Here is a 67,881-nt window from a genome sequence, read left to right as displayed (position 1 = left end):
CATTATTTATGGTTAAGCTTACGGCTGGGTAAGTGTTAAAGTTGTCATCGTTTGGTTTAGGGTTTTGCCCATAGAAATGAATGGACAGTCCCAGTAAGGACATGAATACAAACTAAAGAAATAATAATTACAAACCCGTGTGTGTGTGTCTGTGTCTGTGTGTGTGTTTCTATGTGTATATATGTATGTGAGTGATAGTATTTTCATAATATTTCCAGTTAATATGACGTTGGGTTAAATCCTGTGGTCCTTCAGAGAATCTAAAAGATTCCATACAATTGTATACAACGTTATGTGTAGGCAGTCATTTCTATTGATAAAGTATGTGTGTATGTGTGTGTGTGTGTGTGTATGTGTGTGTGTGTGTGTGTGTGTACATGACCGTTGAAGATGTGTTGTAATCTCAGTAAGTGTTCTATATATGTATATTAATCAGCCATTAATTAAGCAACAACTAAAAATGGCTAATTTCCTTCCCTGTCTGCTTGCACCAATCGGCTGTCCGCCACCCTTCCTGAGTGATGTCACAGGAAGCCTGCGATGGTGGGGGGAGACCTTGCTGGCATGTCTGGTATTCAGGGCTCGGCCCTGTACACCACTGACCTCATGTCCTGCCTGGGGAAGCTATTGTGTCAGTGATGCTATGGCTGTGAGTAGAGATTTTGCGCCAGGGACACCATGGAGAGATACAAAGCTTGTAAAACACACAGGCCCAGCCTGTTAAGCAGGCATGTATAAAGGTGCTTTCCGGGGTGAAAACAGACTCCAACATTACACTGCGTTAGAGGTGTGCTCCTGTTTTGACTAAACTTTGTCAGAAGTTGCATGATATTTCAACATATAGTGCCATAACGTTTTTGAGGTATGTGAGAGATTTGAACTATTCTGGAAGTATGCACAGGCGGCGGAGTAGAAAATGTGAGAAAATGATACAGGTGAATCGAATCAAAAACGAGAGGTAATACAAGAACAATACCTTATTGATCCCTGTGAGAAAATTATTTTTTCACTCTCAGTGACACACATATAGATGACAGCAAGCTTGGCAGCAGAGGGCAGCCACACCCATGGAGCTGGGGGTTAAGGGCCTTGCTCAAGGACCCACAGGTATGCTACCATTCCGCTGCAGCTCGGCTTGAACTACCAACCTTCCAAGCACAGTTGCAGAGATTTAGCCCACTGAGTCACACAGAGTGCAGCAGATGTAACTCCAACAGTAAAATAAATAGTAAATAAAAATAGTTACTAGTGTAAGACAATGTGTGTGTGTGTGTGTGTGTGTGTGTGTGTGTGTGTGTGGGTGGGTGGGTATATTTTTTGGTTCAGGTAGGTGGTAAAGGGGTCGAGTGTTAAGAGATCCTGGCAGCCTCAGGGAAGAAGCTGTTGCCCAAACTGGCAGAACTGGTTTGAATGTTCGGATAACTTCTCCCAGATGGGATCAGGACAAAAATTCTGAAGGGTGGGAGTGTTGCTCCATTATGCTGGAGGCTTTGCAGGTGCAAAGTTTGTGGAAAATGCTTTTTATGGAGGGGAGAGAGCTCCCGATTACTTTTTTCGCTGTATGCTTTGTCTACTGCAGTGTCGTGCAGTTTGAGACTTTGTGATTCCCAAAGCAGGCATGCAGCTGGTTAGTGCACCTCTATGGTGCTCATGAGCATGGCAGGAGGAACCCTTCAGCCACTTCTTGATTAACCTTTTTGACTAGCAGCTGAGAATCCAGGTGAGGTCTCTCACTAAGTGCCCTCTAAGAAAGATGGTGCTCCGGACTCTTTTTACTACAGACTTCCCCCCCAAGGTGTAGTAGACAGTGGACATGATGAGGCCTTTGTAAAGTCAACAATTATCCCTTTCATTTTATCCATGTTAAGACACAGACCAATTTGTTAGCTGCTCCACCTTCAGTCTGAACGTTGACTCATCACTTGGGAGATTCACGGTCTCCCCAGTGATCCTCAAGTCTTTCTGTACTGGTGAAAGTATTCCATCACTGAACATTACATCCTGATATGACCATTGCACCATACAGGACTATGTTTCCCTGCTGAGACAGGTCTACTTGGCTGAGTGCTCCACCAGGTTAGCTCTGCCTTCCCTGTTGAACATCTACATTTGTTGCTGCAGGACCTGAGCTAAAAAAATCTTCAAGGACTCTACCCCTCCCAGCAATTGTCTGTTTATCCTGCTGAAATCAAGCGAACGCCTCCACAGTCTGATGGCCAAAACAGAGACTGAAAAGGAGCTTCTATCCTCAGGCTATCACGCTTCTCAGTTGAGACATGCCCAATGACTGTTTTACAATTGTATGTTAACTAGGTAGCACTTTACATGAGGGGAGCACAAGTAACTTAGTAACCCACTTATTACTCAAGTACAAATCATGACCAAATATAGTAACTGCATGAAATATATGAATCATAAGTAAGGGTGTACTAGTACATTATTTATGCTCCCCAAAGTAAGGGGTTACAATTAACTTATTAATTTATTACTCTTATTGCAATATTTGCACAATATCTACTATGTATGCAATTTTTGTATGCATACATGTATGCGTAGCCTTTTATTCATCTCTTATGTATCCCTTGTTTTTATTCAGCTACTCCCCCCCTCCATTTTTACTTAAATTGATTTATGTATAATTCTATTTTTGCAGTCACAAACCAGATTTTCATTTCACTGCAAGTTGTGCCAGTATAATCCATGTGACAAATAAAATCATACATCACCATTCACCATCGCTAGTGATAGGCACCTCAGCTATATCATACATCACCATTCACCATCGCTAGTGATAGGCACCTCAGCTATATCATACATCACCATTCACCATCACTAGTGATAGGCACCTCAGCTATATCATACATCACCATTCACCATCGCTAGTGATAGGCACCACAGCTATATCATACATCACCATTCACCATCGCTAGTGATAGGCACCACAGCTATATCATTCATCACCATTCACCATCGCTAGTGATAGGCACCTCAGCTATATCATACATCACCATTCACCATCGCTAGTGATAGGCACCACAGCTATATCATACATCACCATTCACCATCACTAGTGATAGGCACCACAGCTATATCATTCATCACCATTCACCATCGCTAGTGATAGGCACCTCAGCTATATCATACATCACCATTCACCATTGCTAGTGATAGGCACCACAGCTATATCATTCATCACCATTCACCATCGCTAGTGATAGGCACCACAGCTATATCATACATCACCATTCACCATCACTAGTGATAGGCACCTCAGCTATATCATACATCACCATTCACCATCACTAGTGATAGGCACCACAGCTATATCATACATCACCATTCACCATCGCTAGTGATAGGCACCTCAGCTATATCATACATCACCATTCACCATCACTAGTGATAGGCACCACAGCTATGTTATAACCAAGCATTGCAGTATATTTGTGAGCAGAAGTGAACTGAGCCCACAGCCTTGTTGGGGTGGAGGGGGGGGGGCGCCATCGTCCAGTGTGGTGGTGCCCTTTTGCTGTTGCCCATATGGACTGTCTGTGATCTCTTGACCAGGAGGTTCAAGAACCAGTTCCAGTACAGGAGTTCTTCGTGTCCAGGAGGAACGAGGCCCAGTGAGGAGTTAAGAACATAGCATCGCGTTACGCAGGGAGTCCAGTTTTCATATGTTCCATGACTCGCCTCTCTAAGCACGTCTGATAATGACTGTGAATCACTAAATCAGGAAAGCATTGATAGTCTTCAGCAGAGGCATGATGTTGATGGCCTTGAAGTACTTTGGGGCTACCCCCTGGCTCAGGAGGAATGTTCATGATGTCTTCGCGGATGTCAGCCACTTTATCCTTGCTTCCAGGTATATTTTAAAGACAGAATACAAACACGTCATTTTTCAAGTATGACCTGTTTTGCTGATTTATTTAAATTGAGTTGGGCACCGGCTCTGGCCTCTCACCTTCAGGGTCATCAGTTTGATTTTTTCTTGAGCCCTGTGTGTTTGGAGTATAAATCTCATGTATAGAGATTAGCACCCAAATACTGTATTGCACATACATAATCAATGCTATCGGAGACATATTACAGCGTCCCTGGGACAGATGCACATATAAAAGTCTGAAAAAAGACAGCAATGGGACTTACCCTGATTTTTCGAAATACAGAGCTGACTATCCTCATTCTTCCCTACCAGTCAAGATCCATTCAACTCTAGCATAGAGCTCTTGCTCCAATTCTCCTTCACGTGCACCTGGGCATATGGCGATAATGCGTTATGCCTTTTTTATACATATTTATAGCCATGTTTATAATGCTTTATAAATGTATTGTAATGTGTAATGAATGTGTTCATAGATTCTTAAAGACATGGCATTCACAGAAAGTGTTAGTGCTATTTTTTGCGTAAAATTATAGCTAGAAATAGAATGAGAACACTGGCAACTAGTAAGCAAAAGAACATGAGATTGAACTTGAGTAGTTCCTAGGAATATAGAAGAGAATTTATAACAGATAATACAAACACTCGGGTTCCATTTATGATCACTTGGAAAGACGGGATGTGATATCTAGACAGACTAAACCCAGAGCAGGAAGCTGCAAAGATGAAAAGGGAAAAACACAGCATAAGAGTGCAGCAGTATATTAGAGACTACACTAAAAGCAGCTTTCCTGGGGCCAATGTGTGTATTGTACGTGTCTGTAAAATGCCAGTGGAGGCAGGGGTGGGGCGTGAGAGCACCTTCAGGCACACATGCTACTGCTTGTTCTCAGTAACCTGGACGCCATCCAGAATCTCCCCAACCCATTGGGCAACAGGCTTGTCGCAACTCGGGAGGGGAGGTGATGTAGAAAGGTGTGCGTGGGAAGTCAAGACAGGCAAGCTGCTCCTGATATGAAGCGTATTCGAGTGCAGTAACGTGGGACACTTCTGGGCTCAAATCCCAGGTCGAACTTTGTTAGGGTTATACTCAGTGCATTAGGAGGGTCGGTGCTAAGCATTACGCAGTACTGCCCCCTCTGTTTTTCTCTTCAGAGTATTAGCACCTCTCAATATCTGCTGGTACTGAATAACAAGGGGAGTACTGGCACCTGTTATACCTCACGTTATGCACTGGTTATATAGGAAAGGATCTCGCATTATATAATAGGCAAAATATCAATGTTTTGTGACACAGAAGAATATAGACCATAAATAAGTAATATGAAGTAATCTATAAGACATAGATAATAGATGCTTTTGTCATTATACATTATTCATTCTATTGTTTGAAACTAAGACTTAGGAACCACTAACAAACATCTTGAAAGAGAATGATTGTTTTTCCTCTTGGGCAGGTAAAGACATGAATCAAATGTGCACACAGCAAGGATTGCACAATGATATATGCTTTGACTTTTTACCTGGATCTTTTTCTTAAAATTTTTTAAAGCAAAAAAAGGCATCATTTTCAGTAGTGAGATTTTTAGTAAGTCTTGTTAAATACTGTAACTTTCAGTTGATTCATTAAAGTCAATGAAGTCGCCACATTCTTGGGATAGTTATATGGCCGTCTGCGTAGGAATCCATGTACAGCTGGTTGTGCTTATTTGGAATACACTAAAATATTATCATAGTATGCTCAATTTTAAAATTTAAGGACACACATAGTGAATTCAAAGATATCTGGGCCAGGAGCATACAATGATCTGAATTTAGTTACATGACTAAAGACCACACCTTGGTGGGTTACTCTCGAAACCTGCCAGAGCCTGAATATGGAGAACCTGTAATCAAAGTCCTGCGTCTACAGCAAATCACAAACAACACAACGTTTTTTTTTTTTTTTTTATAATAAATTACAGCTAACGCAAGACAGGAATCAAAAACCAGCGACAGAATAGGCTTAAGCTCAACCACTTCCACGAATTCAGTCCTCCGTTCCCCACGTAGAGTCTCTACCCATCGCCCTATCCTACTGCCTTCAAGATACCTCAGCTTTGACAAATTCCTTTCTTAGTTCATTACTATTTTATGAGTCACTCACTTATCATTTGGAAGTAAACAAATAAAATTTGAAAAATTGTTTCAGGGAGTGGAGTAAGGAAGAAATATTGCAACAATCGCTGCATTACTCTTTTCCCTCTGGGACATTCCAGACAGGCGTCTTAATAATCTTTTGTTCGTCTGTTTTCTGTCCTTCGCGTTCATGTTTACCGTCATGCATATTACATATTACAGTGACGTGCAGCTTCTCATCCAGTTGAAGGTACAGTCAGAAATCCAACCTGCAAAAATCCACAAATTCTGAATATCACCAAATAGAATAAAGACTTCTTGCCTCTGAGGTTACTGCCTTTTTACTGAAATTCCAGTTACCTGAAAGACTCTAAAATAAGAACATAAATAAGCCATTCAGAACATAAATAAGCCATTCAGAACATAAATCAGCAATTTCAATGCTAATCATATGACATATTTCATTAATTATAATTCTTTCATTTTTAGGAGTTTTGGCCGTATTGCATAATATCTCAAAATGTTGAGGTTGAAAATATTAAAATATAATAGTTACCCTTACATAGAGACTCCACAAGTGAAAGCTATATGAGGCCAAATGACTCCATTACAATGTCATGCACACAGAACCATATCACAAACCTTATTATCTCAGATTGAAGGCAGTGCACCCAGGGAGGCCCTTATTAATCTCCAATGCCCTACCGGGAGAGGAGTTCTGTAATTTTTCTGATAAGACCATGTGGATATAGTAGACGTCTTTTTGAGCACAGATAAAATGAAATGTGCTTCACTTTGGTCATCTTGCAGAGAACTGAAACACCTTCAATAAGAGGTGGATTGAGAGGCACGGCATTGTAATAAATGGTGCAGAAGAGTAACAAGTATGTAAATGTGCGCTGACACCAGCTTTCCATCTATTTCTTGCTTGTTTTACATCCTGCTAGTCTATTATTACCCCTGTCACATTTATGCTTCTTCAAAGGAATTTTGAAAGGCTGGAATTTCAGCCCCTGATTGGCTTATATAATCAAATTTTCCAGCCTGAAGACTGGGCCGTGTTCACCTTGCTCTGATTTGAGCTCTTATACGATGACAATAGATAATTGATTTTTGCAAATGAAAAGTACTGGACCCCAGGGGCTGCATCAGGTGCCTGCAGGGTTCTGGTGGCCTACAGTGAACAATGGGTTTCTCCATTGATCTTTTGTAGCACTGAGATTGAATTCTAAATACTGAAGAATGTAAGGAATAAGTGGACTGATATGGCCAGAAACCGGAGGATTGCAATCTTACTCTCTTTCTATACTTCCTCTCCATAAACAAGCTTATCATCACTGTCCCCTGAAAACTGCGTCTGTCTCCTTCTTCCGTCTTGATGATGGTGATTTTTTTATCGTGGATTCAACACGCCCATTCTCCTCTGTTTGCTGACAGTGATTATCATTTAATTGACCCTTCACTGCAAAGCTTACTCTCATTGTGTGTATCATGGAGGGAGAGCAAAATAGGGTAGGCAAAATGAGGTCTTTCCCACAGGGATCAATAAAGGTGCCATTATCCAAATGAACAGCGATGATATATTACTAATGTTATTTAGTATTTTTATAATGTCCCAGTCATTCAACTGATTTTATTTGTTGCTGATTTGTTATGTTTACCAATTCCTGTCTTGTCTTGTATTGAATTCCTGTTTGTCTTGTCCCCCTGCGGCTGCAGAATGAGAATTTACACATTCATCTGAATACATGGGACTATAGATCTTGAAACTTGAAAGTAACCATCATGGTTTTATAGTCAATTTGTTTCAAAATAGCTATGCTCAAAACCAAACTCTTTCAAGATGGAATATACGACTGGACATTCAAGAATAAAAACGTAAAGTTAAAAAAGATATATCTCTTATACGGGTAGAAACTACAATCAATGCCCTCGACATTTTTTGCTTAGTCTTTTATTTCCACTTTGGTGTCTTGCAGGGAAACCTGTTTGGGCTACAACAGAGGGCTGAAAGAGAGGATAGGAAAGACATGATAGCAGCGGGCTGGGAGCTGGGAGATTTCTGACCAAATGTCAGCCACCCACATTTCTTCACATACTCTGCGGTCGTAGAGCAGACAGATACGAAGGGAGAGGCGGAGCTGATTGGGGGGCTCGTCACCACTTTGTACCTCCATGTCAGGCGTAACTGTTCCTATGGAAAGTTTCCAAAGGTGTCCTCATACATTCCACACTAACACTTCCTCCCACACAGGAACGTATGATAGATGCTCACATCCATATGTTTGCTACCTGCCCACAGTGGATTTACCTGCCAGGATGAGGGGGAAAGATGCAAAGAATTTTTGGTTTTTATGTAAATTTGTGTGTGTGTGCATTCTTGTATGCATGCAGTTTTATTTCAGAGGTTATTTAAAATAAATAAATAAATAAATAAATAAAGAACAAGTATCCTTTGAGGGGGGGGTTATACCTCATTAACTGGATGACACAGAGAATTTAACCTAAAGTCAGATGTATGTGTGTGAATCTGTGAATGCAATCTAAAAAGAAAAAATTCCAAAAGTGTTGTATTTCGTTTGGTTATTTATGGTTAAGGTTTGGGTTGCGTTAGCGGTTAAGGTCGTCATGTTGGTGTTAGTTTTCCCCATAGAAATAAATGGAGAGTCCCCACAAAGATATAATTACACAGCTGTGTGTGTGTGTGCAAGTGTGTGTGTGCGAATGTGTGTGCGTGTGCATGTGCGCGAGTGTGCATGTATGTGTGTGTGCGTGTGCATATGCTCCTGTGCGTGCGTTTAAGTGCATGTGTGCGCATTCATGTGTGTGCATGCGTGCATGTATGTGTGTGTGCGTGTGCATGTGTACATGCTCCTGTGCGTGCAAGTGCATGTGTACGCATTTATGTGTGTGCATGTGTGCATGCGCATGTGTGTGCTTGCATGTGTGTGTGCATGCGTGCATGTATGCTTGAGTCTTAGCCATCTGTAGAAAAAGTCTGGTATTTCAGAAGGGAGTGTTTGTTGGGCTCTTCCTTGTTTCGTTATTACTCACTCCATTTTTTCTTTCTATACAATTCATCTGTAATCTATAACAGTTTTTTACCCTGGCCTGTCACGGCAGTGAACACTGTCATATATCTTCCCTGTTCCTATTAGTAAACATTCTGCATCTCACTGCCGTGACAAGTTTTTAAATTTCCCTCAACACGGCTATCTTACAACATTCTCTTCAGCTGCATTAAATTCAAAGATGTGTGTGCACTGCATTTACTGAACATAAAGCAATGAATCGTGTGTTTAATTCATCACCAGAATGCAGAGTTCAGAGAGCACTCATGAAAAAAAAATAACAAACACAAAGGTGCAAAGGTGAATCTGAACATTCATTTGACTCAGCAGCCGAAATATTACAAATTTGCTTCCTTACCTTTTACATACACTGCCTGGCCAAAAAAGGTCACACATTTAAAGTTTTCGTAAGACCACCTTTATCTTATTTCCACATATTTATGCAACATTTTTTTTCCATCTAGATTACATTAATTGCATTAATTTCTCACAGAAATCTTGCATTAATGATATTAATGATAGTTTAACCACTCCGTAAGGTCTTCTTCAGCACATCCTAAAGACTTTCAGTGGGGTTAAGGTCAAGACTCTTTGGCCAAATCATGTGTGAAAATGATTCTTCATATTCCTGAACTACTCTTTCACAATTCCAGCCCGATAAATCTTGGCATTCTCGTCCTGAAATGTGCCCACGTCATTAAGAAAGAAAAAAATCCAGTGATGGGATAGCCTGGCCATTCAGTAGATTTGGATACTCAGCTGACTTCACCTTATCGCTGCATAACATTACTGAGCTGTAATAATAATCAAATCATTGGTTCTTGAGTACTTGCTGAGTTGAACTCAAACAGTCACCTTTATTTTTGGCCAGGCAGTGTATTATTTTACAATTCCTGAAAAGGGTATATTTAAACTTCAAAGACCTTTGTGCTACAAAAACCATAGGTAAAGCACCCTAAAACTTTCAAATGCTTCAAGTTATAGTTTGGTTTGCTAGAAAATGAATGAAGGTTATTTTGTTGGAGTTTGTGTACTGTTCCTTTGTTTCTTTTGCTAGCCGTAAATTGATTTTACAGTTAAGTATTCATTGGAAAATCTAGAATGTGAGCACACAGACCAGTACTGCCAGCACTAAGTAAAAGCTACACCAAAGGGCTTTTCATCACCTGACATATTAAATTACATTGGGGTTAAGGGTAACGTTTCTCAGAATATGATTCAGATTCACAGGAATGTTCTGGACTTCAGGCACTATCCTGTGAACAAACTTAATAAGCTACCCAGAGTGACTGTGAGCACAGAATAATGACTAATTTACCAATATTGCAACATCAGTTACTTGTCATTTCGTTTTAGAGTAATTTTTTCCGCTCTTATTCATGTTTCACTGGGTAATATGCATTTCACACATAATATAACACTAAACATCTAGTAATATAAACCATTAAATGGTAACGCTTTACAGTAACCGCACCTTCATAATGCCTTTATAATGCATTCATAGAACATTGATATCAGCATGTAAGTATACCTTAACATCCTAACATACCTTAACTCTGCTTTATCATGCATTAATAACAAACATTATACAATTATGTTTGTTATCATATAATATTTCTTATTGATGTATATTAAATAAAATATTATATTTATGTAGATTAACAATTAATGCGTAACTAATTATTATGCAGGTAAATTAGGAGAACATCATGCTATATGAAGGATCGGAATTCCTATACACCTGTGCTTCTGCGTTTACAAATGGATGGATGGATGGATGGATGGATGGATGGATGGATGGATGGAGCTACCTAATATGAAGTTCCCGGGATTCTTTAAGTGATTTCTGTTACATTCTTGAAGCTGAAGCATCAGTGTTCCATATTAAACCTCCTCTCGTTCCAGCTGCCATGCAGAGCCTGTGAGAATGAAGGGGAATGTGGAAGCTGTTGCCCTGCAGGCCAGCGAGCAGGACACTTGCAGGCCAGCTGTCGGTGGCCAGCTGATCTGATGCACAGTCTATGTGCCCATGAGGCAGGTGGCTGGCACCCCTTCAGTAGGTGGCACCCCAGTCGGCCCAGCACTGAACAGCACCATACAAACGCAAAGCTGCGTACTGTAATTCTCAAAGGACTATGCTCTGAATGGTATGAAGAGACATCCTCTTTAAGTAACCCTCATCATATGGGATGAGCTCAAACACATTCTCCTTGCCAGCAGGCATTCCATCCATGTTTGTGGACAGGATGATTGGAGCGGAGACCTTAATTAAGAGGTTACGGGCATCTCTTCAGAGTGCAGAAGCTATTCTTCACAAAACCATACTGCCCTGAACACCAGCCAGTTATGTGACATCCAAATGCAGAATCATGCAATAGAGTTCAGTGCCAGCGGTTTAGCATAGGAACTGTATTGAGAATGAACCAAAAGCAGAGAAGAGGATGTTTGGCACTTGAAGTTCTAGTATTTATTCTATATAGGTATAATTATTCATAAAATTCAACAACAGCCCTGGGTATCATGTAGCTATCATATGTTGGTTGGCTTTTCACAAGTATAAATCAAAATTGTATTTTGACTTTGGTTCTCATGAATACCTACTTGTGGGTAAATATGGATTCAATTTAATAATAATGATACCGCAACATGTTTTACCATTTAAAACTGCATTTCTAAAACTGCATTTTGCAGCTTTGCAAGTACAGTTCATCCTTCAGCTGATTACTTTACCTTGTATGATAAACATCCAGAGTAAAAATTACTCCTTTGTTAAGTGTCTTTTCTTCCTAAAGTCAAAACAAAACAAAACAGTCTTTGAAACTCCATCAAGTACAATTGACAAGTATAGATATGGTGACACCAAGTGGTCAGTAAGATTATCACGCCGTACAGAATGCAAACGTTTCCCTTTACAAGTTTACTGCACGTTTTATTTCGCACATACTGTACTACTGTAACTGTAACACTGTACTACTGTATAAGTGAACTATTTCATCCCCCAATCCTGGATGAGTGATGCAACACTGATTCCCACTGGTTCTTAAACAGTTTATTAAAACACTATGCACATTTCAGAAGGGTTATCATAAAATCTACATTTAGAATAAAAATTAAGGCTGTGCAATTAATCGAATTTTTAATTTCTGCTCTAAACGATCACAAAAACAATGTAATAGACCAAAAACGATTATTTTTAGAATTATTTTGCCACATCACGCTCTACAATAATCTTACTTTGCCTTGCGCTCCTAATGACACGCGCACGCGCACTTCCGCCCCTTAGGAACATTAAACTCACGAGTGTATTCTGACGGTGCTGTAAAAAATTAGCGCGAGTAAAAATGGCAGAAGGAGGAGAGGAGCAGCAGCAGCGTTTAGTCAGCAAGAACGGTAACGTTCGTTCAGTGGTGTGGGAACACTTTGGATTCATAGACAGACGTGGATCAAAAACATATTATGTGCAAGCTTTGTTACTCGGTGGCGTCTGCACCACTGGGCAACACGATGATTCTCTTTATCCACCTAAAGTTCAACCACCGAATTATTTACAACCAACTAATACAGAAATAGAAAAGGCAGTGTAGCAAAACCGCATCGACGTCCTCCTTCGCAACACAATCGTCAATAAAAGACGAACTCCATATCCGTCTAGCTCAGAGAAGTACAAGAAAATTACAGATATCGTGACTTAGTTTTTGGCCAAAGACATGTGCCCAACATGGATAGTTGAGAAACCAGGGTTCAAGCACATAGTGCATACTTTGCTATACCATCACGCCACTTTTTCACCCGAGTTACAAGCAATGTCGTGCAGGAGTGGTTAACGAGGTGTCCAAAGCAGACTATTTCGTGATCACAGCTGACTTATGGTCCAGCCGCACAACGGAGCCATATATTAGCCTAACTGTACATTACATTGACACCGAATTCAATTTGAACACAAAACGTCTTCAAACAATGTATTCCGAAGGACCACACGGGGCTAAACATTGCTCAAGGACTTGGGGAATCTCTGGCGGCAAGTCTTAATAACTGGTATTACCTTTCTAATTTGTATTTATTCATTGTATTTTATTTATATTGTAATCAATTTTTATATTTTTCATATTTTATATATTTTGTGTTTTATTTTAATTTAGTATTCTATTTGTTTTCAAGAGATTGGGGAACTGAACTACATTGCTGATTTTATTTACTTACGTTTACTAATTTACTCGATATTTGAAAATTATAGTTTCAGTTATTTTAAGGGACAGTTTAACAGGAAGATATCAAGGAAAATGTCATGTTTGCTCTGCTTCATTAAATCGAATGTGTTTCCAGAGTCAATGAGTAATCGTGTTAAATAATTGTGATTTCAATATTGACCAAAATAATCGTGATTACGATTTTTCCATAATCAAGCAGCCTTACTAAAGATATAAATGTTTCAAACAAATTTTATAAAAGCATTATAAACAACCAGTGGTACTTTTGAAAACGCACACTGATGAGAGCATAATGCTGAAACGTTTGAATGTAACTGATAAAATAACATAAACCATCAGAGTTCATAATAGAGTCCGAATGAAAGCCCAAGCCCAGCCCGTTTCCGAGACCATCAGACTGAACCGAACTCGACCGAAATTTAAAATTCGAAACCGAGAAACGTGAAACTGAAAGCGCAGACGAGCAAATTAGCGCAAAAAAGACTAACCCGGTGAGCGCAAAAAGGGTTACTTGCGCATTTTAAACAAATCATGCATAAAACACTAAACTGAACCCGAGGCTGAACATAAAAATCTGACCGGCTGAACGGGACCCGTCGGGGCTCAGGTCTGGTCCAGGCAAGAGACTACCTAAATGCAATGGATTAAAGCAACAAATTAACTGGAGAGACACTAGATCTCTTTGGTCTATTACAGTAATGTGTAGCATGCATTAGGCACTATGAATGTCCTGCAAAAATGACATGAAATCCTTCCAGAAGACACTCATATGTATGTGGTGTGACAGTGCTTTAGGTGCCTGTTCTAAGAAGCCTGGTCATTGAGATAATCTGTGTTTTATTTTGGTTTTTATCATAAGTCCACCTGGGGTATGTATCTCAAAGCCAGATCTCTTGCTTAGCTGGATAACTTGCTGGATTTACCATACACCAGGTTAAATAAACTTCATCTTTGTTCACTTACATTTAGCCCAGACCACATTAAATCCAACAAGTTAACTGGCTTAACGATAACTCCAGCTTTGTGAGGCGGGATCCAGCTGAATTATATCACTTGAGGTGCAGCCTGTTTGTACTGAAATATAATGACACTGTCACTGAAAAGTTTGCATGTGAGCTGCCACACTGTATAAAATGAGATAGCTTTGCTTTTCATCCAAAATTATTCTTTGAACATTTCATTGTTCATTATGGTTCTTCATGTGACAAAATCAGTAAAACTCAGTTGACGTTAATGAAAGTATGAACTGAACTGTGTAGTTTTTCTCTATGTCTTGCCGCTATTAAAATGCAACATTACAGTTTCATGAATACATTTTTTTCACTTGCGTTTTGTGAGGAAACTTATGCAAGCAGAAGCCAGGTTTTAGTACCAGTAACCCAACAGAAATCTGACAAATATTTACACTGTTGGTGATTTTTCACCAGTACACAAGGTGATTTCTTGTCTGACTTAAAACAAAACTGATTTTTCATTAAACACACACAGAGATGGATAGTTCAGGTTCAGAAAATAAAAATCTAAACCAAGATTTTGTTTCAGTTAACCAGTTGAACATTCTGTGACTCTTTTACTGGCCCAGGTTGGGGTCAGGGTCGGGTGTAGAGATGGGTGATCCATGCAGTCAAGTTTATATACATTTGTGAAAGAATGGGTTGTTATGAAGAACTCAGTGAATTAAAGCGTGATACTGTCATAGGATGCCACCTTTGCAATAAGTCAGTTTGTGAAATTTCATCCCAGCAAGATCACGGTCAACTGTGAGTAGTATTATTGCGAAGTGGAAGCATTTAGGAACAACAGAAATTCATTCATGAAGTGGCAGACCATGTGAAGTAACAGAGTGGATTCGCTGAGTGTTGAAGCATATAGTGCGTAAAAGTCAACGCTCTGTTAACTCAATAACTGCAGAGTTCCAAACTTCTTCTGGCATTAACCCCAGCACAAAAAGTGTGCTCCAGGAGTTTCATGGAATGGGCTTCCATGGCCAAGCAGCTGCATGCAAGCCTCATATCACCAAGCACAATTCTAAGTGTCAGATGGAGTGGTGTAAGGCACACCACCACTGGACTTTGGAGCAGTGGAAACGTGTTCTGTGTAGTGACATCACGCTTCTCTGTCTGGAAGCCTGATGGTCTGGGTCTGGCAGACCCTGGAGAACATTACCTGCCTGACCGCATTGTGCCAACTGTAAAGTTTGCTAGAGAAGGAATAATGGTAGGGAGTTGTTTTTCAGGGCTTGGGCTAGGCCCCATAGTTCTAGTGAAAGGAATTCTTAGCGCTTCAGTATGCCAAGACATTTTGGACAATTCTATGCTTCCGACTTTGTGGAAACAGTTTGGGGAAGGACCTTTTCTTGTGTTCCAGCATGACTGCGCCCCAGTGTAGAAAGGAACATAAAGGTACATAATTGGGTGTGGACGAACTTGACTGGCCTGCAGAGTCCTGAACTCAACCCCACTGAGCACCTTTGGGATGAACTAGAATGGAGATTGTGAGCCAGGCCTTCATGTCCAACATAGGTGCCTGACCTCAGAGATGCTATTCTGGATGAATAGGCAAAAATTCCCACGGACACACTCCAAAATTTTGTGAAAAGCTTTCCCAGAAGAATGGCAGTTCTTACAAATCCAAAGGGGAGGAGAAGGGGCAACTCCATATTGATGCCTATGGATTTGGACTGGAAACTCTGATATTTATTAGTGCAGGGGTGGCCAATCTTACCCAGAAAGGGCAGCTGTGTGTGCAGGTTTTCGCTGCGACTCATTAAATAGACTACTAATTAGAGGACTGATTGGCTGAAGAGTCCTGCATACACACGGCCCTTTGCGGATAAGACTGCCCACCCCTGCATTAGTGGGTGAGTGTGTGCCCTACAATGAACTGACATGTTGTCCAGGGTATTCTTTATCCTGTGCCCACTGGGTTTGGCTGCAGGGTCCCTGGGACACTACGATAGGTTAGGGTTAGGAAGACTTATGAATTAAAAAACAGCATAAAATAAGTTAAAAGGTAGGATGTGCCTTGTCTCTTTGTCCACAGACAACCAAACAATGCATTAATCTTGGGATTTTGAACACCATAATCAACTAAGTACTAACTAATGTGAAATATTCAAACTTCACATAGCTTGTCGAGGTACCTGTCAGGAAGCGAGCTGATATAATACTGCATGCATTAAACCTAATGCCTATGCTGGCTGCAGAATGAGACCATGTGGTGGGTGGTATTTTATTATACAGACGTGATAAAAACAAAAATAGTATGGCAGGTGAGATGCAAACTCAGTCCACTGGAAATGAACAAGCTGCTCGAACAGTAACATTTTTTGTGGAGAACCTTATGTACTACGTGTGCAGAAGTTAGTACTTTTGTTATATAGGCAAATCCATAATATCATATATGTATTATATAGGTAAAATACCTCAGAACTCTTACAGGGACACCATAGAATAGAGTATCACTGGGGATGAAGGAAATCCGTAAAGCACTAAACTGACTTAACTGGCACAATGATTCACTCAATAGGTGTCCATGCAGGTTGAAGTGTATTTTTGGATATAGGAGAGCTCTGTTATAAAATGTAAAAATCAGCTCATCAATCCTCATGCTGTTTGACATTACACCATGCAAACACTTTTCGGTTTGTCAATGTTGTAAAGTTTGCTGTTAAAATAAATTCTCACGGAATTCTCTCACAGGAAAGCAAAATTCATTCAAAAGTGTAAACATTCTAGTTTAATGCTTTTGCTTAAGAGTTCTGACAAATGTCGCAAACACTTCAAAATTAAAATGTAGTCACTGATCATTTAATGATCGGTGGATTGTATAAACCAACGTTTTATTTTACAAAACATCTTAAAATAACCTCATAGAGGAACAATATATTACACTCAAAATGAAATTGGGTACAGGGACAATGTTTAAGATTGTTCTGTTTGTTTTTCTATTGTTTGTTTGATTTTTTTTATTTATGTATCAAAATTATAAGTGCCTTCAACAATACCATGAGAGCTGTCAGCCTGCAGTCATACAAATATTTACACCACAAAACTGAGAAACATGGTTCACTTTCAACATCAGTTTACACTTGGTTCTGTCTTTTTCAGACTGCTTTGTTTTGTCTGACAAAACAAATTGACCCTGAAAAATAAAACATTAAAAAAGACACAGAAGGGATAAATGACTATTTACACCACGGTTGAGAGACATAGAGCTCACACGTCCACTTTTGGCTCCGCTTGAGTCCCACTGCTTTTTCCCTTCCCGATTTCTTTTCCTTGAAAGTCTATAAGAATGTTTCAAACTCAAGTATGGCATTGTTATCGTACAGTCACCCCTTTCACTTCCTACTTTCGCTTAACACTACACCTGTCATAGGGGCAGTTTTACAGCGGCAGACATTCAAGGAAAAAAGAGGTTCGGGAAACATTCACCAGATGTCAAGAGAAACTGTAAACGATCAACTTATAGAATGGCTTATAGCACTTTTTTTTTTCAAAATAAACAAGGCAGAGTAGCAAAGAGGGATAAAATTAAGTAAACCGTTAAAACAAGACAGTCAAGCTTGAAGCAGTTATGAGTAATTGACAAATACAAAGTCAAGTATGAAAATAAGATTTGATTTTAATTCCTTTTTTTGACTGCATCATCTTAAAAGACATTTTGGCACAGATTCATGTTTAAAACAATATGTCTGTGAAAACCATCACTGGGAGTGACCGTTCTTCTTTCCGTCACTTCTCTTAGTTATGCAAGTTCATCTCCCAGCATTGTTAAGTCTTTAAATATTTATAATATTTACAAGGCTCTCACACTCCCCTTACATCATTAACCTTTACGAAAAAAGTATTTGTCTCAACTACCCCCTGTTGAGCTATAATGTGTAAACTGTACAACTCCAGAACCTTCCGTGTGTCCCTGGGGTAGGAACTATGAGGAACAAGAGTGCCATCTCTCCGAAAGCAGTAGTAGGTTAATACATGGGAAACCAGTAGTAAAAATGAAGATGACTGGCTGGCTGGGTATGAATGGCCACAATTTCCTCCCATGACATAATCTTTCCCAGTATCACCATATGGCATACAAACATGGCAGATCTCTGTAGCTTCCACCTCACTGCCATCTGCCTCGATTCATAAATCTTCTAGTCCTTGTTTCTGTCTTTTCCCTCCATCATAGTGCAATGGTTGATCCGATCCATATGTAGGAAAAAAAATAAAAAATCACGATCTTTTCAATGAGAATAAAATCCACCCTTTTAGCTGTTCTCAGACTTCGAGTTGTTTCCCCCTTTGATGCGTCTTTGGAACCCCTTCGCATGAAGTGCCCGGCCCTCAGACACGTAGAGCAGAGATGATCAGAAAATTGATCACTTCGCTATAGCCTGGCTTGGCCTCCCAGGAAAGGTGGAGATGTGGAGCAGCGTTGGAGTGGTGCAGGGCAGGTCGGCTGACAGTGTAAACAAAGGAATCAAATAACGCCTAACCCAACACCCAGCTTTTGCTTTCCAGCTACTTGGGAAATGAAGGGCCTCTGGAGAACCGGTTGCTGCTACACAGAGGCGATAACAATCATCAGATGGGGCGAGATGCTGGAGATGCTGCTGAGCAGGTCTGGAGCCAAACGAGACAGGTGACTCTCTGAAAACTCACAAGGCGGGAAGATCTGCAGCACGTAGGCCGGCTGGGAAGCAAAGGGAGCGTGTCACGGAGTGGGTATGAGACAGGCACACGGGTCATTATTTCATCCATAGTAAACCACAGGCCAGTCTGACTCATGCAAATTGATAACAATACACCACGTTACCTGGTTAGAGCCTGGATTTGGGACGTTGATGATGCCAGCAGCTTGCTTGGCCTGCAGGTAGGTAATGAAGCCGCCCTTGAGGGCATGCGTCTGGTTCAAGACATCCTCCTGGTCACGTCCACAAGGAAGAGCCAGCAGGAGGCAGTAGTCACTCTCCACCTGAACAATTAATACATTAAAAATACTACATGACCGGCTGCTATTATTTCAGACACTATCAGTGGGGTAACAACAGGATGATTCTTTGCAATTATAATATTTAGCAAAACATTATAAAAATTGTACATTTTAAGTTTCACGTACTAGCAAAGACAAAAAGATAAAGGGGCTGAGAGCAGCAGATTATTTTAGCATGTGTTAGCTAAGTCACTGAAGATGCAAAGAGTTGGGTATTGCAGTCACCATCATCCGGCGAGTGACTCCCTCCAGCTGTGAGGCCTCCAGTCTCATCCTCTGCACTATACGCAGCAGAGGCCCCCCCTCCGGTGGGGGCAGAGAGCGGTGTGCAAGCACGTTGTTGCCTGAGACAAAGTGCAGTTGGACAGCGGCTGTATCGTTCTTGAGGGCCAAGTGACCCTGCCACACAATGGGGTACTTCTACTCGGGAAAATATTTAAAGGGAAAAAAAAATCAGTCAACTGCATAACTACTACAGTAATGCGTCTCATTATGACAGCGATACGTCCTGAGAAATGTGCCATTCGGTAATTTCAACAGCACGCAAGCATCATTAAGTGTACTTAGATAAACCTAGATGGTATGACCTATTAGTTTAAAAACCTAAACCATTAACATTGCTGTTTATTATCATTATCAAGTATCATGTACTGCACATGACTGTATGTGCTAAACTTTTATATAACTGGCAGCGCAACAGATATGAGAGTAATGTGTTAAACTATGTCATTACAATGGCTACAACATTACTAAGTGATAAGGAATTTTTCAGTACCGTTATACATTCTCATGGGACTACCATCATTATGAGGTCCGTTGATGAATGAAATTTTGATATACGGTACATAACTATATTTTTCTTTACCGTGACAAGAACAGTTACATAGCTGCTACATGTTAGAGATCTATAGAATTTGCTCATAAATGTGTGATAAAAGCTCCCTGGGTTAGGACTGAGCGCAGCCCCAATCCTGACCAGGATAAACTTTTGGAAGATAAATACGGTTGTCGCAAAAGTATTGTTAAAGGTACTAGCAACAGATCGTCTTCTGTCTCTTGTTCTTTCATCCTTTACATTTTACTCACCTTCAGCAGCTGCACCATGTCCATAGTGCGGTTTGCTGTGTGCTCCAGCTTGCCTTCATCCCGCATCTGGCCGGAGCCAGACGACGGCAGGTGAGATGGTAGGAAGGACACAGAGCCCTTCGTCACGGATGTTTGTACTGAATCCAATTTGTGAGAGATTGGAACGGGAGAGGCGTATGACGGTGAGCCTGCATCACCTTGTGCTCGGGAGAGGTCAATAGTGCCTGTGTGCCGATGATGTGAACCTTCTGCTTTGAGGTCTCCCACAGCTCCTGATGGTACCTGAGGAGTTTTGCTCCTGTGACTGTGCTCGCCATCCTGAGAATGAAGACAAAACCAATCAAAATTTAGTAATAATATTAAATAAAAAAACTGATGTTACACGCATACATAACTTAGTACAATTATGCAGGACCTGGTAGCGGTAACTACAGTAACCTAAACAGACTACCAAGAATTATATCAAGCTGTATCTGACAGAAACATTAAAGGTATTCAAAGCTCACATTAAATGAACTCTCCATTCTGCTCTGACTCTCTCACCTGTGAGGGGGTGATGCTGCGGGGAGGCAGATTGATTCCCATGGCAGAGGGACCAGCATACTGAGAGTGAAACCCCCGCATGTCTCGGTACACTGCAGAGTATTCTGGGAATGTGCTGGCAGCCCCTCCGTGCAGAAGCTGCACCCCCGGGTTGGACACCATGACAGGCACAGTGGGATGTACCCCCAAGATCCTGCCTTCAGCATGCGGAGACTGTGGCACTTTCACATCTGTGGTTTTTGTGGAGTCCTTTCCTGCCTGTGTCACACCTTTTCCAACAGGTGGGGCTTTGGAAGCGGAGGATGAAGAAATGTTGCTAGAGGAAGATGAGCAGCCAGTTTCTGGGGTACGGGCTTGGCGTGCCTCTGTGGATGCATGTTCTCCAAGCTGGTGGTGCATTAGTATCCTTACATCTCTGGATGGTAGGCCATACAAGCTTGCTCCATGGTGTAGTCCACAGTAGTCACTTGGCATCACCATAACATCTGACTGCACCTGAGGTGCAGATGGCCTACGCAGTCCCTGATGAAAGTGTCTGACATCTTCCTCTGATGTCCCACTGCTGCCCCCGGTGCAGCCGGTGTGGGACTGCAGCACCATGTCTCTGATGCCTGCAGGCTGAGGCGTGCTTGAGCGCTGCTGGTTCCCCGAACGTGGAGAGGCTAGAGTCTCCGAACGCATCCCATAGCCTATTCCAGACAGAGGAGGAGTGTTCAACCTCACATCACTCTGAGAGAGGTGGCTCAGAGAAACAGACTGAGTGACACTATGAGGAGGCATAATGACTGACTGCTCCGGGTGATGTACAAACTGGGATATAGCTGACATGCCCGGGCCAAGGACCACAGAAGTGCCAATGGGGGACACAGAGCTACTCGGAGGGCAGACTTTGGAAAATGGAGATGGTGAATGGCCCGATGTTCGGGGTGAGTGAGGCTCTTGTTTCAAGTGCGGCACAGTTCTGTCGGTAGGTGTCCCAGGACTTGAACCCATGTGGTTCCCAGACAGAGAGGGGTGGTGGGGACTCATCACAGGGCTCAAGTTAGAGGACTGAGGTTTACCTGAGTCAACCTTGAGGGGTATTGGATCAGTTACCATCCCTTTTTTAATATTCTGCTGTTGCTGCAACATAGCCTGATTGTAGATCAAAACTTGCGAGCTGCTAACAGACTGTGAGTGCATCTTCACAGTGCCAGCTGGAGGCCCAGTATGATATGGTAATTCTGACTTGTCTGATCCAGGATTCTCCTGTTTAATGGTAGAAATGACAGGCTGAGTGTTGTAAGACTGACCAGCTAAAACACTGTGGCTATATGCAGTGGCCGTTTGTGAAGCCTTTGGGGTGGGGGGCTGGGAAGGAGTGAGTGGCTCCTGCTTAATCTGGGGTTTAGACACAGATTGTTGGAACTCAATATCAACTGCACTGGCTGGTGGGATCTGGCTAATCTTTGCACTTATACGCTGACGCCCCTCAGTCTTCTGTCCAGAGTAGCTCAGTACCACTACGCCCTCAGAGGTGTTCACCCTCAGCCCAGGGCTGGCACCTGTGCTGTAGGCTGCACTCTCTACCATAGCTCGTCCTCCACGACTTCCTTCTTCGCCCATAGCTAGCCCATGATACCTGTTCTCACTGATGCCAGATCGATACTTTTGCTTCGGCAGTGACATCCCCGAGTTACGACTGCTCAAAGAAATACGTGGTGCCTCCTCCGAATCAAAGGGGATTGGAATGCGGCTTATAACTGAGGTACCTGTTGAGGATATTACAGAATTGACCATTTTCTCACTATAAGCTTGCTGGACCTCAGGTGGCGGTGGAAGGGACGACTGCTGGTGTACAGGATGGGGGGTGACAGTTGAAGGCCTTTCATCAGGTATGCAGGGCTTGACAGTTATCAGCTCACAAGAATTATCATTCTCTGACATCCGTGGATCCCTCATGGAGGTTGTAAGAAGTGCGCTTGGAGCTGAATTATTTGAGGCTGATACATACTTAGGTTCCATAAGGATTTTGCGCAAGGTGCTAGCACTAGGGTCAATGTCCGACGCTTTAGTATCAGGTGGTAAGGTGGAGTTTCCAGGAGGTGGTACTCCTGCTGTGGCTGTAGATGTAGAGAGACCCGTAACAGGGAGTTGAGGTGCAGATGGAGCAAGGACTCTGCCATCCTCAGAATGATTCTGCCAGTCTTGGGGGGACACAGGGAGCTTGCAAGTACGTGTAGGGGAGAACTTCAGACTAGTTGGAGAAGGTGTGAGTGATGCTGTATCTGAAGGTTGCTGCTGCAGCTTGCTGGTTGAATGAAAAGCAGATTCTTGGGGTTCTGGTTGCTCAACTGCAGGCTGTTCTGCTTCCTTAGGAGTATTCACAGCTTCAACAGTTACACGTACAACTTCCTGTTTACAGGAGGCCGCTGTAGTGACAATAGCTGCTGTAGAGGCTGACCCAACTTTGGGTTTCAGAGTCTGTGGGTCTTCAGGGATGGACTCTGGAATTTTTACTGGTGTATGTTCTGGTTCTAAAACTGCCTCCTCTGTCACATCCCCCTTCCTGTTGGTCTGAGTTCTACGGCTTTTAGACTTCTTTTGAGGCTTGGCTCTAACTTTACTACCTTTCCTGGGAGTGCCTGGTTGAGGAGACCCATCCTGCGTAGAGGCCTCACCGGCAGCGGATTCTGAAACTTTAGAATCTGGAATCAATCCTCTGTCTGTGTCCATAATGTTACTGATAACCACGTCTGTCTCTGGTTCCATGCACTCACTGGTACTGGGGATTGCCAGTGGCTCTGGGGTAGGGACAAGAGTTGCATAAGTAGGTGGGGCTGTGAATCCATCTGCATCAGCAGTAATTGAATAAATGGCAGCTTCAAGTTCAGTCTCACTAGAAGGATTCGCAGGCTTCTCTTCCTCAACCTCGTTTTCTGGCTCCACCGTTACCGGTGATATCAAGGTTGGTGGTTCTGTTTGAGGTTCCTTGTAAATTGGAAGGGGTGGCTCCACACTGAGTTTAGCAATATTCTCTACTGCCCTCTCCAGTTCCATCTGACGGGCTAGCAATGCAGCTGCCGGATCAGCAGGAGGCTCAGGGTCTGACAACACCTCTTCCTTCTTTTCAGAACTGAGCTCTGATGCCTTGATGACAGGAGGCGTCAGTGAATCTTCTTTCGCAGATGCACCTGACTTGGTCTTTTTTAGAGAGGTGTCAAAAGATTCAGACTCCTCTTCACCAGAACGCAGCACACCTTTCACATCATCTACACTCAAACGGATCTCAAGGTTCTTCAAGCTCAGGGAATTATCCTCTATTGCCATCTTAGTGTTGCGTGTCAGTCTCGCCGCTTTTGTTTTTCCACTTTTCTCAGCTGGAGGCCGCTTTTCTGTGACTGACGTTTCCAATTTATCACCAGCTTTTTCTTCATCTAGTTTCCTTTCCGTTAGATCTGGAATATCACTGTCTTTCTCTCCTTTTTCCATTGTCATATCTTGTATCTCATTTCCTATGAGTTTCCCACACTGCTCAAGCAATTCCTCCTTTGACTTAGCTGTGGAATCTAAAATACCAGCAGCATCACCCCCTGAGCGCTCCATCTGTGGACCTGTATTCTCAGGTGTCTTGTCTGCTTTGACCCCCTTCCGACCTTGTACAGAGCTAGCAGGTGGGGATCCTTGGGTAAGCTGCACTTTCTGTGTACGGGGTGAACGCCACCCCTCAGTAACTTTGGCAACTTCACCGCTGCTACAAAGGTCTTTGCTGTCAGTTTCTTCTCCCTCTGATGTTTTCGGTGGCTCTCCCTTCACCGGTGACATATCTTCTCCTCGCCGACGTGTTTTGGGAGGGCGTCCTCGCCGGGGTGGGGCAGCTAATGTATCCTGAGAAGGCTGCTGCTGCTGTACTAGCTCTCTTTCAGCACACCGCTTGCGAGTAGGACGAGGGGATTCTGTAACTTCCTTACTTGACTGCTGAGGAGTCTCATCTTCTACAGGGGTTGCATAAACAGACCTTACATTTCTGCGCCGAGTCCTGCCATGTAGCAAGCTCACCTCATAACTTTGATCTGTGTCTGGAGCATGGATCGGGGATTTAGCTGTGTTTTTAGAATCAGTGGCTGGTTTGAAAGCCTCTCCTCGAGGAGAAGATGCCCGTTTAAGCTTCTCTCTGTCAATCCGCTCACTCTTGCGGATGGCTGGTTTCTCAGCACCAGCTGTTTGGACCAGAGAAGGTGTTGGTGCAGAGATTGGCTTAGCTCGTTTGTTCTTGGGTTGTTTTCGAGGTGGCAGCACTGGCTCAACCTCAGTTTCAGAGACCAGCAATTGAACCTCCTGCGACTCTTCCATTTTCTGGGGAATATTACTGTCTATTTGATCACATTTTTCTGACAAGGCCTCTTCTTTAGTAGTATCTGTGTTTTCCTCAGATTTAGGGGAAACAGGAATTGGAAACTCCGTAGGGTGGGGCTCTGGCTCTAAACTGCTAAGCGAGGCACCAGGAGTAGGAGGTTTAACATCCAGGTAAGAGGACTGTTCTATAGTAGCTGTATTTTTTACTTGATTCTTGGATTCACACAACTCTTCCTTAGAATGCATTTTAACGTCTGCCTCAGAGGAAATGGCCTCAAGGGTTACAACGCTGCTAGGGCCAGGTGGCGGTATCTCTGCCACAGGCAGTGAAGGAGGCAAGTAAACATCAGCAACAGACGCACCTTTTTCTTCTTTAGCAGAAATACTCTGTACCATGGGTTTATCCTGGGGTAGTGTCATATCTCGAGGTACTGAAGTGGGATGTGAAACTGCAACTCCTGCACTAGGACTGATGGGTTTAACGTCTGGATCCACTGTCAGCTCAGGCACTTTTGGCGATGACCGTGACTGTTCCTGCTCACATTCTTGCAACTTTTCCCTCTCATGCCCATCAGCACTATTCATTTTCTCTATCTCTTTGGGCCGCAGGTCCCTTTCTTTCTGTTGCTGTAACTCTAAAAAACGGCTATGAAAGAGTACCATGGGTTCTTGCAGGAGGTCGGATCCACCTGTTCCAGGTTGTGCCTCAGTAGAACTTTGCCTCCCAGCATATCTACTAATGTTAAGTTCTGTGTCTGGATCCTTGCGTTCAAGATGTTGCAAGCGCCTTGAGTCCTGCTCAAAAATAGAGCTGTGGAGAAAGCGAGAGGCAAACAGCTCCTGTCGTTCATGTTCTTCTGGCTTAGGTTCTTCTTTCTTGTCATCAAGCTTGCCGTCTGAGTCAGTACGGATTTTCTTTTTCTTCATGTACCAGGAGGGAATAGGCCTTGGGGCAGACTCCACCTTTTCTTTATCTTTGGTGCTTCGGAAGCTGGCGAAGCGAGAGTCACGATCCAGGAATGACCAGTTATCCTCTCGGGACGAGGACAATGACTTTGCTCGTTCCAGCAATGCTTTAGTATCTGGTGTTATAGTCTGATCCAGTGCAAAGGAATAAAATTTGTTCCTCTCTAGGGAGCCAGACAGCTTGAGGTCTGACAACCTATCTTCACGTTCCCTAAGAAGGAAAGAGAGAGATGTAGAGGGCTTGGGGGAGTGGTGCTTGTTCTCACTGTCCTCATCAGAGTCTGACTGTACTTCTCCAGGCTCCAGTTCACGCACAAGGCGCTTGCGGATGCCTTCACGTTTCACAATGCTGCTTGGGAAACTCATGTCAAGTCGTAATGGGTCCTGTTTCACCCTGCTCTCCCAGCGCTGCTCCTCCTCACACCCCAGAGACACAACTTTCACTTTAGACAATTCAGTATGGGACGACCGTCCCCGATTACTAGTCGAATCAAAGCTATACTTCAGTATATCCATGTGTGAGTAGACTTCTAATTTAGGTGAGTCTTTGGCCTCTTTTATAGAAACCAGTCGAGGTGATTCTGCAGTATTGTCTTCCTCTTGGTAGGAAAAGTGCCTTAACCCTGGCATCGAGGAAGTGTTTTTTTCAGAATCCTCACTCACTTGCCGAGAACTTCTATAGTTTCTTTCCCTTTTAACATTCATATCAAAATCAAGAATCTCCATCTTTTTACGTTTGTTAGGTGGAGAGTCATCCGTAACATCCTGAGGTGGCTTTCCCACCTCATGCACTAAGCTTCTCCGATCAAAATCCTCAGAGTCTGCGCCATGTGGATTTTCAGGTTTATCCGACTTGTCATGCTCCTGCAGCTGCTGCCGGAGCCTTCGGTTCTGCTCCATTTGTTTGCGGCAGCTTTGAGAGTGATCAATGTCCACAGAAAGACGTTCATCAGCCTCCCCAGTACCTTTTTCCTGCACCAAAGACTGGTCAACTAGATCAAGGAAGTTTGGTTGCTCCTGTTCCTCTATATCATCTTGATCCAAACTCACGTCATCAGGAAACATCTGGGTGATGTGACTTTGATTCTTTAGGATGATCCCTGTCTTTCTTCCTGGAAAATCAACCAGATCAGTGCTCTCCTCTGCCGGTTCCCCCAGTCGAGCCTGCAGGTTAAGGCTAAGCCCCAAGCCTAGAGGCATTCCTTCTGTGTCCAGCTCTTCTTTTGGGCTACAGACAGTAACCAGCCGTTCTGATTTACCTTTGCGATGCTCCCTCTTATGTGCTTCCTTTCGAAAGATCTTCCTATCAGCTTCCACTTCTTTTGCCACAATGCTGTCACATGATTTCTTCAGTCCCAGTCTGCCCTCTTCTTCCTCCTGGATCCCCCTTTTCAATTTTTCTATTTTTCCAGCAGAATCTCCAAAACGTCTCTTCCGAGCAGCTAGTCTGTCTACTTCAATAGATGAGTTAGTGCCATCAAACCCTGGTTCAGGTTTCATGTGCTTTTTAGGTTTTACCTTGCCTTCCCTGTCTACCACTTCTACCTGGCTTGCCAAACTCTTTTCCTTGGAGACTTTGCACTGCTTGGGAAGTTCTCCCTTCTGAATATCCTGCCGTGAAGTTAGTCCTTTTTGGTCAATGGAAGATGGAAGGGGAGGAGGAGAGCGCACACTGTCATTCTCACCCTTCAGACGCAGCTTTTCCCCTGCAGCCTGCTCCAGCAGTTTTCCTTCCTTCTCTTTGACCCGTGTGAGCTGCACCACACAAGGTGGAAGATCAAGGCGCCCTTTTCCAGCAGTGTCCTTCTCTTTAACAGTCACCTTACCACCTTTGCATCGAGGACCTGTCTCTGGACTGGTCTCCTGATCTGGTTCTGGGTCCGTCTCAGATGAGGGGAGACTGGGGGACGGCACCTTCAGCTTCCTTAACTTCTGCTTCTCCCCCTTCTCACCTTTCTCTGCTTTTTCCTTACGCACAGCCCGTTTATCCTTCTCGCCCCCGGTGGCACGTTCTAACTCAAATAACTGCCGTTCTTTTTCCAGCTTCTCATTCTTGCTGTACCAGTCAGGCCGTGCTTTATCGGGTTTCTCGTAGCGGGGAGGTGACAGTGAGCTGCAGCTTCCGCTTCTCTCAGAGGAGCGGCTATAGATGCGGCGCTCAGAGTCGCTGGGCAGACGCTCAGACGGGGATGGAGAAGCGGCAGGGCTAGCAGCACGGCGGGGATGTGAGGGGCTCTGGCTGCGTTCAATAGTCCGTCGGCTATGGTCACGCTCACGGTCTGTTTCAAAACGTTCCCTCTCACGCTCTCTCTCCCGTTGGAGGTAACTGTATTTCCGAATGTCCTGCTCATAGGGGTCACGGTAATCCCTGTACTCCCGAGGGTCATCATAGTAACGTGGGTCATAATAGTCCCCCTGGTACGGGTCCCATTCTGTGTAGAACTCCCGACTCCTGGCAGGGTATTTGCGGCGCGGGTCTTCAGTGTAGGTGCCTGGAGCACGTACATTTTCATAGTATGCCCGCTCTGCTGAAAATTCATGGTAAGGTGGTCTACGCTCATCTCTGTAAAGACACAGACCAGATAAGAACATAAGAACATAAGAAATTTAGAAACGAGAGGAGGCCATTCGGCCCATCAAGCTCGTTTGGGGAGAACTTAACTCAGAGTTGTTAAAATCTTATCTAGCTCTGATTTAAAGGAACCCAGGGTTTTTAGCTTGCACTACATGAACAGGTAGACTATTCCATACTCTAACTACACGCTGTGTTAAGAAGTGTTTTCTCAAATGCAGTTTAAAATGCTCTCCCGCTAATTTCCACCTATGGCCATAAGTTCTAGTAATTAAACTTAACACTGGCAAAAGACATGTTCAATAATGGAGCCGCTGTTTTCCAATGTAACAACTTTGAATACATTCATGCAATACAACCCTTCACAACCAATAAATAGAATATGGAGGGATGGGTCAAAGAACACTAAAGTACTATCGAAAAAACATGAAAATGACATTTTTTGTCACTATTTTAAATTGATCATGAGATTCATTGAAAATATAGGAATTAAAAAATATCAAATCCAATTCACTTTTCAATTTTCCAGCAATACTGCACATCACATAAGCTACACACCTTCGTTCAGATAAGATTTCATAGAAGTCTCGGATATCCTGCCCAGACGCCTGCATTGAGCGATAAAAAGCCATTTGGCTCTCTTGATTGGCAAAATCCACCTAGAGACAGACAACAGTGATATCATTGCATATCTCAAAATCTTTTAACAAGACAGTTTAAAAACAATTAACAACATAAATGCAACATGTTTCTCAAAACCCAAGAAATGAATTAGTCCAGTCAAACATATATTTTCCCATCCATCCATCTTCCAACCACTAATCCTGGTCACAGTTGTGAGGGGCATAGAGCCTACACAGGAAGCTTAGGGCACAAGGCTGAGCTCCATCGCCATTCACTGCAGGGCACATAGACACACACACACACCCATTTAGAAACACCAGTTAGCCCACTTCGCACATGTTTAGACTACAAGTGGAAACCCACATTTTATAAGAGAACATGCAAACTCCACACAATCTTGGAGGTGCGAGGAGGCATCAGAGCGACTCACTGAGCCACCATGCCACTGATTTCACAAAATAAATCATTTTCTTACCTTAATTTTGTTTCCCCCGATTTTCCAGCCCTTGGTTTCCTTGACAGCAGCCTGCGCATACTCAATATTATTATACAGAATCAAGGCCATTCCTTTCAGTCTGTCAAACACAACCTGGGGGAAGCACAAACAGAATGAAACAGGTGAGCCAAGAAACAAGTACAAAAAGGGCAGCGTGCGTCAAGGTGCTATCGATATTTTATTCCTACACTTCAGTGGAGATGCACCAAGCAAAGGAGTGTTCTGATTACCTTGACTACATGTCCGTATCGACAGAAGTGGCGTGTGAGGTACTGCTCTGTGATATTAGAAGATAGGCCATCTAGCCACACGCATGTTGTGGGCATGCTCTTCCCAAAGCCCAGCTACACAAGCAGGAGGCAATGTTAGCATTTCCAGCAATACTACAAAAGCCATTAACAATGTCATATGTGAGGGAACCCAGCTTTTAGAAGGTAGGAAGAAAATATATATAGTGTTTGCTTATAGTAAATAAAGCAGTCACAAATGAGAGCAGAAAAACGACTACGCTACATGATAAACGATGAATTAGTGACACACCTTGAGCCTGTTGTTACCCAAGTACTCCCCATCCATCTTTTTGATGGCCTTGCAGACACTTGCAATGTCACAGTACTGCAAGAAAGCATACTGGGGGGCGCCATTCACTTTTTTAATATCGATGTCCTAGAAAAGAGAAACTTTCAATGGCAAGCCACACAGTTTCCTATATGAGCACAATGCATGAGCTACAAGCAGGCACATGCAAGAGGTTGCTCAACATGGACTAGAAACTTATACCAGCTAGCATGTGATTAAAAAAAAAAACTTGTATACCACTTGTATACAAAGTAAACAATATGGATTGCATGTCAGAGAACTGACAACCAGCGCCATAAATTTTCTGGGAAGATCTAAATATTAACACTAAAATGATTGAAATTTTCTTAGTGGGAGTCAATCATTTTTTTTTTCCAGTTTCTCGATGCACACATACCACAATCTCCCCAAATCGCTGGAAGATGTTGAGAAGGTCGTGGTAGCTAGTTGTCTTCTCCAGGTTGCCTATAAACAGTGTTCGTGTAGCTTTGGGATGAAATTCATCAATGCGCTCATCCAGTGGCCGGAACTCATTCTCACTCTCAGTCTCTGAGAGGTGTGATAGTGAAGGAGAGAAAACATGCAAACATCAGCCAACAGACAAAAGAAAATACTGCGAACCATAATAACAATAAAAAAAAAAACAGTAGAAACCAAATGATTCAAGGTTTTTGGAGGTAGGACGTACCTGGGCCATTCCAGGCAGTGACGTCAATTTGCATGCCAAAGAAAAGCTTTCCTTTAGAAGCACACAAGGCCTTCTCCTGGTCCTCCTGCTGTCGGAAGAAGACTAATCCATAGCGCTCCTCTGACGCTCCATGGATCTGCACTGACGTCACCTTCCCATACTTCTTAAACTCATGGAACAAGCCGTCCTTCAGGCTGGTGTCTGGTGGTCAGAGGTGGTCAATTGATGGTCTGTTTCATGAGATCTCTGTAATGATCAAAACCACTTACCATGGCCTTCCATGCTATGGGTACAACACGTAGCTTCCAGCAGAAGCGTTACACATGGAGAGGATATCCAGTTGCTCCAAATTTGAGCGTTCTCAGGTTTCTGAACATTATATTATATCATATATCACATGCACTTGAAAACTACCCTTACCAATACTGGCACCACAAACTAACAAGATTGGCTTGATTTAAAGCATTCAAAAGGGACAACATTGAGGATCGCCAACCACTCTGGCACCTCAACACAGAACTACTACAGTGTAACTCCAACTAATTCATAATTAACTAATTTATATTGTGCCAAACTACCACGAAGTGGAAAAGGCACAAATCAATGTAATGTCTGCAAAAAGCAACCACATGACACTACACAGGAGGGCATGAACTCACCTGTGGAGCGCACAGGAAGGTTCTGGACCTTAATGCCAAAACTTTTGCGAGGCTCATCCTTTTCGAGGGCTGATGGGGGCGGAGCAGAGGGGGCAGGCACTGCAGCTGACTGCACAGATCGTGCTGGAGACTCATCACTGGAGCTGCTGCTGGAATCGCTGCTGTCAAAGAGGCGTAAAGACCACTAAGAGCAGTATAGTCTGCACATACACAGGACATACGTCATCAGACCTACACACCAACATGTGCAGGTCCATCTACTCATCTGCCTTCCATCAGCTTATGCAGCACAGATTCACAGGGAGGTGGGGGATTGGAATCTACACAGGCAGCACAAGGCCCAAGTCAGGGAAGCACCCAGAATGAAGTGCAAGGGTACAGCAGGACTCAAACTCCAATGCCAGTGAGGCAGCAGTGAAACCCGTGTCACTGTGTCACTGCTACAGAAGTGCAATACACATGTATTGACTGGTCAATAAAACTATGCAATATTCCACACATTTATCAAAATCGAAGAACAACACACCGCTAAAGCACCAATAATGTCTCTTTAACCATTTCTGATGAGAAAAGGAAATCTCTTGCTGGAGAAAATGGTGAAAAGCTATGTTGCATTATAATTTAGGATTAACCCGGGATTATTAGTAAATTCAGTTTAGGGTTGAGTTGGGACAGAATGCATGTGTAGATCTATTTGGTTAAGACCAAGGGCAATGCATTTTACAATAGTTTTATTTACAGCAGTTAGATATAAGCAACATGAAAGGCAGACAGCCACAATCAGATGTGGATTTCACCAGATAACCAAACCAAAATCTATATCTACGCTACATTTCCAAAACAGAATAAAACAGAAAAGGGGGAGGGAAAAGCCAAAGCAGGCACCAAACGAACGAAAACAAAGGACATCCTACTGTATGAATGGGGGTTTAATGCAACCAACAAACAGCAAGACCTGAATATACAATAGCAAAGCTACCAAAATCCAGAGAGGGTTAGGCAGGTTCAGAGCCAATAAGCATACAAAAAGTCATAGGTCAGCTGGGATTTCAAATATTACATTACACACAAAGATACTACACAAAGGAGACAAATCATTTTTTTTATACAATTAATTTGTGAGGTGTGATTTTTAAGCAGAACAGACTATATACTTTGAACTATAAATTGCTTGAGTTCATCATTATGAACAGTGATGTTTATGTTTTGAAGCTTGTGGTTACATATGAGTTTTTTTTATATATATATACATATATAAACATTATTTATTATATAATATTGTGAGGTCGTTTATTAGAATTGGAGAAATCGGTATAATCATATCAGTCAGTAAAGCACTACAACTACTGATGTCTGCTTAGTTTTGTCTATAATATTATACTGCCTGATATTAAAAGATAGGAATTTGTTGGGTCTTTAAAATCTTCAAAATTTTCACATGGGTCACTTCCTAGTACAACTGCACACTTGTGAATGCAGATGCGCATGCTATTTTTTCATAGGTAAGACTAAGGAACATCCTTCAAGAGCAGTATTTCAGCAGCAAAAATATCTTGCCTGTACTTCCATGTTTAGCCTTAGTGTGGCACCCTCACATTGTTTTTCATGTGCAGTTAAACAGAAAGCAATTTCATATAGAGCTATACTGGTGGAAGGTTAACAAAATTCAATCACAGGCATTAAGCTGAGGCACATGATCCTGGCAAAGGCAACGGATCTCATCGGAATCGACTGTTGTTCCTACAACACTTGTGTTACATGGTTACATTAACCTCAGCTTTCTAAGAAGTAAACAATGGATACCTAATGCCACATAAACAATATGGTGTCCTTCAAAAACTTTAACATTAGGCTCCTCAGTACTGTGCAGGGAGTACTAGTGTAACGACTATGAATTTAATTCCTATTTTCTTCAATTACCATTTTGGTGATGTGTACCTCAGAAGGACTGTTATCCTGTTATTTTACTCAGTGGTAGGAGAAGACCTCTCATTCCCAAAGACGCTAGAAAACCCAATGCTGTATGGCTAGCTTGTTAGCACAGTAGCTGTCCCCTTTTACTTTCACTTTTGCTTCCACCGTGCATGGGCTCCAGTTGGAACAAAAGCTCACCACAGTCCCCCTTCTGTTCTCTGCACCCACAAGCTCAGCGAGGGCACAATTTTCTCTCCCTCTGGTTGCTTGTACATTTTTTTCATGCTCCTTCGCTCCCTCTTGCATCAATCTCGTGGTAAAAGCTGTCCGTCCCACTCCAACCCACACATCCAGGGTACTGCTCCCATACCTATCTTCCCATACCCCTCTCCTCCATCTATAGCCTGCACCATCTTTCGTCTTTGTTTTGCTATCAGTCTTGTGATGAATCTCAGAAACATTGGATTGTAGCTACTTTCTTATCAGCACAGTAGTATTGTGGTCCTGCCACGTAGGATGCAGTGACTGCAATGGGTTTTCCTTCTTTTCACCCCACCGATACTGTAAGCCCTTTCTCCCTTCTAAGCAGACTCGGCCCCCCCCAAAACACCACAGCACCCCAGCGCAGCCTGTGGAATAGGACGGACTGCCTGCAGTGTCTGGGCTGTGGGAGTGGGCAAGAAGCCAGTGGTGGCCAGAAATTTCCAGTTCAAACTGGATCACACGGGGGGGGGGGGGGGGCGGGGGGATACATACCCACCCACTCGCACACACAGAGGAGGTGGGCAATGAGAAAAATACATGAGGCGTCTCTGAAAACTCCCTAGAGCACTTTCATCCAATATGTCAGAACAGGAGAAATGGCAACAAGCCGCATGAACAAACCCAGGTCTGTACAGCAGTGAGAGGAGACGCTCACAAAGTTTCCTGGTACAACACATGAAGCATAGTGTATATTTTTGGACAAAAAATATGTTTTTAAAATCTTGAACAATATTGCTAATAATTCACATCCTATCATTTTGCTAAACATTACTTCAGGAGAAAACCATGACAGTATAGTGTTGTTTGTCCACAGGCCAATATTAACTACTGAATTTTTTCACAAGGCACAACCTCAAATGTACACAGTTTAAAAAACAAAAATGCAATTCTGAATAGAAAATGCTAGGTAATGTTGGCTGAACACCTTACTGAATCATACAGGGCTACACCACGGCCCCATCTACATAGATTTATGGGTCTTAACCACAAATTCACAGACATAATGGTAATTGCTGGTATGTGAAAAGCTTTAAAAGTTCTTCATAAACAGGTTAGTCAGATTTTAAGCGACGAACAGCTGCTTTTTAAAACAACCGCAGGAAAAAAAATATATATTCCACTTTTTCATTTATATTTAATTGTTGCTTTTTTAGATAAATAAAAAACGGAAAATACACCATGCACGTTGTTCATAATACTGATTAACTGCAAAGGCAGATATAACATTGTGTACCTGAGCTGAAGAAGGCCGTTGTCCAGAAGTGGGGGTTTTTAGAATAACAACGCTTTTAGCTATTCAGCCCCAAAATACTGTAGAGCATCCATGAATGGAGGTCCAGAGCTCCATGTTTTTGTTAGAGTCTGTAACATGCATTTGTACTCATTTATGACTCAGTCATAATGTTATAGAAAAAACTAAAAATGTAGCTTCATGTGTTCACTTAAGAAACAGGAAAATGAAAATGTGCTCTGATATTCACTGTTCTGAGTCTCTGTTAAATGTCTGGAAAGCACACATTTCAGAATATCTATCATTTTAACTCCAATAAGTCAAAATGGGGGGCGGCATGGTGGTGCAGTGGTTAGCACTGTTGCCTCACACCTCTGGGTCCCGGGTTCGAGTCACTGCCTGGGTCACATGTGTGCGGAGTTTGCATGCTGTCGTCGTGGGATTTCCAAAGACATGCTGGTTTCCTCTGGGTTCTCCGGTTTCCCCCCACAGTCCAAAGACATGCTGAGGCTAATTGAACTTGCTAAATTGCCCGTAGGTGTGCATGTGTGAGTGAATGGTGTGTGAGTGTGCCCTGCGATGGGCTGGCCCCCCATCCTGGGTTGTTCCCTGCCTCGTGCCCATTGCTTCCGGGATAGGCTCCGGACCCCCCGTGACCCAGTAGGATAAGCAGCTTGGAAAATGGATGGATGGATGGATGAGCCAAAATGTTATGACCACCCCCGTCCATTTCCATTTTCTGAAACTGCTTATCCTGTTCAGGTGGGTCTGGAGTCTGTCCTGGAGGCTGTGGGTGCAAGACAGGGAACAACCCAGGCTGGGATGCCACCCCATAGCAGGGCACACTCACACACCAGTCTTTTCCACGCACAAACATACACACACACACACACACACATACACACGAGCAGTTTGGTAACTTCAGTTGGCCTCAGCATGTTTTCAGACTGCGGGGGGGAACTGGAACACCTAGAGGAAACGACAACATGGGGAGGACGTGTAAACTCCACACACATGGAACTCTGACAGACACTCGATCCCAGGTCACAGAGGTGTCAGGCGACAGTGCTAATCACTGCTCAACCAAGTCGCCTCTATGACCACCCCCCTGTAAAGCAAAAAATGTTGAATATCTCATAAAAACACTGTGTGTCAAGGTCTGGGATATGTTAGCCAGGAAGCTAAGTAGGAAGCATTCAGTATTCATAGTCAACGTGTTGATAAGGCTTGATGGACTGTGTGCTGTGACACATTACCCCCCAGATCAATATCAGCCCAGATATTGTTTTTCCACAAAAAGAACGTTCTAGTTTAAAAAAAAGTTACCACACATAATAAACTAAAATTTGACAAACACCGTCCCTTAATCTGAAATTAAAATTAGGTTTTTAAACCTTAGATCAAATATCTGGCCAAATGAACAGTAAAAGTATTCCCATAACACAGAACTCCAGTAAAAAAAATGCTGCATTCAGAGTGTCTTCCCTTGTCAGTTCAGCAAAAAGTCCACTATGCAAACAATATCTAGTAAGCAAATGTAGTTTGCATGTTAGCAGTCCTATCCCTCGATGCTAGCTTATACCATGAGTACTGGAGACTTACTGCTGTGGATGAATGTAAACTACACCAAAAACCTGGACCATAAAACCAGCCAGTACCACACTGTCCTAGTTACAAATATTGCAACAATCATCTACTTTTCATGCAGACTTAGAATCTGCATAAGCCAAATATCCTCTAGGTTCTTGTAAAAAAAAACTCAAAACACAGTGAAATATAAAAAGCTTAACAAGTTAACAGATAACTTTTCATATTTGAAGTTCCATCAAAAAATATTTCTTAAGAGTATCACACACCAATGATCTGTGACTATGCTTCAATCTCATGTTCTTGTCTTGAGCAGAGCAGCCCTAATGCAATCAACCTCTGGCTAAATACAACATGGAACACTGAGAGCTATGGGGGGCACATCCAGTAGTAATCACTGCCACATGTAAGGCAAACTGCATTGGAGTGCAGCCCAGCAGCAATAAGCTAACTGACAAGTCAGGTCCTGAGCTCACAGAAACACACGCTTCATGATAAATGGGCCCAGGCTTGATGGCCTGAGCGGCGTTAATATTCATCAGAGTAATGGAGAAAAATGTGACTGATTCTTCATTTCCGCCCTTCATAACACACTATGCACTATATTCCACACTGCTACTTTTTTTTTATAAATTTATGAAAGCATTTTAATAATCACTCACTAGATTAAATATTACAGGGACACAACCATTCATCTTAATGTCAAAAATCATATTTAATTCTAAATTTAGAGTTCGTGTGTTTATCAACATTCTCGTATATTTAATAATTTCTGACAATTATTCATGTGACAAAACAGAAGTCAGACTCATCAGAACAATGAATGGCAGCTAGATGTGGGGGGATGTGAAATGATATCTGACAGATAACGGTATCCCAGCATCCTCAGCACTGAAGCCCCTTTCAGGCGTGTCACATACCTGCCGCTGCTGCTGCTGCTGGTGCTGCTGACGGAATCCGAGCTGGACGACCGGCTACCAGAGGCAGACCCGCTGGGGGAGCGAGGGGGCCGCGCCGCCTGGCTTGCCAGCCGCTGTGGGGAGGGGTTCAGCGACTGCGAGGAGTGCGGGGAGCGGCTGCGGCTGTGCTGGTACACGCGATCTCCTCGGCGCCCTCTTTCTTCACGATACAGGTCACGGTGAACCACACTGGCCAGAGTAAAGGGCTCACGAGGCCGAGCCTCATAGCGCGGCTCGGGGGTCTCGAAGCGGCCAGGACTGCGGCCGCGCGAGCCGTAATAACCCACCGGCACGGATGCAGACCCGCTTACTCCTCCGCCGGCGCCGCTCCCACCTCCGCTGGCATTGCCGCCGCTGGCCCCCGTTCCTCCAGCGCCTGGGCCAACCCCACTGGAGACCCCGCCCCCACCACCACCTGAGCCAGAGCCGGAGGCAGCTCCGGCCAGCGCACGCTCCCGCGGGTCACGGTAATAGTCTGTATCGTAGTGTCGCGGTCGCTCGAAACCACTGCCACCGCCGCCACCTCGTTCGTGGTGTCCATAGGCACTGTGATCATAGGCACGATCCCGACTCTCAGAGGTCCTGGGAGACACAGGGGTAGGTAGGGTCAGGAGATGGAGGGAGAAGAGAGGAACAATCCCATTACTGCCAGCTTAGATAGAAACCAAATCCCACCTACTAAAGCGGTATAATGCTAGACTGTCTGATCAAACATACATGCCTACATATGATCTATTACATTTTATACAACACATATAAAATACAGATTATAAAACCATCAATACACATGCACTAGGGTAAAGGATAATATACAAAATAAGACTAGAAAGGCCATTTACTACTCTAAAGAATGTAACTTTGGCTTTATTGTTCAAAAGTGTGTTGTGCCACAGTAGTCTGAACAAGCACAGCAAAACGCCGAATGATGCAGCAATATCTGTAAGAGTGCCCAGCAACAAATACTTTATATTTCGGTAAATGTTACTGGACATTATTCTAGTGATACAAGCTAAAAAGTAATACAAGAAAATGATACAAATGCAAAGTAAATCTCCAGTTACAGAAATGCAAACAAACTTAGTGTTGAACAGGATCTATCTGCTTTACAGTGTCCCCCAAAGAAGCCACATTTTACCTACATACGCTGTTATAAAAAAAGATAATAAATAACTATTTATAATAAATAAATATAATATTATAATTTATAATAATAAATATTTTTAGGACACGCAGAATTATTGACTGGAAATGATTCCCTCTTGCTGGTTTTTCCTAAGCATTTCAAACTATATGTTTCTCTTCCAAGTTTATGTTAACTTATGCACTGAACAAATGCATAAGTTCCACCATGTTGCACTTTAGCAGTAATACAGCCTGTATCTACAATGTCCATCCATCCATCCATCCATCCATCAATCCATTTCCTGTAACCACTTGTCGGATTTAGGGTTGTGGGGCGCTGGACCCTATCCTGGAGGTTACGAGTACAAGGCAGGGAACAACCCAATCACACAGCATTCATATACACATGCACACCTATGACATGTTTTTGGGCCGTGGGGGGTGGGGAGACCCGGTTACCCCGTGGAAAACCCAAGACGATGCGGGGAGAACATGTAAACTCTACACGCATGGAGCCAAGAGGAAGACTCTTTGTGCTAACCACTGCACCCCAGATAATCTACAATAGATGTTGATTGTAATCACAATACACTTCTAGAGCTGTCACTATATCAATAATTGCATAATCTACTGATTAATCTGATGGTTCATTGAGTAATCGTTTATAATATAATATGATATAATATATACATTGCAATTAGCGCGGAAGGAACCAACCAACCATTGCCATTACAGAATCGCTATTAATTAATGAAAAATGTTAAATAAATGACAAAACACTACGAGGTATACAGTACGTGAATATGCAGTTGTCGCAAGGACTGCGATAGTAAATTGGACTGAGATTAGTATTTAATTCTACATACCATCACACTGTCCAGGCATTATATGGCAGTATACAGTATTTTGACAGTATTTTCAAAAGCAGTGTTATTCCAGTATTTATCTTAGAAATGATAAGATTTGCTGAATGGAGATCAATAGATTTTGCTAAAACATTTTTATCCTTCATAGGACAAAGTTTAGCAGGTTTTACAATTTTAATGATTGTTCTTTTTCAAGATGATCTGGTATTTGTTTATAAGTCAGTGTAATGTTTACCCCCACTGTTTTGCATGAGTTCTGCATGCGCTCAAGACAATTATAATTATTCTCCTCCATGCTGTCGGACGCACTCATTAGACTGTGTGGCAAATTTGTGAGAAATTTAACAGAAATGAGTGAGAAGGAGAAAAGTGAACAAAAACTGGTCACCAAAAGACATCTGTCTTCCGCTGTATGGAAATATTGTAGATTCTATAGAGAAGAAATTCAGCAAAACCATGCGATTTGTTGGCACGGCCGTGTCAGCACAACTCACAGCAACATCACCAACTTATATGACAGACTCTACTGGTAGATCATAAGTTCTATCTGGCTATTTTTAATTAGGGTAAATTTCCAACTCCTTTCTTTTTTTGTTTTAATAAATATCACAATATTTATTGCAAAAAAATCACATTGCGATATCTGAATTTTTTCCAATATCGCGCAGCCCTAAACAATACCGAGGTAAAAAAAAAAAACATGATAAATCATAAATTCAAGTTACAGCGATTACAGCTGAACAAACTTGTCTGCCACATATTAGTTATTAGTTAGTACTCCTGGTACTTGTTTGTATGTTCACAGCAAAGCTGCTAGAGAAAGTGTCCAAAAGTGAGTGCACTAGCTGGCTGTGTAACATTGACCTTTTTATTTATTTCATCCCAAATCATCCCAAAGGGGTCCAAGTGTGATGACGTCATCACTTTCTACATTCCCTCCTCTTCCTTCTTCATCAAATAATTGAAACAGGGTATTTACAATGAGTGCATTGCTTGACGTTTAACCAAAAATTATAAAGTATTGGTTGTTCAAAAACTTTTGACTAGCAATGCATTACTATAATTTTCAACTTTTTGGAACATATTCATTTCACATGAGAAATTCTCATTGAGCCGTAAGACAGAAATACGAATCTAAACTTAGATTGGCCTTAAAATGGTTTTAAAATGGTTTAAAGGGTCTAATATCAATATTCCTGTTTAAGAACCAGCCATCAATCCATTCTCTACAGCCATTTGTCCTATTCTAGGTTAAGCCAATGGGAATAAAGCAGGGAAGAACCTTGGATGGGGTACCAACACACTGTAGAGCGCACACATCATTTGCAAGCTTGCAAATTAACCGTAACAAGTTTTTGGACCGTGGGGGGAACCGGAGCACCCATGAAGGCATATTGGAGACTGGTGGTTGAGGTGTGAGGTAACAGCGCTAACTACTGCACCACCACATCTTCCCCATGCTAAGCCAATGAAACCTAAATGGCACTTCCTGCTATCATCAATACCTAACACACCCCCGACAGAAACACAAAGAAAAAGACTGTTGGGAATCTAGTGAATTAGGTACACAAGCTTATCATTACTCTATAAAGATTGTTCAGCAAAGTAAGCTACTAAATCAAAAAATTAAATGGCCGAAAGGCGACAATGTTTAAAAGGACATTATGTAATTTATAGCCTAACACTCGACAAAGTTTTTTATGTTTGTATAGAACACATACAGCATTTACACTTGCAAGAAGCATAAAATGTTACATGCTGTACTGAATTTTGAATGTAATATTGACAGAATTAATGATCATCAGGACAGCGGTATAACTGCACATTTAACTTTCTGATACTGTTTACCTATTATATTCTTAAAAACTAGAATACAGCATATACCTTGAGACCTACACCATGCTAAAAGGTATGAGGTGGGGACTGTTGCAAAAAACAAAAATGTAGCATTTGGCTGTAGATACAGTAAAATGATAGACAGACGTTTAGTGTCAAAGTCCACCTTTTAGATGTTTAGCAAAATATACTGGAAATGCAACATGGGAAAGACAGAAGAATTCTAACACTACCTAAAAAAACTTATCTGATGCCAGTTAAACTCGCTTTCACACCAAAGTTCCAGAACCTGATCCTGGTTCACAAGTTCCTAGGCTGTCTCGACTTGGAACTTTTGTAGCTCCTGCCACTTTTGTGTGTAGTTTTCACATGATACAACAAGAACTGGGAGCTTTATGCTAAATAAGTATGGGAGAGGCAAAAAGCTCATAGGTTAAACTTCACACAATTTCATGCAAAACTACACAGCTACCAAAACAAAACAACGGAGGATAAATAAATCATTTTGTTAGTTATTGGGGGAACCAATTGCAATCAAAATGGAACACAGCCCTACGTTTATATTTTACTTCTATCATCCACAACATGTTCATGATTCTTATTAAATCTAGTCAGCAGATTGATGTTTCATTTTCCACAAAAAAAAATTATCCCGCTTATAAGTGCTGGCAAGTTTCACACAGGCGATATTAGACAAAAGCATATCCATCCCATCCATCCATCCATCCATTTTCCAAACCACTTATCCTACTGGGTCGCGGGGGGGTCTGGAGCCTATCCCGGAGGCAATGGGCACGAGGCAGGGAACAACCCAGGACAGGGGGCCAGCCCATCGCAGCAAAAGCATATTACTTATTGATTAAATTTTATGAAAACGCAAACAAAATTATTAAGTGATGCATTGAATCTAATTAAGGTAAAAAAATAATTCCATCTGACGAACTTTTTGCTCTGCTGCAACTCTTCCACATGACTTCCAAGTTAGAGCTGGTGCTTGTGGTGAACTAATCAACAAGCTATCGCTGTACCTAGTTGGTACTAAAAAGGGTTCTGGAACTGCCTCTGAGGAGCTACAATCGCAGTATGAACACAACAAAAGTCCCTGGTTCCAGAAAAAGGTTCTTGTTCCAGAAAAAAATTCCAGCAGTGTGAAAGCACCTTATATTTTCCCTTCTGAAGCTCTAAACAAGAGGAAGTCAGCCTTAAGACTCAAACTGCATTTACCTCTTGTGGAATCACAAAATGACACAATACAAGAAGTTTGTTTCTCCACTGCCAACACACCCTCATAACAACTTGGCTAATAGCAGGAACCATTTGGCCGGGAACCACTTTCACATTTTTATTTAGCAGATGCTTTTATTCAAAGCGACATACAATTTTTGAGAAAGCAGGGTCAACCAGACCCTGGAGCAACTGGTGTTTAAGGGCCTTGCTCTGGAGACCAACCATAAACCCTGTCTGCAAATGCAGGGATCAGAGCCTGATCACAGGCACAGTGCCCCAGTCCACTGACCACACATGATCCCCACTTTTAACAGTTTACTTCCAGTTTACTGTTGAATCCTGTTGAAGTCAAAGAGTGTTTCACTGTTGGATGATTTTTTCAGAAAAGTGGTTTTCAGTGAATATAAAAGACATTACTGTATGCCGTTGGAACAACAATGTATTCACCAGATGTGACCCAACACCCTCCCCCGATCTAATCCCTACTCCTCCCACACTCCCCAAACACTGCAATCCCTACCCCCTTTACATACGCTCCCCGCCTCTCCAAAAATCTGTATTAAAATCCCAACTTTTCTCAATGTAACCAGATTCACCAGATCTGCATCTGTGACTGAACATGATAGGACAGGGGGCTGAGCAGGGGGTCCCCTGCAATAAATTTCACAAACCAACTCACAGATTATAACTGATAAATTTCAATGGGTGAGAGGGAGGGAGTGGCAATAAAAAAAAAAAAAGCATATACATACTTTTTACAAACTTCTCAAAATCAGTTTGAGAACCACTGACCTACACAATGTTCACAGGAAGTTTGAAAAACATCCATTAAATACTTTTATAGTCAACATAATGAATAAAAAATAACTGATCCATACGATAAAAATAATTTTGTCAGTTATAGGACTACAATCTTCGTTGGATGGGCAGCAAATTGGCCTCAGTAACTCGTGGATTCATAATGAAAGCTAAGGAATGCACTCTTTAAGGAACATGCTCCTAATTCATCTTATCTGTTTCATCTGTATCTGACAGAAATGCATTAAATAGCAAAAGGTTCAATTATGAATGGTATTGAAAAACCCAAAAATATCGCAATTTGATGTTTTTCATTATCGTTCAGCCCTAAAGAGGTATGTGTTCATTTTTTTGGGAAGAAAGGAGATCTGCCAATATTGGTTGGGACTTGACCCTATTTCCGGCATCCTTGTTTATTGCTACTGTGCTGACAGTATCAAGTAGGGACTACTTGTTGATACACTCAACTCACGATTCGATACGATTCACAATTCTGAGTTCACAATACGATTTTCTCACGATTTTTTTTAACAGAATGAGCTGCAGACAAATGTATTCAAAAACATTCCTTTGTTTATCTTTCTAAACTGTGTCATCTTCTTGACAGTGCAACTGAAACTGAATAAAATACTGTTAAAAAAATCCCAAATCAAAAAAAGTAAATCAAAAAAATCTTCAAATAAATGGTAACCCTTTACATTAATTGCATCTTCATAATACTTTTATATTGCATTCATAAAACGTTCAGTACACCTTCATAATGTATTCATTAAGTATTCAGAAATCATTCATAAACATCATGCTTGTATACCTTTACATCCGAACATCCCTTTACAACTGTAATTTATATTAATAACATACATTATATAATAATAACAAACATTATAATTGCATAATTATGTAATGTTTGTTATTAATGTATATTAAAGCTGTTAAGGGATGTTAGGATGTTAAAGTGTACTTGCATGCTGCTTATGACCTTACTTTGGTGCCGTTGGACATGCTGAAGCATGCTCATTGTGCTATTTGTGTATGTTATCAGTCTTTTACAATGTTTGTACCCAGTTTTTGTTTTGTCTGTGCTTTTCTCGCCATTTTCGTTTGTGATTATCGGAAAGCTAAAATGCTGCCACATGCCCGCTTTAAGATGGGACGGTGCGTCCTCAATTTCAAATTCGCTCGCCATCTTGCGTTCAGTCAAAACCAAAAACTAATGTACGACGTTGACGTGAATACACAGTGACATCAGACATCGAACTGACATCATGAAATCAAATGTAATATTACACCAGTTATTCTGTTAAGTAAATTACCATGAAGCACTCCTAAAGTAGCGATTCATTTTCCACATCAGCCAGTTTAAACTGTCATACATTTACATCCATTTTTAACCGATTCATCGTTACATGCCTGGTATCAGGTGTCTCCCTTACCTTCCTTTGCTGCCACTTAGCACTGTTGCTTCATTTTTGAGGCAATTTTTGTCAAAATAAACATATTAATAAGATCCATCAAATACCATCCACTAAATATCACATTTACAAGGCTAAATGTCATCTGCAGTCACTCTTCTGTTTGCTGCCACTAAGTGGCACTGCTTCAATTTTACAGTGATTTTTTTAGGGCAAAGTTAGAAAATTATCCTACAAATACTTCTTCAGTTATGCTGCTAGCATGTGAAAACTGCCATAGTCTTTGCTATCATTATGCAGTGTACTTCAATTTTGGGACAATATGTCTCAAGATTTCATCAGTTTCAGTGCTCCACCCATACAATGCATCTGTAAAGCTTGAAAAAAAATCCATCAAATACTTTTTGAGTTATTACTCTAGCTATACATTTTCTGCGGCAGCAGCAGAGAACTGGTCCCAAAACCATACAGTTTAATTAATCCAAAATTAAGAAAACAAGTACAATTATTTCTCATGGTTTACATGTAAACACTAGAACCTTATTCCAGATACTGGTGCTTAAGTCTTTATGAACACCTCTACAGCTATACTATATTTAATTTATTAAGCATACATCTTATTTGTTTTGGTAAAGTTATATCAATGGAACAGTACAGATTAGTAGCCTAGTTCTAGTAGATAACCCAGATCTAATTTACCTAATTCTATAAGAATTGTTTTGTTTAGCATAAAACATTTCTGCTTGGCTGGTAGCAGAATAATGGACAGACTGGTGGATGCACATCTAAGAACAGCCTTAACGTATTGATCAGAGAGCACCAACATCAATGTCTATTACTAGTATAAATGTACAGAAAACACCCAATATGTTTAAATTCAGAAGAGCCTAACAAAGTTTAGTGACATCAGTGGACATATATACATCAACTAGCTTATACTAACATATACCCATTGCTTAACTGGCACCAGACATCATCCAGCTATGTTTAAACTATTATTTTATAATATTTTTTTTTACTATTTGTGCCACTGATTTGACATCTGATTATCATATATGACTTCCTCAGAAAGAGAACTAAAAGGATGTTGAGGCAATCTTTGTGAACCAGGCGCTATAGCGATGGCCCTGAGATTTGCCGAAGTGAAACAGGTTGCATCCGGAGGCTCAGTAGATCTATCTGACCGCTGTCCTGCTCTCATGCTAATCTCAGCCGCCCCCAAACAATGCTGCAACTCCCCACCCCCCCCCCCCACCTCTCCAGCTGCACAATCCCAAATCTAACGTGCTACCAACCCAAGAGGGAATAATGTACTGCCGCCTTGCAGCAGAGTGCAGATGGACACTGTGGAAAACTGGAGCTACCCGTGAATGAGAGAGAGAGGTAAATAACGAGAGGCACTGAAATAGCAAAGGTTGCAAGACTGGGGACAGTGAGGGAAGTGCATAAGGCAGGCATGTGAGAAGCTGCAGCCCTTACAGCCTCTTTTACTGCTACAAGCTACTACTGTTAGTGAGGGAGACAGACAAATGGATAGAGGGGCAAAGCTGAACAGGGTTAAGGAGGGGAGCTAAAATACACAGGGCAGGACATACCAACCTTTTCCAGACAGCAGTAACCCGATTTATAATCCCAAATACAAACTAGGCAGACAGAATTTTGTGAGCAAAAAAAGTAAAATACAAAAGTAAGATGGACATAAAAATGGAGCAGAAAAGCAAGAAAAGCAAAAAATGCAGCTGCCTTTCAACAGTAGTAATCCTCATTCATATAAAAGAGCACTTGTTGCTTGGAGGGGCTGAAACATTAACTAATCCACAAAATGTCAATCTTCCATTTTCATTGCTTCTTGGTGAAATTGGGTAAAAATGGAAAACATTTCACAAAATAGTTTTCCAAGAAAACATACAGTTCCAACAAAAAATGTATGGAGATACAAGTTTACGTATATAAATCACTGTATGTGGCAACAAAAGGGAGTAAAAAAAAATAATGAAACATGAAAAAAAAATCATCCACTTTGCAGCTGACAGCCCAAGTCAAGCACATTTACAAATGTACATCGGAAAAAAAAATTGTTTTTAAATCTCAATTGACAGTTCTTAAGTAACGTCTTCCCAATGACAGCAGTAAATCCATCTTCTACCCTCAGTCCAAATATTGCAAACTCCAATAGTGATTATACAAGCTGCAACATGTTCCTCCATTTAGCAAAGTAAGCTCCATTAAAAGTTTTTCTACAATCCCCAGGCTGGAAGTGTTGGTGGCAGCCATTGTCATACATTATCTCAGTCTGTTACAATAATCCCACCTCAAACTTTTGAGTTTTGTCAGGTCCATTTTCTCTGCATTTCACAAATCCAGAGGGATAACATGTCCTTAGCATATCTCAGCAGATTGGCCAAATCTCCACCATGGCAGTTACAGAGGACAAGTAGGTTGGATGTATCATGGGCTTTTAGAAGGCAAAGATTTTCTCAGTTCTCTATAGTTGCATCCATAGTTCAATATCCTGGTACATCCAGGAAGAATTTGAGTAATCCAACAGGAAAAAAAAACATAGCACCAATACCATCCATGGTGAAATAGAGACTTCTTCCTTTTCTGTGATGGTTTCTTCAACCCCACCACAAAAAAAGCACTTCCCAAAAGATTGTTCTTTTGTTTTATATGATCCGACTTAGTTCTCCATCTTGTTCTCTTTACCCAGTACTTTCTTAAATTCCACATTTTGTTCTCAAACAATTAAACAGAAATAAACCATAAATAAACCAAAGGGGATTTAAAAATGAAAAATGAGTCATTTGCTCACTTTGTTTTTCTGTCTTTTTTTTCTTAATAAAGAAATAAATGGCAAAAGTCACATCATATATTTGTGCCCTGTCACCAGACAAATAATTCCAGAGAGAAACTGCAAACCCACAATACCGCTCACATACGCCTGAATATCCTTGAACGGCCAATGAAAATCCAGCTGAGGTATACATATCCTGGGAATATTATCCATGAAAATCCAGACCATGACGGAACTGAAGGTCATAAGTAACCAGGCCATCGTTAAGAGAAGTGCAAAATCGGACCTGTTTTTGCTTATCCAATTCATAATTATATACATATATAGATATAAATATGAATTTTGAGTGTTCTGGTTTGAAAACAAAAGAAGTATGATATTAATCCACCATGTGTTGTACTGTACTCCATATCAGGTGATCCCAGAAATGGCCACTGGGGGCTCCCTCCTGCATCCAAACATCCCTGGACACTTACTGTATCCACAACTTGCCCTGGATTTTCCACAAATGTGACATTCAAAGCATCCAGTAAATTTCATGTAGGGAATTCCCAGTAACACAATATGCTGCATAAATACTTATATGAATGTACACAACCAATCAATACACAAAGTTGCCTTTTCCACTCTCACACATACACAAACATACACATAAATATACACGTATTAAACACATACAGACATGTATGTGTACACACGATGTACATTTCCCCCGTGACTATTAATCCTTCATCCCAGAGAATTCAAAAGGTATTCCTTACACTTACAATTAGTTTCAATTTGTCTTTCCCCCACCTCCCCATTCATCAGTCCCCCAGCCCCCTTCTTGCTTTCAGTGTAACAACCATTCGGATTCCACTTCCCTCAGGTAATCTTTGTTGACTTACCCATCCAGTCTGCGCTCATAGCGTGCCTCTCTGCTGTGGAGAGACGCCGGGGGACCGTACACTGGCCCCCCTGCTGCCCTCGCGAACCCCGAAACATCCCGACCGCGAGAGCCTATGGATAGGCTATCGTCCAGGCCACGTGCGGCACTCGGGATGGTCCCAGGTTCATTATAGTCGGTGCGCAGATCCCTGTCTCCCATCTTGTTGATGGAGTTATGTGCTTTTTGGGCGCTCTTAATGTCCACAAAATCCACAAAAGCCGCCACGCCGCCCTCCGACCCCCGCTTGGGGAGGACCTTGACACTCTCCACCCTCCCATACCTGCGGAAGAAAAGTGGACACAGAGGCGGTTGACGCATGAACAAAGGAGGAGATGTTGAAAAATGTTTGCCTAACACGAATGATATTTCACAGACCACAGAAACTAGACCAGGCTTTTCTAAAATTTGGATAAACATAAAATGTAATTTTTTAGGTGAACTTTAAACAAAAGACATTTTCATCATAGTGTAAATTAAAGTTATATGGGATATGGTTTGAAAAAAATAAAAAGGCAACTGAGGTTTCACTTTCAAAGTGCAGTCATTAAGTTCATAAACTTCCATTACAAAAAAGAGAACAGAAAAATAAAACATTAGAACTATCTACAAGGTGCCCTACAAGATGGCTAAATAAAGCCAAGTGCCATCACTACTAAAATGTTTTGCAAAAAAACACCATAAAAGTAAAACATCCTGTCTGATTTTATAAAAATGACATTCCCAAATCTCACACTGCATTCACCGCAGATTAGGTCCAGCTATAAAATGTTCTAAGAACAACTGAAAAGCACCAATTAATGACACCAATAACAATGAACATTACAGCTACGGGGACTACAGCGTCAAGCATCAAAGTCCTATCAAAAGCCAATACTTTGTTGTCTCCAACGGTAAGCAAGAGATTGCAGTTGTATTCTTCTTGCAAACCCAACAAGTATGGAGGCAGTGCCACCGTCCAATGATATCATGTAAATAAAAGATTACATCAGCATTTCCCAATCATAATTCTAACTAAGACTCTGAGGCAGCCGAGTGACAAACAACAGCCACTTGGGTAGAGAAAGTGCAGCGAGACAAAAGAGACAGTTATGCAGTCATATAGATCAGGGGCTAAGGGACTGGTCAAATGGACTCTACTGCGGGGCTCTGTTCATGGCAAGATGGTGCCAATATTGCACGACAGAGCTGTCTGGCATTTTAACCAAATGAATCTCAGAGCATTTCTTACACAAAAGATTTACAATGACGCCAGCACCAGAGAAACAATGTGGAACTTTAGAAACATCCGAACATTTGTTGATTCTATGGATTATAATGAAACACAATCCAGTTTTATAAGCAATTTCTCATAAGTACAATCAGTCATTGATAACAGTCATGTGCATTTATTCAGCTTGCCAGCTAATGTGTTCATAATATAGGGTTATCTACTTATCAGTCGGTCTTTAATGGACCAAACAATTTATTTGGATCTAGATAACCAGATTTTAATACTGTGTATATACCCACAGGAAGTCAGTAATTTGAAGGAGCATTAAGCTAAAAATACTATACACACACACACACTACAAATACACTGGACAAAGGGTTAATATGGTACCTTGCATTTTGTCATACAACTTCACTAAGCAACAGTAACCAAGCAACTAGAGGCAAAACGCCAACACTAAGGATATTAAGAACATAGAATCATAAATTTTAATGTGTATATGATATACAAATCTAAAGAAGAGATTTTATTGTACTGTAAGTAGGCTTATTGATCCATGTACATCTACACTAAAATAATAATTTCATTTTGAACAGATGCCTTGATGTATGGCTGTTGCTTTGGATACCTTGAAAAACATACTTTTAATTTAACAATCAAGCAGTCGTACTATAAGACGTGTGTCAGAAATCCTCATTCAATGTATATTAAAATCGCATCATTATTAATTAGACATGAACTGACTATAAATATAGCCAATTTTGAAGAATATCCTTCATGTTTATTATATTCAGTACTACATTAAGTTCTTTGTGGTTTTTGATTTTTTTTTTTCAACAAAATGGTCAGACTGCATAATCATGTCTGAAGTGTGTGTGTGTATTAAGCCTAGCGGATGCAATGAGGTGCTGGGTCACAATTTTGCCGTTTCGTTTGCGGTTTGTTTTCCCAAAGCTGACCGGTTCCCACACTGACTTGACGATCCTCGACGCCATTTTCTAAGCCCATTCACACTGCTTACTCACCATCCCTTCCCCCACCTCCGACATCTCCCTCCCCTGCATTCTCCTGGCACGCTTTAGCGCTTCCCCAGCCGTCACTTGAGACAAGGCAAGCAGCATTTCACTGCGAGACGGCGCAAGTCCTCTTAAGTATTACACTCAGTTTTATTACCCCGTTGCGTGCGACTTTCGTAACAATCGTTTAAGACTCCACAAAAAATGCATTTATAAAAACCGTAAACATAAGAGAAGGCGTTGCATCCAAATGACAGCAAAGAATACAGAGGCAGAGAATACCTATAGCTTTCTTCGAAGGATGAGAATACACTCATTAAATTTAAAATCGCACATTTTTGCAAGCTCCCCCATATAATCAGATATGACTAGCTAATAGTTCTAATAATTGTATTGCTACAAAATAGCCCTGGAGTCAGAAACCTAGGAATGATGTGCTACTGAATAATGACATACATTCACTATAAAAGATTTTTTTGTTTAGCCTACAAGGTACACCCTATTAAAATCCGTTTTAATGTTTCAGTCCAACTAAAACCCGAATCTTCCTCAGAGTATTTTTTTCAGGCGCGTTGCTCACTGCTCTGTCGGTCAGATCAGATTTTAATAAACCGGTTAATTACGGCATTATATACGGAAATTAGCTGCAAGAAAAGGCACCACACATGGCTGTGTCAAACAATATGTGCGATGCTGCAACCCCTAAGTATGTCTTCCCGTCGTCAAAGGCTACGAATAAAATGAACTTAATGGACATTGCTGGCTACATCGATTATGTCACAAGACATTGCAAAACCAGAAATGTATTTCGTAAGTGCAAGTATCAAATAACAAAAAACAGAAATATATTTAAATAAGCAACCTATAAATCGCCGTTAGCCTATAAAGTTGCTTTAAGACATCACAGGGCGATCAGTTACATTTTCTCAGTACAAGTGGCTAGCCGCGAATCTAACCTACAGAACATTATTCAACCTGGTGCAAAGCGGACGACAACGCTCTTTTATTTAAAAATCTAACGTTTGTTTACAATCGGTTTAAGCCCCGTAACATATTTTACTGATAAACTAATGCAATGTTATCTTAATAGCAAACTCATTGATAAAACTCATCCCAAAACGTGTAATTAATAAAATACAGAGGGGGGAACATTAAGCATTGGGGAAATTGTACTTTTATGCACAACAATATGCACGAATTTCTTGATCACCATCAAAACAGTAAAGTAGTCCCTTTTTAAGACAAACGTACAATTTCGAGCACACATTCCAATGGAATAATTCAATCCGCAAGTCTTTCCTTCCTTCCACATCTCTCAGCATCAGTAACACAACACCAGATCAGACCTCTAAGTTTTAAACAAACGTTACTCAATGTTTTCCTTTCACAAAATAAAACTAGTGAACATTGCACGGTCACTTTTACTTACGGGCTTTCCCTGACTTAGTGCGGACCCTGCGACTTCCATGCTATATGTGCTTAAGTCTCCAGGTCCGCGGAAACAAGGCATGCAGATGCAGATAGACTGAGAGTGCTCGCGTTCTGCTATGAATCATAGTATTATTGCGATGTTATACATTTCATTCCGAAAGGGAACGGATTTTAAGGACCACATCGCAGAGTGCACCTGGAGGTTTAACGTTGTAACTCTGAGCAATCTGACATCTTTTAGGATCGACGTCTACCTGATGCCAGTCTTTTTAGGCAGTCTACATTCATATTTATAACATAACCAACGACAGATCCTAATCATATAAAGTTCATATCCGCTTAAAGGTAATCAGATCAAAATAATTTCTTCAGTTTGCCATATTTTCCATATCAATAAAGACCAATATACTGCGAGTTAACGATCCTCGCGGTTTCCTCGCCGACTTTGATGACAGTGGTCACCCTTAGGTCGACAACACCTCTGCCATGTATAATTCTCTTTCTGACTGAAAACAAGGGTTCTGTCAGCACCACGTGAATCTACCTAAAGCAACATCAGTAGTTCGTTTTAGATGGCTCACAGAGAAAAGGTGTTGACTTGCTAGCTGTCTGCCTCTTGTAGCTCTTACGACCTGGCAAACTTTGCAAAACGGTACTCAACGTTCAAATTTGGAAATGTCAACAGTAGCAGATAAACATGCAATGGTGAAGTATATGTATACAGTTTAAAATATATGCACACTTCACGTATTTGCAAACAAGATGACCGCGAAACCTCTGCAAATGCATGAATAAATGCATATATAATATTTAGTTCTCTGACCAGTACCGCGTTGAAACCGTGTTACAGGAGACGCGTCACATGCTGCTTCGTTTCTAATGCAGTTTTCATCCTGGATCCTACATATTCAGTACTGAATACAGTATTTATTCCTCACAAATGAGCTGGACAGCTACCTAGTTGTCCCACGTATTCTTCGACAGACCTTTCTGACTAGCAGGCTGTGGGGACTATTAGATGGTTAGTCAACTAGCCTACGTTCAGTCCTCCTTCCCGGTACTCAGATTAGTAAGTGGTAAACAACACAAGTACAAAACGTTTAAAATGCATGTAGGTTCGCAACAATTTCTCCAAGTCTCCATATTCTGGCAGCTACACATTTCTCACGACGAAGCGAGTAACTAGTCCCCATCCCCACGAAGCGCCAAGAGAAAGGCATCCATGCACAGGAGCTAGCTGCTGCCTGGCTAGTACGTTTTTACAATCTTATTTTTGTAGCTAACGAGCTAAGCGTTAACTCACCGTTTGAAATGTTCGATAATTTTCTCCTCTCGCACATTTTCAGGTAAATTCCCCACCCATAGGTGTCTGGTTTCCCGGACCATAGTGTGCGTCCGTGTCCCCCGTTCATACAGATATGTTTTATTACGTTTAACTCCTATCCTTTTGTATGTTCTGAGTAAAAAATCAAACACAGAGAGATTTGTGTATAGATCATCAACGGCTTGCTGCGACCCGATGCCACCATTAGTGCTCTCGCTATGTGTGTCTGTGTGTGTGTGCCTGTGTGTGTGTGTATGTGTGTGTCTGTGTGTGATTCTCCGCTTGCGAGCGGCGTGCTCCCTATGTACGAGAACGCGCTTTGTTCCAGTTCCCGTGCTAGGGCGCGTCCCCGGTAAGAACCATATCTGTATTTTTTTAGGATGCGGAAATCTTTCTCATTGACTTACAAGCCTAACAGCATATACTGTGACATCGGCAAATGCAATTAAAACGTGATTTTCACGTTTTAGACGTGACCTGTCGTTTAATTTGCATCTAAAGAGAAATAATGATTGGATTAGCTACACTATGGAGCAGGGGAGTTTCTAGCTATTGAAAAGATCAGAGGCTAACTCAAGTTTACCTGAGGCTTGACTTTTTTATTTTTGAAGGAGGATAATTGGTATCGGGGCTAAAATACTCGGGGCTATAGCCCCGAGTGATCGGACCAACGCCCATGCTATGGGGGAAACACATAGCTGAAATAATATTTTGTAATTTTAAGTAGTACCAAACTGTCACTGAAGCAGGAAAAATGCATACGGCTTCATGTGAAGTTCATCAGGCCTCGATCCGCATAATGGGAACGTGTGTGAGCCGACAGCTACAACAACTTCTTTTCATTTGATAAAACCCCTTGATCATCTCTTTCATTCAGATATGCAAAATAATAAAACAGAAGCAGAACATAGCTGTCAGATCACACAAGGTCAGAAAAACGCCTATAAACTGATTGTGCAAGACTTTTGTCTTGATGACTGAACACATGTTTGAAAGCCTGAACAGTCTAGGGAATGATCCCAATTTAAAAAAGATGAGAACTTTTATTTATGAAGTTGTACAATGACTGATACAAAAAAACATACTTGTTATTTTCAACATCTAAAATATTGTATAAAATGAAAACAAAAATATACTTACAATCAAGGTAGCAACTCGTATTGGAAGGGAATTGACTGTAATGATTGCTGGCATTCCAACAAAGTGCATGAAGCAAAAGCTACAAAGTCGCTAAGGCATGTATATTCTGGAATGTCAGAACTCAGATCTCATGCGGGAGATGTGGGGAAAAAACAGAATATCCAATTTAAAAAACGTACAGTTGCAAGCAATGTAAGTTAGATACAAACTCCAAATTTGTTTGCGTTCAGTTAAGATATATTCAAGAATCTGCATAGGATGTAAATTCATTTGTAGTAAAATGACAATTGCAGTGACGTGATAGCCTATTTGCAGTTAATGCAACCAGTGCAAGTAGACTTGGAGCTGATGGAATGCATTATTAGCTACTGCACATAAATGTATACATTTCACCGTAGTATTTAAAGTCAGCAAATTGTTAAAGTGAATTACATAGCTTACTATGTATATATAACTCCATTATACACCATGACATTTAAAAAGCATTAAATGACAGACAGTGAACTTAACATGCTGTTAGAAATTTACAAAATATCAAAGAAAACTTTTACAATTGGTAACAATATAAACTTGATATCCCCCTGCCACAGAATATGAAAGAAAGTATATTTTGACCAATTTGTATTAAACTATCTATATTTGTTTATATCATTAATATTCCTGTTTTTTTCTCCCTTAAAAACCGGTTAACGGTTCCATAGTGATCTTAGGTAGTTAATTTTTATTCTTTTGATTCATAAGGACTATTATAATCAATTGGCCGACTTTTACGAAACTTTCAAAAGTTTTTTTCTATATATACTTGTTCCGCAGTGAAGAAATTCTGTTTCAGAACGGCCCTTCTGCGATGTGTTAAATATTAAATAAGCCATTTTATAATTGTACAGATACACAGAAAAATCAAACCCAAGAAAGCAATACTGAATATTTCAATATGTAATACATAAATATTAATAAAAACCGATTAATTGCACATGTTTAGGCTGCAAAATGTATGTGAATTACATGAAAGCTTGATTGTGAAGACGGTGAATGTAACAATTATCTTCTTATGTACTGTATAATGAAGAGCGTATAAAAGCAACAATGGACACATTACTAACTTATTTCGTAAAACTTATTTCGGACTTAGGTAAACTTCGGATATATTGAGTATAGAAAACGTACAGGTCAGACAGCCTTAAAAAGTTTAAAATAGAATGTGTTTGAAATTGCTTTTGTGATTGTTATCTTTCATTATCACAATTCAAGTCACGCTTCAGGGAATCTTAACGCCCCCAAAATAAATCCGTAGGAAAACACATTCGTTGAGCTTTTGCCGTCTACAGAGAAGCATTACACGCCTGCGCCAGAATGCGGCAAAATTGGGAAGCTGCAGTGTGGACACAGCGCATGCGTGCGCCACTCCCCCTCCTCCAAGAAGAAGACAAAGAAGGGAAGGAGGACTGTAGTTTCCGAAATTTCTGGAAAAGAAGTGGTGCGAGATGGCCAGCGAGACGCCGTGGAGCAAACAGGAGACTATTCGGATATATTCTGTTTTCGTCAGTGAATTTGAAATGAAACACGTTATACGTTGAAATTTGTTTCTAGTCTAGCTAATAAAATCTTGCTGGCTATGTTGGTTATAAACCTCCTTGGGAACGTATGGTGGACACAATCTGTACTTGTATCTACTTGGTTCATAATAAAGTAAAACGCTGGAGCTTCAACGTCCATTGTGTTCCCCGTTAAAGCTCTACTTGGCATATACTGGCTTGGTCTTTGGATTTGGATCTAGCTAACAGCTTCGTTTCCACTGGGTCTTGGAATTATCACTGGAAGGATTAAAAGTGAGCTCTGTGGATATATCGTCTATTCATATGAGCACGAATCTGTGATAAGCCCGATCTCTGATGTCCCTGGGAATTCCAAAGGCACCTTTCCGACAGACGTAAACTAACGCTGTTTAACACCACCGACAATCGCACATCAAGTCAAGTACTTTACTGTACACAAGTTAACACCAATATAAGTATAATCTTATTTCCAAGTGATGCCATAGCAGTACAATCTTTCCAAACTGACAGCCATATTTTTGGGTGCTGGTAAAACGGTAATATTGCCGTTATTCCTGCATTGGACGCCATTTTGTGGGGGGCAGAATTTTGACTAATTTGAACCGGCCATTTTGTATTTATCTAGCCAGTCCTTTTAGATGTACATGTGTCAGACTTTAGACATCGCGGGCACGGGTGAATTAACTTGGGCCCTAGGTTGACATGGCCACCCCCTCCCCCCAGCGGGCCCCTTAAGCTATATTTTGCAGCCTTCGTACCGTCAAATCAATCCGCTAAATAACGGGCAAGCGGGACGGATATCACCCCAACGGATCGATCCGCCAGATTTAACAAATTCGACCGGTTGCCCCGGATTCTGCCGGGCCCTAGACTGCAACCGAGGATAGTCCGTGCATTAGTGCGTCCCTATGATCGCTGGCCACCATGTATAGTTAATTCGTTAAGATGGATTTAACTGAATTGTGCAAAATGCATCAAATATAAGGTATTGTTTCGACTAAATTTAATTTTTATGCATTGCTGCTCTGGGTGTACACCCATGTTTGTGGTATGTTCAGGGCTCTTAAGTCTTAAGCATTGACCGTATGACACGCTTTTCGAGCAAAACTGTCCCGAGTTATACAGAGGTAATGGGTACCTACCAGCAAATCATAAAATGCCATTTGTTGTTTCCGGGTCAATTCCAAAAGAAGTTATTGTGATTCCGCTGCAAGCACGTTATCACATGGATGCGCACACAGATAGTACAGAAAAGATGGAAATTAGAAAGATCCGATGAACGCTGTAATCAGGAATCTGAAGACCGCGAGACTCATTGCGCACGTAATGTAATATAACTCCAAACTTTTGATGAAACCTGAGAGCCTTGTATATTTATGGTATACGTTATGTATTGTTGCATTGTTAAACAATGTGGTATGTGGCAGGCTAGGGCCCATAGTTTGAGCTCCATCCTATGACAAACATTATATGATAATAACAAACATTATAATTGCATAATCATATAATCTTTGTTATTAATGTATATGAAAGCTGTTAAGCCATGTTTGTATGTCAAGGTGTACTTTCATGCTGCTCATAGATGTCCTATGAATGCACTATGAATGTGTTACATGAAGGTGCAGTTCATGTAAAGCATTTACCAGACAATTTAAAGAAGGAAGATGTCCATTTGTCTGTGCAGTTCGGGGGTATAAATTTACAGTTGAAAAAAATTAGGACACTGGATAATTAGGAGCAAATTAACTTTTTGGGTAACACCTGGTTCTTTCCTATGGGTTAACTGTGGGATGAACAGTACAGTATATGCTAAACCAGGGGTGTCAGTCCTGGGGGGCCGGAGCCCTGCTCAGTTTTTGGTTGACCCTCATTTAGCACACCTGATTCAACTCCTTGTGCTAATTACAACAACAACTCTTGAGCTGAATCATTTGTGGTAGAATAGGAAAGAACTAAGCTACACAGGACTCCGGCCCCCCAGGACTGGAGTTTGACACCCCTGTGCTAAACCAATGATTGCATGTATCTATTCTACAAACCACCAGCAGTTGCAGCTTGATGATGACAATGTCATGGTTTATATGTGCTCATTGGCACACATTGTACCTCTTAAAAATAAAGAAAATTTTAAATGACACAGGTTGCATTATTTCCTGTTATGTAAATCCATTGGAATTGTAGTGTATCCCTGAGTCATTGTCTTGTTTTCAGCAGAGGCTCTGTGTCCCTGCCACCCTGCATGGGCCAAGCAGGTATAGGAAATTGTTATATGGGTGGATCAATCTTCACATTTCAAAGTTAGAATTGTCTAGGAATGGTTCCTGGATTGTGACTGTGAATCATATCGCAGTAGCCCAATCGCACACATTTCTGGGATGAATAAGAGTAAGCTTTGTGGAGTAGAGATTGTGGAGTCCCTGCACTCATGAAATGTAATTAATTCCTGTATTTTTTCCTCCCTTTAGCAAGTAGTTAACGTGGATTACTTCTTTTTAATATCCAGCTGTCAAAGCTGTAATTCATTTAATAAAAAGAATTGACATCTGTCCAATAAATATGTTATATTGCATGTTGATTCTACAAAGGCACAATAGAAAAGTGCTTTCTGTCATCAGTATGTTAAAAGTAAGAATTTTGGTCTTAATCCTTCTGTAAATCATCACATAAATTGTGGAAATCAAGTTGGTACAAGTGAAGCACGTATGTCCGACAAAATAGTTATTCTGTTAGGGAGATTTTATTTTAGTGTGTAGTATATAATGATACACATTTGGTAAATGTGAATTTTCTAAAGGATTTATACAGAATATATAATAATACAGTACATTTATAGGTGGCATGTAGCTGTATACTTATAGGACTCATGATTTGAGAGACAAAGAGCTCATGGGAAGGTATTGGGAGGAGCTTTATTATGTCGAAACTAAACAGGGACCGGGAATCAAACAGGACCCCAAGGGATCAATAGCAGTAAGACTGGCACAGGGAAAGGCACAGCCAACAGGAAGGCAGACGTTAATGACCAGACTGAGAATGACCAGTCAAAGAGGGACATATATGCAAAGACTAATGAGGGGTAACAAGCAACAGGTGTGGCTTATCAGGGTCGTGTTAGGTAGCACACAGGAGGGTCAGGCAGACATGGTGGGCAGGACGTAACACTAGGTTTGGGGATTTACCAGCCCACGCTGTCTGTGTGTGGACTTTGTGTGTTCTGTGTTCGCACGGCTTTCATTTGGGGGTTTTTAAGTTCCCTCCCTGTCTCACACCATAATGGAAGGTGGCTGGCAGGATTAATATGCTGTATATGGTTATTAAATTAGCAAAGGACTACTACATTAATGAAGTGCCACATGAATCACATGGAATTCAGATTCATTGGTGAATTATTTGTTGTGATCATATGTATTGCGAGTTATTTTGTATATTACATCTTCTGTATTGCAAGTGTGTGGCTCAGTGGGCTAACCCTCCATGCTTGTCATTATATAGACACGCTGCTCTACTGGTCCAAGCCCAGCCTTGGCATATCTGTAGGTTCTTAAGCAAGGTCCTTAACCCCCAGCTCCCTGGGTGCCATGACAGGTGGCTGCCCTTCGCAGCCAGCTTGTTCGCACCTGTAGTGAGCAAGTTGGGGGAGGCATTAAGAGAATTTGCCTGCAGGGATCAGTGAAGTATCTATTAAGTTAATTTGTTTTTCTCGAGGTGTTTTGGGGAACATTTCAAATCTAATTTTGGCTGTTGTCATTTAAAACTGTCACATCATCTCTATGTAAGTTTTTTCTGCTGGCATATACCCAAGAAACAACCTACTTCTATAGGTTTGTGTGAACAAATTAGGCTTAAAGTACAATGCAGTATTTTGGGAAAATTCCACAGACACGGTTTAGGCTATGGGAGAGTATTTAAATGTTTATTGCGAAATATGCAAATAAGTCGAATTCTTATGGTAGTTATGTAAAAATAGAATAAAAAGTAGATTACATGTGCCCTCTAGGGGCCAGTCAAGGAACTAAGTATGTATTCAGAGCATTCGAAGGCGTTATTGTCACGTATCCCAAGTACAATATTCAAGTAATTTATTGTCACGTGCGCAGTAAGCAATGAAATTCATATTTTATTCGCTCCATTTGCTGCAAAAAAATAAAAATAAAACCGAAAAAAGCAACAATAGCACAGTAGACAGCACATAAAATATACGTGTGTAGCACAGGTAAAAAATATCAAGGTGACGAAAAAAAATAGAAGTACGTACAAACGTATGGTATATAAATATTCAAATAAAATATGCATATTGGTATTAGTACAGAATGTGGTGCGTTTAAAAAATAAAGTTTCTGGTCCAATAAAATGAATTGTACAGCTGTGGCCAAATGTTCTGAGAAATACACAAATATTAATTTTCACAAAGTCTGCTACCTTAGTTTTTATGATGGCAATTTACATAAACTCCAGAATGTTCTGAAGATTGATCAGATGAATTGCAATTAACTGCAAAGTCCCTCCTTGCCATGAAAATGAACGTAATCCATCCATCCATCCATCCATCCATCTTCCAAACCGCATATCCTTCTGGGTCACGGATGACCTTAATCCCAAAAATTCATTTCCACTGCATTTCAACCCTCCCACAAAAGGACCTGCTGACATCATTTCAGTGATTCTCTTATTAATACAGGTGAGAGTGTGTGACAAGGACAAAGCTGGAAATCACTCTGTCATGCTTATTGAGTTAGAATAGCAGATTGGCTGCTTTAAAAGGAGGGTGGTGCTTGACATGATTGTTCTTCCTCTGTTAACCATGGTTACCTGCAAGGAAACAGGTGCAGTCATCATTGCGGTGCACAAAAAGGGCTTCACAGGCAAGGATATTGCTGCTAGTAAGACTGCACCTAAATCAACCATTTATTGGATCATCAAGAACTTCAAGGACAGAGGTTCAATTGTTGTGAAGAAGGCTTCAGAGCGCCCAAGAAAGTCCAGCAAGCACCAGGACTCCTAGAGTTGATTCAGCTGTGGGATCGGGGCACCACCAGTGCAGAGCTTGCTCAGGAATGGCAGCAGGCAGGCGTGAGAGCATCTGCACGCACAGTGAGGAGAAAACTTTTGGAGGATGGCCTGGTGTCAAGAAAGGCAGCAAAGAAGCCACTTCTCTCCAAGAAACACATCAGGGACAGGCTGATATTCTGCAAAACGTACAGGGATTGAACTGCTGAAGACTGGGGTAAAGTCATTTTCTCTGATGAATGCCCTTTCTGATTGTTTTGGGCATCCAGAAAAGATTGTCTGGAGAAGAAAAGGTGAGCACTACCATCAGTCCTGTGTCATGCTAACAGTAAAGCATCCTGAGACCATTCATGTGTGGGGCTGCTTCTCAAGCCAAAGGACTGGGCTCACCTGCAATTTTGCCAAAGAACACAGCCATGAATAAAGGATGGTACCAAAACATCCTCAGAGAGCAACTTCACTCAACCATCCAAGAACAGTTTGCCATCAGGGTTGCAATCAGTCAGGATTTGGCCCAGAAGTTGATTGACAACATGCCAGGGATAACTGCAGAGGTCTTGAAAAAGAAGGACCGACACTGCAATATTGACCCTTTGCATAAACTTAATGTAATTGTCAATAAAAGCCTTTGACACTTATGAAATGCTTGTAATCATTATGTACTTATGTCATTCTCAAAACTTTTGGCCACAACTGTACATGAAGATATACATTCATATAAATAGCATATGGGTAAGAAATGTGCACCATGAAGTGGCTGGTGCTGATCAGGCCAGTAAAATGTATGTGCAACTGCATGTGAAGTGCAGCGTGCTGGGTGATCACTGTCGTAGTGCCTGGGGTGGGGGCATGTAAAATTACAGGTTTAAACCCCCCTGGAAATTACTTTGCTCCCAACCAGGTTGATCAATTTGCTCTTGCCCTCTGGCTGGCAAAATCTGCTTTAGAGGAATCTACCCCCCCCACCGGCAAGCTAAATCTGCCAGAGCCCCCACAAAATTTATTTCTGAATATGGGCCTGCAGGGTGGCAGTTGTTGATGCTTCTAATGGCCTGGGGGGCATAGACTCTTCCAGCGTCTGGCATTAACACTCAGGTACCACCCCCCCAGATTTCATGAGGGTGGTTTGATAGGCAGGGTGTGTGGGGGAAACTGGAGTACCAGGAGGAAACCCCACAACGGAATATGCAACCTCCACACACGTAGCTCTGGTGGACTCAAGCCCTGGCAATAGTGGGAACTGTCATTAGACCATCATTTATGCCCAACATATACATTTTCTTTCCTTCAATAATAATTAAAAAAGAATTATGAAGCCTTTGCCATAAGATTAATAAATATAGTGAAAAGAACTTGACTGCAGTGCAAATGATAGAAGGAATGAATTTAGAAAATCAATAATATAAACTTTCCTTGAAGGGTGAAGCAATATAATAGAAATGTTTCCATAAAAGTATCCAGACTAATACAGCAAGCAATATGCATCCATTTTCTGTTCAGTATCCAGTCACGGTGACCCTAGACAGGATGCCTGTTGCTCTTCAGAAATTCAGAGGTGTAAAAAAATAAAGTATTTTGCATTTATGTTATATTTAAGTCAGTCATAGAGGAATTATGATATTGTTGTTGGTAGGTAATATTTTTTGTATGTGCCTATTGGATGCGTGCATTGACATTACTAGACCCAATCAAAATGGAGACAAAGTTTTGAAAAGGTATATGGAATAGCGATGGGCGATACCACAAATTTAGTTTTCCATCCAAAGGTATCCTGATATCATTGCATACTGTTCCACTGAAGGTCACAGCCCAGAATGTCAGTATAACTATCATGTGATTCACCTGGCGTCCCTAAAAGTATTGTAGGGTGCTCGTCAAGGCTGATATTTGAGGAAAATGGATACTAACCCTTTGTTATAGCACATTTAACACTCAATATCTGTAACACTTCATAATTGCTTTATTTACACAACTAAGCTGCTCGTTTTTGAATGTACAATGATTGACTTTTGTTCCCTAGCTTCTGATGAAAAGATACCAGAAAACTAATCCCTTTGACCAGACTTTAATAGCAGATTGTGTTCATGCGATGTTTCACAGAAAGAACTGCATGTCATATAAGGCTAACATACAGCACTCCTTGAACCAATGAGAAAACATTTTATACTTATTGAAGTACGAGAAAACATATTCCTTTATTATTGTGGCTACAACGTTTAGTGATTCTGTGCCATATCACAAAGTAAACAATTTTGCACGTAAGAGCCGTTAAAAGTATGCTACAGAGGGTTTACATATCAGCAAACACGGGACATCTGAAATCGCATTTCCTTTGTGATCTATTGACATGTCTAATCAAACTCCCGGCTCTTCCCCAAAAGCATCTCTGATAGCATCCTCACATCTCCAGGTGCCTTTCTCTTCTGAAGTTCTGCAGTGTGTTTGTATGGCAGGTCTTCATGCTTGAATACAAAGTATACAAAAACACCATAAATGTAGACTCCACAGCTGATCCATTGAAAATGAAACACATGCAGTAAAACAAATATTCTTCCAGTTCACACATGAATTGAATATCTTTAGACAGAAATTTTAAATAGTGGACTTTTTGTTTGCATTACTGTGCCAAAGGTCAATCTACATTTTGTCCACTAAACGTTTTTTTCTGATATGATAGTAAACAAAGGCAGATATGTTACATGGACATATACACCTTTGGTATACATGTATAGTATGTAAAATACTTCTGCCTGATTTGTAATGTGCCCTTTTGTTATTTTTTTATTGTTATTTTTGGCCCCGATCAAGATAAGCAGTTGAAAGATGGAACAATGAGTATATCAAAAAATATACAAAACTAAAGGGCATCTTGGGTCCTGTTCAGCACAAACCAACACTCAGGTTTCCATGCTTCTGTACAATAACCCCTCGTTCCAATTCATCCCTGCACTGTACATCAGACTACATCTATTCTAATCTCTCCGCTCACCCTTCTTTTACTGATTTCCCAGTGTCTTTCAGCACATTCTAAAACAGTAATACAATAGCGCCCTTGCTAATGGCTGACATGCCATGCCGGGGATTACCAAATCTATATTGTCTGGGAAATGTTCATTTGCATTGAGCTTTGAGCAGCTACAGATCTTTATCTTTGCGAGGTGTAAGGACTGCTTCCTGTAGTCTCCCTGGCCTCCCAGTCCTTCTGTGTGGTTCCCCTTCCCTTCCTGTCTCCTGCAGAAAGATGCGTAAGTTGGGTTTTAATGCCACAGCACTCGTCCTTAAAGCAGACAGACCTTCCAAACCCTCTAAGAGAGCAGACAGATGCATGGTCATACACACAAAAGGATCCCTTTTCCCTTCCCTTCTTTCTTTATTCACAACAAAAAATGTGCGACCATTTACAGGGAAGTGGAATTCAACCCCTGCTTATAATAAAAACTATTTTTAATCCTACCTTGTGTGATCTCTGGTCTATAATAATGTTTTCATTGATGTACTTCCAATGGTATATTAGTATCTTTTTGACATGAATATAATTAGGAATGGTTTTAATTCGAGACATATTCCAAAGCCAGACAATACAACATAGACAGGAGTAACCAAATACGTTCATGACCAGAGAGGCAGCTGCAGACCAGGAGAGAGTCATGGCTATGCAGATTTCGAGGTAGTGGTGACTAATCTGTGAAAGCTTAATGCAGGTTACAGACTAAGAGGGAAAGGCCAATGAAGAGCGACATAAAAAAGAAAAAGCAGACCGGTACAGAGATATCGGCACGGGACGACCGGCTGACCTGCAATGCAGCATCCAGCAGATCTCGGCTGGGGAGCAAGCAGCCAGCCTCACCCAGGAAGCAGAGCAGGATGTGGAGCACATCGACCCAGCGGCCCACAGTCAGCATCAGCACCAGCAGCCCCCCCAACCGTACCCCCACAGCCTGGAGCAGGGCCTGAGGTCCCGTGTGCCGGCGCTGCTCATCTGCCATGCGAGAAGTTGGATGAAAGGCAATCATTTTTTCATATTCTCAGGGCTATTATCCATCCGTCCATCCATTTTCCAAACCGCTTATCCTACTGGGTCGCGGGGGGTCCGGAGCCTATCCCGGAAGCAATGGGCACGAGGCAGGGAACAACCCAGGATGGGGGGCCAGCCCATCGCAGGGCACACTCACACACCATTCACTCACACATGCACTCCTACAGGCAATTTAGTAACTCCAATCAGCCTCAGCATGTTTTTGGACTGTGGGGGGAAACCGGAGTACCTGGATGAAACCCCACGATGACATGGGGAGAACATGCAAACTCCTGAGGGCTATTAAAGAGATTTTATTTATCAAGACCATTAACCTTCTATGACATCACACAATTCATGTCTTGCACTTCAGCTATCTAAGGCTCAGAATGCAATATATAAAACTCGTCCAAAAACAAGGGATTATAATATCTTGCAAAGAGCTAAGGGGAACCCCCCCCCCTCAACCCAAGTTAGCAGTGTATAGAGATGGACACATATACTACCCTGCCCCCCAACACCAGCTGGCAAAATATTACCCCATTGCCTCCCCAGTAAAATCCTTGGCTCTGGACTGGCACCCCATTGTACAATGTCTGGCTAAGCGCCTGCCGTCCCCTTTCTCACCATGCATATAGACCACCAGCAGTGTGTAGCAGATGGTTAGTGGGCTCCAGAATCTCAGTGCATCTGCAGAAGACAGGAAATCGCGACTGACAATTGACAGGCCAGCAAAGGCAGCAGTGACAAAGGTCAGCATGACCCCTCGAGATAAGAGGGGCAGAATGGCGTGTCCTGAGGTGAGAAGTCCAATGCACAGGCCGCAGTAGCGCTGGGAGCTGTGCAGTTGATACAGTGGAACCACATGGAGCCAGATGCGGCTACTCAAGCTGGCCAGGAGCCAACTGAGGCCTGCTGCAAGGAAGAGGTTCAGTGAGCAGTGTGGTGCCCCCTCCTGGAGAAAGTGGAGACTGCTGGTCAGAGCACAGCCCAGAGAGAACTGGCACTGAGTGAGGAACTGTGCAGTGCTACTGGACCACAGGTCCTGGTGGGAAAAGAATAGGTCAGTGTGCTAAAAACGTCATCTGTTGGTTACGGAACACAGATTTTAGCTAGTGGGTAGTCTGTCACTTATCAGTGATTGGTATTTGTAGAATAAATGGATCAGCATGTAAAGGAAACTAGACATGTCAGTCTCGTTGCTCTAAAAGGTACTTACCGGTCGAACTGTCACTCGAGCCAAAGCTGCTCTGAGGATAAACTCCAAAACCACCAGGGAGGCAACACGAGAACCCACCAGAGACAGGACACCGACGCAGAACCAGAACTGCAGAGTTCCACTTAGCCTGCCTTTGGCACCACTCCAGGGACTCTGTCTCTCCTTACTGTTCCTTTCATCTCCACTAATTCACATATCAAGAGGGTTACATGTTGATAATCAGTTTAATTGCGCTAAAAACAAACCCTTTAAAATCACTGCTAATGTGTGTTGATGCACATTTTCATCTCTTCTACACACAAGAATCCATAGCACATTATGCATTGATGGTTGTATGTAATTTAATAAGCTGAAATGATCTACAGCACACATACAATATGATATTAGAGTAATGATAACTAAATGGCTTCTAAGACTCCTAAATGAATAATGATAGAAATTCATTTTCAGTACAGCAGACAATCAGTAGTATAAATAGAAAACAAAGTAACGCAAATGTGAATAAGCTGAATGAGCATCTTAAATCCGTGAAGTTGGTAAATTCTGTTTTTGAAACAGAGAGCCAATCAAATGTCACCTTAGGGTTTTGAGGAAAAGGTGGGTTCTCAAGAAACAGCCGAGTATCGATATGCCATAAGCGCCCACCAGCCCTGAAAAACGCACAGAAAAATGGCTACATTATTCATTTGTAATTCTTTCAGCACCTCCCTAGCCTACATAAAGTGTTCCCCCGAAATGTTATATAAACTAAAACTGTTTTACAGCTAAGAGGTATTGAGAAGTGTCCATCATTGTCATACACTGTAAAAAATATTTCCTCCTTCCAATTAAAAGAATCTTAAGTAACTGGTTGCAAAAGCATTTTTGAATTTGCGCACATTATTATGGCGCACATTTTAACTGTAGTAATCACTACAATGCTGTACTTTTGGGCTGACAAAATCAAATTGGCCTGAATTAAAACGAACTAATATAGCCAAGAATAGCTTATGAATATAATGTGAGTAAGACTGTTAAGTCAAAACCGTCATACATAAAACTATATTGGACAAACAGCTAAACTGAGCACATGATAAACTTCAGCCAATTAGCCAATTTAGTTTGGGTAAACTCAAAAGGAATAATATAATAAGTACCCTTTTTCCTTTTTTTTTTTTTACAAAAAACAAAGTATTCTGGTGAAAGAAATCTTTTAAAAATATTTATAAACCC

General features: G+C 41.5%; 2 protein-coding genes across 6 annotated transcripts in view; both read right to left on the bottom strand.

Annotated features, from left to right (window-relative positions):
• Nucleotides 1-16,991: 16,991 nt before the first annotated feature.
• Nucleotides 16,992-54,022, bottom strand: spen (spen family transcriptional repressor). Of its 3 annotated transcripts, none has more exons than XM_048983666.1 (15): nt 53,712-54,022; nt 48,711-49,031; nt 37,730-38,350; nt 31,814-31,974; nt 31,155-31,355; nt 30,864-31,015; nt 30,428-30,553; nt 30,118-30,231; nt 29,867-29,980; nt 29,326-29,426; nt 20,895-28,758; nt 20,352-20,669; nt 19,491-19,685; nt 19,089-19,247; nt 16,992-18,965 (listed from the first exon to the last, which is right to left on the bottom strand). In XM_048983666.1, the coding sequence occupies exons 1-15, from the start codon at nt 53,792-53,794 to the stop codon at nt 18,834-18,836; spliced, it is 10,662 nt and encodes a 3,553-aa protein (XP_048839623.1). In that variant the 5' UTR covers nt 53,795-54,022; the 3' UTR covers nt 16,992-18,833. The 3 variants fall into 3 exon arrangements, with proteins under 3 accessions (XP_048839623.1, XP_048839624.1, XP_048839625.1); XM_048983667.1 differs by having other exon boundaries at nt 31,814-31,971; XM_048983668.1 differs by lacking the exon at nt 53,712-54,022 and adding an exon at nt 52,407-52,603.
• Nucleotides 54,023-63,484: 9,462 nt separating this feature from the next.
• Nucleotides 63,485-67,881, bottom strand: part of tmem82 (transmembrane protein 82) — a 6,543-nt gene continuing 2,146 nt past the window's right edge. The window contains exons 3-8 of one of the 3 annotated variants that reach the window (XM_048984598.1): nt 67,247-67,319; nt 66,670-66,853; nt 66,078-66,495; nt 65,230-65,414; nt 64,522-64,666; nt 63,759-63,897 (exon numbers count right to left, since the gene is read on the bottom strand). In XM_048984598.1, the coding sequence (XP_048840555.1) occupies nt 64,571-64,666; nt 65,230-65,414; nt 66,078-66,495; nt 66,670-66,853; nt 67,247-67,319 (956 nt within the window). In that variant the 3' untranslated portion in view covers nt 63,759-63,897; nt 64,522-64,570. Of the gene's footprint in view, nt 64,667-65,229; nt 65,415-66,077; nt 66,496-66,669; nt 66,854-67,246; nt 67,320-67,881 lie in introns of all 3 variants that reach the window. The other 2 variants (XM_048984596.1, XM_048984597.1) reach the window with 2 other exon arrangements.

The sequence above is a fragment of the Brienomyrus brachyistius genome, chromosome 18 (genome assembly GCF_023856365.1).
Source record: "Brienomyrus brachyistius isolate T26 chromosome 18, BBRACH_0.4, whole genome shotgun sequence".
In the NCBI taxonomy this organism is placed as follows: domain Eukaryota; kingdom Metazoa; phylum Chordata; class Actinopteri; order Osteoglossiformes; family Mormyridae; genus Brienomyrus; species Brienomyrus brachyistius.
Note: the sequence above shows the minus strand (reverse complement) of the source record. Positions and strands in the feature narration are given on the sequence as shown.

Bases quoted from the DNA above. Each gene is read 5' to 3' on its own strand.
- spen (XM_048983666.1), bottom strand. From the start codon at position 53,794: ATGGTCCGGGAAACCAGACACCTATGGGTGGGGAATTTACCTGAAAAT. The intron at 31,975-37,729 runs GTATGTGACACG...CCTCTTTGACAG, and splicing joins AGCAGCAGCAGCAGCGGCAG to CAGCGATTCCAGCAGCAGCT. The intron at 31,016-31,154 runs GTACGTCCTACC...CACACCTCTCAG, and splicing joins CACTGCCTGGAATGGCCCAG to AGACTGAGAGTGAGAATGAG.